The sequence below is a fragment of the Gymnogyps californianus genome, chromosome 1, assembly GCF_018139145.2.
Source record: "Gymnogyps californianus isolate 813 chromosome 1, ASM1813914v2, whole genome shotgun sequence".
In the NCBI taxonomy this organism is placed as follows: Eukaryota; Metazoa; Chordata; class Aves; order Accipitriformes; family Cathartidae; genus Gymnogyps; species Gymnogyps californianus.
In genome coordinates this window covers 96,224,328-96,296,416 of record NC_059471.1, presented here as the reverse complement: position 1 = coordinate 96,296,416, position 72,089 = coordinate 96,224,328, and the positions used below count along the sequence as shown (strand labels likewise).

General features: G+C 41.5%; 2 protein-coding genes across 9 annotated transcripts in view; one reads left to right on the top strand and one right to left on the bottom strand.

The window, feature by feature from the left end:
- Positions 1 to 11,298, bottom strand: part of KDM6A (lysine demethylase 6A) — a 164,041-nt gene extending 152,743 nt beyond the window's left edge. For 7 of the 8 annotated variants that reach the window (XM_050900675.1, XM_050900692.1, XM_050900685.1 and 4 more), the window contains exons 1-2: positions 11,129 to 11,289; positions 10,805 to 10,868 (exon numbers count right to left, since the gene is read on the bottom strand). In XM_050900675.1, the coding sequence (XP_050756632.1) occupies positions 10,805 to 10,868; positions 11,129 to 11,289 (225 nt within the window). Of the gene's footprint in view, positions 1 to 10,804; positions 10,869 to 11,128 lie in introns of all 8 variants that reach the window. The other variant, XM_050900719.1, reaches the window with a different exon arrangement.
- A 40,031-nt stretch (positions 11,299 to 51,329) lies between these two features.
- Positions 51,330 to 64,806, top strand: FUNDC1 (FUN14 domain containing 1). Its single transcript, XM_050904391.1, has 5 exons — positions 51,330 to 51,386; positions 53,696 to 53,852; positions 55,751 to 55,826; positions 62,429 to 62,557; positions 64,171 to 64,806. The coding sequence occupies exons 1-5, from the start codon at positions 51,356 to 51,358 to the stop codon at positions 64,246 to 64,248; spliced, it is 471 nt and encodes a 156-aa protein (XP_050760348.1). The 5' UTR covers positions 51,330 to 51,355; the 3' UTR covers positions 64,249 to 64,806.
- Positions 64,807 to 72,089: the final 7,283 nt, after the last annotated feature.

Below are 72,089 nucleotides of genomic sequence, written 5' to 3'. Positions count from 1 at the left end.
TCCTGGATTATGTTTTGCCAGATGCAAGACCTTACATTTGTCCTTGTTGAACTTCATAAGGTTCTTGTCAGCCCACTCTTCCAGCCTATCCAGGTCTTCCTGCAGGGTGGCTCTCCCTTCCAAAGTGTCCACCTCCCCACTCAGTTTGGTATCATCAGCAAACTTCATCAGGGTACACTTGGTCCCATTGCCGTGGTTTAACCCCAGCCAGCAACTAAGCACCATGCAGCCGCTCGCTCGCTCGCTCACTCCTCCCCGCCCCCTGCCCCCCTCCCCCCGGTGGGATGGGGAGGAAAATCAAAAACAAGTAAAACTCATGGGTTAAGAACAGTTTAATAATCGAAATAAAAAAATATAATAAGAATAGTAATGAAAAGGAAGATAACGAAAAGAGAGAGAGAGAAAACCCAAGAAAGACTAGTGATGCACAATGCAATTGCTCACCACCCGCTGACCGATGCTCAGCCAGTCCCTGAGCAGTGACTGGCCCCTCCCAGCCAACTCCCCCCAGTTTATATACTGGGCATGATGTCATATGGTATGGAATATCCCTTTGGCCAGTTTGGGTCAGCTGGCCTGGCTGTGTCCCCTCCCAGCTTCTTGTGCCCCTCCAGCCTTCCTGCTGGCTGGGCATGAGAAGCTGAAAAATCCTTGACTTAGTGTAAACACTACTTGGGAACAACTGAAAACATCAGTGTGTTATTAACATCATTCTCATAGTAAATCCAAAACACAGCACTGTACCAGCTACTAGGAAGAAAATTAACTCTATCCCAGCAGAAACCAGGACATCTCATCATCCAGATCACTTATGAAGATATTAAACAGCAGTGGGCCCAATATCAATCCCTGGGGGACCCTACTCGTGACAGGTTGCCAGTTTGAAAAGGAGCTATTTACCACCACCCTCTGGGTGTGGCCTGTCAGCCCATTCCCCACCCACCACACAGACCACTTGTCCAGACCGTAACGCATCAGTTTCTCTAGGAGAAGGCTGTGGGAAACCGTATTGAAAGCCTTGGAGAAATCCAGGTAGACAACGTCCACTGCTCACCCCACATCAACCCAGCAGGTTACTTCGTCGTAGAAGGTGATCAAGTTTGTCAAGCACTATTTGTCCTTGGTGAATCCATGCTGGCTTTTCCCAATCATGCGCTTCATTTGACTTGTGACAGCCCCCAGGAGGATTCGTTCCATAACTTTCCCAGGGACTGAAGTAAGACTGATGGGCCTATAATTTCCTGGATCCTCCTTTAAGCCCTTCTTGTAGATGGGGGTGACATTGGCCTTCTTCCAGTCTTCTGGGACGTTCCCTGATCTCCACGACTTCTCAAAGATTATGGAGAGCAGCCTCGCAATGACATCAGCCAGCTGTCTTAAAACCCTCGGTTGGATATTGTCAGGGCCCATCGATTTGTAGGGGTCAAGCTCCTGTAATAGTTCACATACCAACTCTTCCTTCACTGACGGTGGGTCTGTGTTTGCATCAACCTGGATTTTTGCTCCCAAGGCCTGGGGCCCAACAGTGCTGGTAAAGACAGAGGTGAAGGAAGCGTTGAGAACCTCTGCCTTTTCAGCATTGTTGGTGACTAATTCACCTCTCCTGTTTAACAGCGGGCCATTATTTTCCTTCGGTTTCTGCTTGTTGTTTATGTACCTGAAGAACCCTTTCTTGCAGTTTTTGACATCTCTGGCCAATTTCAATTCGAGCTGAACTTTTGCTTTTCTAACTGCATCTCTGCACGCCCTGGCAATGCCCCTGTAGTTCTCAACGGGTATTCGTCTGCTTTTCCATCTCTGGTACACCTCCCTTTTGGTTTTGAGCAGACTCAGAAGCTTGCAGTTAAGCCAAGGGGGTCTCTTGCTCCACCTACTTCCCTTACCTTTAAAGGGGATGAACTGTTTTTGTGCTTCCAGGAGAGCATTCTTGAAAAACTCCCAGCACTCACTAGCTCCTTTATCCTCCATGGAAGCTTCCCACGGAATCCCTCCCAACTGAGCTCTGAGCAAGCTGAAGTTTGCTCTTCTAAAATCTAAAACCTTTGTCTTAGTACTAACCTTCAGTATTGGTTATTTAAAACTAATGAGTTTTCCACTTTTACTAGATTAGTTTTTATCTGAATCAGTTCTCCAGCCTGATTCATCACACAGGCCCAAAAATGGTTTTGCTAGCACATATGAGAAGCAACAGAGAGAGTACTTAAAATTGTTACCTAGAGGAAAAATACATAAAACTAAAGCCTTAACTTCGACTCATTAGTCTACTCTAGATTGTTGTGCAAGTAAGTTTTCAAATCATAAGATAATGAAAACAGTGCTTAAATAAAAAGTTAAAATGGCAACTGCAATGGAAGTAACGTAATACTACCAAAAAAAAGAGACCTATTGGCTCTATTTTAGAAGTCGTTGAACTGGATCTTTTGACTAATGCTGAAAATGATACCCTGAAATTGTTCAGAATTTTTAAATTCTCAAAATGCAACCAGAAATTTAATGAAAAGCACATTCACAATTCAATCTGCTTTAGACTTTAATAACCAATCTATATTGAGAAGTGAATCATAATCCTCAAAACGCCACTGTGAGAAAAGGAAATGACTTAGAGCCATTTTAACAAACAACAATTAATTTAACAACTTACCACAAAGGAAGTTCATATGTAGACATACAGTGTTCTGGTTGTAATTCATAACACACTTTTAGTCACTCCCTTTACAAAACTATAAATGAGCTCTTAATTCTACATCTTAATTAAACAAGCTTCTTCCATGAACGCTACGTAGCAAATACAAGAACCATAAAGGAAGCTATTTTGTCAAAACAGCTCTGATGGTAATCCATGCATCCTCTCATACTCTAAAGTAAAAGTATCTGAGAAAGAATATTCAACTCCCAAACACACTTAAGGGGCTTTTTGTTCATTAACACAGTATTTTATTTACAGAAAGAATACTTTCCTATCATTCTTTAGATACGAAGAATGCTATTCAGTATCAAGAGTAATACCTGATCCACTGCAAAATGTTGACAAACAGAGGCTCATTTTAAAAATGTACCATTCAACAAACTTTATTAGGTTCACAAGCAAACTATCAAATGGCCCATACTACTTTTGACAGTATCAGTAGAACTAGTCTTGAAAACAAGCTTTCAACAGACTAGTCTTGAAACAGGTCAATCTTGAAAACAGCCTTTCCACAAGAGGAATTACAACTACTACAGCTATTTCTTTAACGTGCCTATCTGTAAATCAGAAACCTGTAATAAAATATTTAATTATTTTCTCTTGCTTTACAGAACTTCCCTGGTTGAACAAACTCAGATTAGACTATATCAAACGCAGTTCCTCTCTTTCCTCATAACAAAAATGTTCCGTAAGGTACCAAGATTATCCTCTCAGGTACACCTATTCAAATCCTGGCAGCCTTCTGCAGGACTCCATACAGGACCACTTAGTTCGATTTTGTCTCGTTTTAACTACAAAGAAGTATTCTGCTAGTGAACAAGATTAACGTTGTTAACATTTGTAACAAAGACAGTCAACTGGTCTCTATAATGACACCTGAAGTTCAATGAGCATTACTTCAATTTTTAATTGTGAAGATACATTATTAAAACATTACACTTCGAACACCATAGCTGCAGAACCTCACCAAGAAGGGAGGTAAAACAAAAAGTAACTTACATGAGTTGTACGTGTAAAATACAAGACAGATGTGAAACTAAAGGACTGGAAGTTGTATACATACACTTAAATGCACTCAGAGTGAGCATGATAATGGCTCAGCTTCTGGAATTATCTGAACCAATACTAAAACCTGCCACCTAGCTCAAATATGTATTCACCTCAGACTCACAGCCCATCTGCTCAATTCATTTCTGCAGAAGCTGATCTAAGCCCTTTACAGCAGTAACTAGTTTTTACACAACTATTTTAGTATTCTCAAACTACAAATACACACACTTCCTTCCCTTTCAGTCTGTTGAAAATACTGCAAAATCCCTCCCATTACCAAAAATCGTATCAGTTGAGGACCAAGAACAATAATATTCGTTCGCTAACCAGAGATCAACCTGAAGTTTAACTCATGAATCTGTATGGCTGGAAACCAAAGCTTAATTTCTCCACAGAACATAAGTTTGCCTAATTCTCAGTGGGATAATAAAGACCAACAGTGGACTATGGCATATAATTCTGGTACTGGAAAGTCTTGTGACAAATGTTAATCAGTATAAAATCACTTTATAGCTGTAAACATTTTCCATGACTCTCCTTAATTTTGTATCATCTTACTAACATAATGAAAACAAATGGTTCTACACACACAGTTATCCAAGCATGAAACATCTACTCTTTTCTAAAATGGTGTAACAAACACATGGTATAGCTTTTAGATGATGCTTTCAACACTTACTTCAGATGGTATCACCATTTGCAGATAGTCTCACCTCTATAATTATCAAGTCCACTCAACCTACTACAGTGAACAAACAGATATAAAGGCTGGCAAGAGGCAGAGCGCCATGCTTTTCACAAGCAGAAAGCACACCTGAATACTATGTATAGACAAAAGCTTTAGGTTGTCTATTTCTTCTTCACATATGGTACCTGAGATTACCTGTATAGAAATTTGAAAGCTAGAGTCCACGAGTATCATGATGCACAAATGGATCAATGGAAGGATTTCAGTGGTTAAATTATTGGAATGGAATTGAAGGAAAACAATTGTGTCCCATCCTTCCCACAGGTTTGCTTCACACTTTCAAAATTTAAATAATTTATCAGAACCTCTATTCCTCAGCTGCTAAAACACAATAATATTTCTCTCTCTTCTTCATCCTGAATTGCTGCCCACCTTGTCTGTTTGATTATTAAGTCAGTAGGGCATGAATTATCTTAAGTCTGTGCATATGTGTCACTTAAAGAAATGGACGACTCAGCCTCCAGACTCAGTAGACCAGTACTTAGAAGCTACAATATGTAACATTTATTCCATAAGAAACATGAGAAGCTACTATAACAAAGGAAAATCTTATCTTGTATTCCCTATTAATAGCCTCCTGATAGCGAACATAAAGCTTACTGAAATGCAAATACCAATATGCTAGCTGTCCTGCAATCCTAACTACACTACTACAAAAGCACGTTGTTTGCAGAGATGAGGTCCATCCTTGCCTTTTCATTAACATATTAAAATGCAACTGTAACATTTGTAACTTCATCAATTTCCTTGCCTTTGGGAAGTAGTAACAACACTGCACTTTAAACTTCGGAAACATCCAAAACATTCAAAAACGTATGTTTTGAGCAATAAAAAACACTATTTTAAAGAAATACGCCTCGAACACTAGTTTTGAAAGTATCAAAACATGCCACATATCTCATACTTAAACAAAAAGTACTGTGTAATCTCCATATAAAAAAGTTGTTTTTAATACCAGATGAAGTACAAATATTGCAAACCTATAACTAAGTCTTTAAGTACCAGGATACATAAATATCACACAGACTGTAATTGTAATTTCAAAGTATAAACATGGTACAGCCATGAACTATAGAATATGTCATTCATTATACCTTAATTGGATCCTAAAAAACCCTACCCTATTAACACAAAGCCCAAGTTGCATACAGAAAAGTACTGATCTTCAAAAATCTATACCTCTGTCCCAATTATCCAATAAACACACTTAACATTTGTACTTCAAATCCTTCCACTTCCAGACACCTTCATGAAAGGCTAGAAAACCAGTTCCACCCATAACACAACTTACAAAATTTTAACCAACTTCAACTTGTTCCACATTAACAGACAGTATGCTAGATAATAAATAATAAGAAATGCAGAATGTAGTTTTAAAAAACATAAAAGAACAGCTCAGATATAAATTTACAGAAATTGGAGAGGCTGCCCACTCCTTGGAATGCTTTACAAATGTCTCATGGTACCAATTCCCGGTTTCTCAATTCCCAGCACTGCCATTATATAAGGCAAACACTATAATTCTTTTTAAAGCAGTATTTCTTTGTTTTGATGAAAGTAAATTAAGCCAAAACATTTCCAAAGTTATTAAAAAAAACCCAACTTTACTACACCTAGACTAATCTGCCGAAATGTTTTCCTGCATAATTATTTTTCAAGCAGTCTGTTATAATTAAAACTGAGGATATTTAATTATAGATTAGTAGAAAATTAACATTAATGTCAACACTAAAGGGACAAAGTCAATATATACTAATTCACACTGTCCGGAACTATTTTTAAACAAGCCAACACCTACAATTATAAGAAAGATGAAAGAATATTGTCACTGTGCACTTATTTTGTATGCTTAATAAAAGCACAGATAATCACTTTGTTAATTTTGTCAACACATGTGGCCTTTACACAAAGGAAATTCCATTTTTAAAATCAGCTGGAAAACAAAAGGGCTGCAAAACCACAAGAGGTAACACAGAGACCAAAACCTGGCATATTGCATGGAACTACTTCATCTTGCTTTAAATCGACTTCAACATCAATACTTCTAAACGGAAACATGCTTCAAATTTTGTCTACAGGATATGACAAAATGATTAAACTCAATGAATAGGAATTAACAAGCATCTTATGCCCAATACATTAGACTAGCTACATCAACCTAAATCTGTATAGAAGCCAAATAATTATAGCTTATGAAACGAAGGTTTGTCACTGAAAGAAAGTCAACTTTGGCTAAACACTGGAAGTACCATTAAAAAAAAAAAAAAAAAGAAGGAAGGAAGGAAGGAAGAGAAAGGAAATGCTTTGCAATTCACTTCCAATACAATAGATGTCCTCCCCCTCCCACCCCCAAGTAATCTTTAAGCTTCACCTCCAGCGAGAACGTCTTCCTGGGAGAACGAGACATCAAGATAACAGCAGGGATTTTGTTTTGGGGTTTTTTCCGCTCCTTCACCTTAATGTTCTTGTCAACTACAGAAGCATAACAGTGAGCACTTTCTCCTATACAAGACTGGCTACATTGGATTTTCAGCATTTCAACCAGTTTGAAAGGTGACCTCTCTTTCAATTTTCCTCTCCTCTCCTCCAAAACCACACTAGCTGCAAACTATGATTTTCAAGCTCCTTTTCTGCAAAATAAATACAAAAGTTTTGGCAACAAAAAATTCTATTCCTCTGTCACACATACTAACAGCATGTACACCATTACAGGAAAGTTTGATTTCTTCTGGCTTATCACATATCCAATACATGGAGCAACAATACAATATTCCTGACCTTTAGTCTGTATCTTCAATAATTCATAAAATTGTATGGATCCGATGTCTTATCTGCTCTTTTGATTTGCTACACCCAGCAACACGACTCAGTTTAGTTCACAATACTACAGCCATACATTCTACAAAGCAAAACTACCAAAAAAGGGGGACTGCAGTCCAGACCTGGAACATAAATAAAACCCACAGCTATGTTAAAGCTCCAGACATGAAGCCTCCTCCATCCCTGAAAGAGACCCCAGATTTCTTGTTATTAAACTCTGTCAGGGTGTGGCTTCATTAAACCAGAGTTCACACCGCAAAGGCTTCATGAAATCTCCTGGTCGGCCTGCAAGCGGCTCAAGCCAACGCACTGCCTCCTGCCGAGTGAACCCCAGTAAAAACGAGAGTAGCACCTCCTCGTATCGAGGCCCCGAATTTAAGCCCACAACAGAATGATGATGCTGCCGCACAAGTACCTGTCCGGGTAACAGAGCCGTTCCCTCAACACTTGCAACCCAGGAGCTCACCTCCCCCCACCCCCGACAGTCTCCTCAGACGTGTACACTGCTCCTACCACAGGTAACCAGGGAACCCTGTCAGGCGCTCACTGAAGAGACGCCACTAAAGCCTGCCTTTTTAAAAGGTTCAATAGCAGGTGTACTATTCTCGCATCGAGGGGAGTACCGATAAATTTTTGCCTTTGTGAAGGATTCCTCTGGAAACATGATACAATGGTTTTCCTTACCTGCTATATTTGCACATAAATCTCGCATTACTTTATAACACACTGGCTTGTAGATTCTTAAATCAGTCAGTTAGGATTTCATAATTATGGAGTCTAGGGTCTTTGTTAGCTGTTGTTGCTCCACGCACAAAAGGAAAGATTTTGTTACTATCGCTCTAAAACCTATTAATTAAATGAACATACATATATATGGCCACATTTTCTACAATAAAAATAACTGTTACATGGAATTAAAGTGATTTGCTAGATTAGTTACTCTAAACCTTCCCGTACAGCGTAGACTGTATGAAGCTTCACACACACAGCAAAGGAATTGTTTAAGTAACAAACATCTTAAAAATAACAGTTTCTTACTTATCGGTACCAGTAATTGAAACACGTGCACATTCCCTGAAAATAAAAAGCACAAACAAAACCAAACCTGGTTCAAGCCAAGAAATTCCTCTCAAACATCTTTGCACTGAACAGTAACATTTTAATCTTTCTACTTCCTTAACTATCTATTTTTCTCAGAGACAAGTTTTATGAAGAACATGCTTCATGAGTTAGTGTGCAATCCATACATGTCCAAAACACTGTCAGAAAACTGAGGTGAAATAGTAAAATGTTTGGTTGTTGGGGTTTTTTTTAGTATTCGCTGCATGGGGTCATACATTGATACAGTATGAGAACATACAATGCTATCTCTAGAAATATACTTCAAAACTACCAAAATGCCCCACAACTTCAATCCTCTCAAACAGACTGACTGTATATACTAAAACTTTAATCGACTGGCATAAAAAAGAAAATGCATTATATGCAAGAAAGGACTCAAAACACAACTAATATGCTGAATTGCTGCCTGCATTACTTAATTTTACAGTACGCAAAATAGAACTTAAGCTAGTGATGTTATGTGACAAGATTATCTAATTACATATGATGCTTTTATTTCCTATCTGGCATCCTTAAGCTCTATCCCATATATGATTCTCTCTAATGTTTCTGATAGCCTCAACAGCATTCACAGAGCAGACATTAATTCTGGTCCACTAACAGTTAACGTACATTATTTAACTGGTCTGACGTGTCACTCCCCTACCTTTTTGATTTATTGGAAGAAGTACTTTTATAAATAACTCTGAAAATCAAAAGGAAACCACAAGGTTTTTTTAAATATAAGCACAAAGAAAAGTGTACTTGCTTTTACTTCCATCTCTCCCCCCTCCCCCCACGTCCTGACATTGAGCTTTTCCAATCATGCCAGAAATAAACATCCGAACACAAGTAAGGGCCTAGGCTACTGAATTCAACATGCTTTAGAGTTGGGTCTTCAGATCAACCAAGACCAGCAACAGAAAAAAAAAAATCACATGAAAATATCAGCATATAGCACGGGCACAACAATAGGATGAACAAAGTGTCAAATGCAACGCTGCTGACAGGAACAAGTCAGAAAGCAGAAACCAGAAGAACACAGTCCCCTGCTTCAACCGTGTGGTATTTTAAAAACAGTTCGACTCATTCTGTTACCCAAAGGTTTTCTTCGCGTTTAGTCTTTAAATACAACAAGCAGACACTCAGCCTGCGCAGCCTTTGTCAATAGCTTACGGATGGGCAGCAGAATGTGCTACAGGTTGATAAGAAGGACACCGGTGCTGCAAACGCCCTGCCTGCAGCAGGAAAGCACCCAGAAAGAACTTGCAATGCGCAGGAGAGTTTCCCTCAACGTTCACCGGGGGCTGCACTCTCCAGGCGACGTGCATATTCGTTCCCGGTATTTGTTTCGTGTTTACCTCCCCCCCTTTCTCTTTCTCCTCCCTGTCCGGCCATCTTGGGCCGACAGGAGCAGCCATTACTTAACTAAATGACAGGGCCAACAACTTTTCACAGAAACAAACATCCCTCTCAAAAGGCCGGGCAGGCTCCAGCAACCTGCGGGCTGTCCCGCTCTCTGTCAGCCGCCCGGCGGCGGGGACGGCGGGGAGCCCGGCGGGCGGGACACGGCGCTCGGCGAGGACCTGGCACGCTGGAGGCAGCCGGGCCCGGAGAGTAAACAAGTCACTCGGCGACAGGGTCCGGGAGCCGCTCAGCGCCGCGCCCGCCCCACCGCGGCCCGGCCCGGCCCGGCCCGGGCCCCCCGCTCCCTCCGGCTCCGGGTCAGCTTTCCCCCCGCCGCGCCGCGAGGCGCAACGGCCGCCGGGCAGGGCGCGCGCAGCCGCCAGCCCCCACCGCGCGGGGCGAAAATCACGAGGGAGGGTCCGGGGAGAGGCCAACGTCAGCAGCGCCTCGCGCGCGCCCTCCCTCCCCCCCCCCGCCACCACCTCCTCCTCCTCCCCCTCCCTGCCGCCCCCGCGCCCCCTCCCCCGCCCCGCCGCGCCGCTTGGCGTTTGCTCCCGGCCCCGGGCTCCGGCCCCGGCGCGCAGGCACCTTCCCGTCCCGGGGCTGGACGGACACACGGAAAGTGTCCGGAGCGGAGCCCGCAAGGCCGCACTCCCTTCGTCCCACACCCGGCCCCGCTCGGCTCCCTCCCCCGCCTGGGGCCGCTCTGACTACGCGGGGGGGGGAGGTGGGGGGGAAGGGGCAAAGGCGGCAGCGACGCGTGGGGAGACAGCGGCGGGGGGCGAGGCGGAGCGCCCTGCCGCCTGCGGGGACGTGCGCCCGCGGATGTGGCGGTGCCCCCCCCCCCCCCCGCACCCAGATGCACACTGGCACGCACACACTCACCGTGTGGACCCGGGGGACCGGAGGGAGGGGGCGGCTGGGCCGGGCCGGCTCCCTCCCCTCCCCCTCTTCCCCCCCCAGCCCCGCTCCACATCCACCCTCGCGCTTACCTTTAACAGCAAGGCCTTCGTTCTGGCGCCATCTTCATGAAGCCTCAGAAATCCGAAGAGTCGGCTGCAGAAGGGGAGCGGGCGGGAGGGAGGGGAGAGAGGCACAAGCGTTAGCGAGAGTCAGCCCCCCGCACGGGCGGGCAGGCAGGCAGGCTCGCTCCCGGCGGGCAAGGGCAGAGCGCGGCGGCGGGGGCCGGGAGCCCGCACACGGGCACACACGCACTCCCGAGCGGGGAGCCGCGGGCAGGGGAGGGGGGGGACACGGAGGGAGCGCGGGCCGAGCCGGGACACGGAGGCGGCCGGGGCGGAGTGGGGAGCGGGTACCTGTCGAGGCCGGATAGGGCTTCTCTCTCCTCGGCTGTCAAGCTGGCGAAGTCCTCCTCGCTCTGGCCGCTCGCTTTCCCCGCCGCCATTTTCTTTTCCTCATCACCGAAAGGAGCAGCAGAGGCGGCGGCAGCGGCGAGCGACACTCCGCACGATTTCATGGAAACGCAGCGTAATTAACTCACGATCGCAACCCCCCCCCCTGCGCGCCCCCAACACCCCCCAGCGCCGGGCGGGGCGGGGTGCCCGACACACACACACACCACAACTTTTATTACAACAACAACAGCCGGCAGGGAGGGGGAGGGAGGGAGGGAGGGAGGGAGGGGAGAGGGAGGGAGGCGGGGGGAAGCCCCGCTGCTCGGAGGAGGAGGGAGGGGGGAGGGAGGGAGCCCCAGCGCTGGAGACTCGGGGGAGGGGGGGGGGGAGGAGGAGGAGGAGGAGGCGGCGGCTGCTGCGGCGGATGGCGGCGGAGCGGTGTTTACATCGCCGCGGCGCCGCTCGCCCCGGCGGCGAGGGGTGCGGGGAGCCGGGGTGACAGGGGCCCCGCCCGCCCTGCCGCGCGGGGTGTGTTTGCCGCCTGTACAAACTTCCCCAGCAGCTGCCCAAAGTTGTTGTAATTGTGTCACACAGCGAACCCCACGCCGCCACCGTGACCCCCCCTCCCCGCCCGCCCGCCCGGGCCCACGCAGCCAATCGCCGCCTCCGCGGCGCCGCACGTGACCTTTGTTGACTTACGTCAGTCATAGCGCTCTTCCACCGCTGCGCTTCGGCTTGGTTGGCCTTCGGCGCCCGCCTCCCTCGCCGGCCTCAGCCCATTGGTCGGCGTCTGAGGGAGGGGACGGGGTTTCAGGGATTCGCCGCTTATGAGAGGCCGGGGGGGCCGTCAGTCAGAGGAGCTTTTCGATTACCCAGCGCCAGCAGGTTTGGCGTGCGCCTTTAAAAACCGGAGGACGAGCTGGGCGGGGGAGGGGGCAGTTTTCGGGAGTGGCGGGCGTTGGGGGTGGGGAGAGGCAGGCGGGCGGCCGGGCGGGCTGCGCCGCGCCGCGCTCACGGGCGGAGTTGCGTAACGGGGCTCCGGGCTGGGGGAGTGGACGTCGCTGAGGAAGCGGGCCTCGCTAACGCCTCGCGGGTGGGGGCCGTGCCGCGCTCGCCTGCCCTGGCTGGGGCGCGGGGCGTGGCGGTCTTGGCACAACCGGGAAATAATGGCTTCCCTGCTCGGGGAGCAGGGACGGTGCTGGCTCGGGCTGCGTGCGCTCGGGCCGCGGGAGGGAGGAGGAGGGGAAGCCGCCGCCCGAAGGGGTGGCGGGGTGGCGGGTAACGCCCGTGCAGAAGCGGGACGGCGGCCGAAGCCAGGGCAGCCCCCGTGGTACGGCAGTTGGCCTCACTCGCCCTGCGAAGCGGAGGCACCAGTGTCCGGTCTGCGGCTTTCGCCGCCCGCTCGCAGCGGGGCAGGGACTTTTCCTGCCAGCCGCGGGGGAGCGGCCGTTAGCCCGCCCGCGCGGGCCGCCCCGCCAACGGACGGGCGCGTGGCGGGGCTCGAGGCGTGCCGCGCGCGGGTTGGGGGGGGGCGGAGGGAAAGCCGCCCCTCCCCGGGAGCCAGTGACAGGTGGAGCGGTGCCCGCCGCCGCGAGCCCCGCGGCCGTCACGTGGCGCGGGGGCGGGGCGGGCGCCGCGCGAGAGCGCTCTCGCGAGGCCGCGGCGGCCCGCAGGCGTGAGGGTGGGGGCGCCGCCGCCGCCGGGGCTGAGCGTGGCCGCCGGCTCCCTCGTCCCGGCCGGGCGTTGCGTTAAGCGGCTCGGCTGCGGCCCAGGGGTGCGGAGCGGCGGGCTGGAGGGGGGCGGGTTCGTAGGAAGGACCGAAGTCGGGCTTCCGGGAACGTCTCACGCGTGAGTAAATCTCTGACTTTCTTTGGACGTTGGGGGGAAAGGGGCTTTACGTGCTCTGCTTGCTTCCCCTTCTTGATAAGGGCAAGCCTACCCACAGCTTTCCTTGTGGCTTAAATGTTACCTGGGCATCATTGGTTCCTCGACCCTTCCCACCTTATCCAGCTACTCCAGGGCACTGTTTTCTCTTTACAGTCCTGTTAACTTGCCCATACAGCCAGGAAGCTCTAGGGTTTTCCTAGTGAGGTTTTTGAAAATCATTAGATCTTGCCTCTGCTGTGAGAGTTCTGAGCAGATCAGCCTTCTGCAGGTGTGTGGTGGTGCAGCTCGCTGCTCATACCCATTCTGCTGAAAATGGCTCGGCAACAATCTTCTGTAACATCACTGTATTGCTTCTTCAATGTCTCTAATGTCCCCATGACTGGGCAGACTTTTTCTCTGCCAGTTGAATTTCCACCCCTCAGAGAGGGGCCTGTCTTAGGACTGCCAGGTGCTCTAAAGCATCAGTGAAGCTATTAAGTGCCTTTGGGAATTAGATTTATAAGGTCAAAGGCCAAACTGTGCAAGGGATGTTCAATCACAATGCTGCTGCTTGCTGGTTTTATCCCCTCTTTTTTAATTGCCACCATCAAATCATGTACTCATGAAATTGAAGCATGTTTCTGCCTCTGTAGGTGTTAGAGCTAACATTTACATGTCTGTGACGCTTTCCAAATGGATCCTCAAATGTTTTTTGGTCCTGATGGTGTCTATAGCACAGTGCAGGCACACTGGCAGAAGCATGCAGGCCTGTGCTGCTTCCCAGCGTACTGACTGGAGATCTGGTCAAGACAAAGTCTTGAATAATGCAAAAGAAGAGTCAAATTGGTATGTCCTTGCGCCTTGTAGAAGCAGAATCTTGTCATGTAGCCATGCTTTCTGATGCAAATGCAGTTAGAACAAAAAAAGCACCTGAGTTTACTACGGTTGCATATCTTTATACAATAGCAAGCAGCCAGTTGGTTAGAGTATTGATATGAGAGACAGGCATTTGTGTTTAAAATACTTTTGAGTTTGGAGTCCAGATAAAAACCAAGTTAATCCTGGTTCTGGGAATGGGCTGTAGTCTATTAGTAGTGAAAACAGAGCTATAATCAAATACCTGTCTACATCTGTATTTTACATGGCTTCTCAGTCACATGTTTTCTCAGCAGTGCTTCCTTAGGTGCCTAACTCAGGGCCAAGAACTCTACTGATTGATAATGTGCCAAAACTAAGGTATTTCAGCACAGATGATTTCTGAGGATTTTGACTATCAGGTCTTATGTTTCCACTTTGAGTATCCCAAGTATAAATCAACGGAAAGGATAGTAGACAAAACTATTTCTCAGTACAAGGAAGGTAACTTCTAAATTACAGAACAATTCAGGAGGCTTCGTAGAAGCGTAAGTGAGTCTTAGTTCAACTGAAAGTATAATGCGAAACTTCGATGCACTTGAAGTCACAACATCGGAGTTACTCCTCTAGTACTGTCAATGCCACTTTTACCCCCTGCATCCTGCTTGTATTGCTTGAATTGAATTTCCAGTTGCTTTTTTTTTTTGTATTTGAACTACTGTTTGGATGACTTAAGAGGTGCCATAAAGGCCTTTATGTATTGTTTCAACTCTTCAAGATGTAGCCAAAGCTCAGCTTCTTTAATAATAGCAAGAGAAGCTTGAAAATGCATACTGAAACTAACACTCCCTGCCCTTGCTAACAGTCAGATAATGATTTTGGGAGCTAACATTGGTACACTATCACCTGTATGAAAGGAGAGAGACTGTTTCAGACAAGTGTGATGCTGGCCTCCCACTCTGAGATACGCCCTGGAAGCTGACCCCAGAAGGAGTATGTCCTTAAATTCTTAAGAAGAAAGAAGGAAACTGTAATGTTGTTCTGTATCTATAAAGTATTAGTTAACTTATTAGATTTTAGCTTAGTTTAAATTCTGAAGTAATCTGTAAGTCTCCAGAACCACTTTGCTACCTTCTGCGTGAAAGTTGTGGACCATGAAAACTCTTGGACGGAACAGTACTCTTTGGATCCCCCTTTCCTGTAGGTTTTCACCCCCATTAATTTTCTATGCAGAGTTTCTTTGTGTATTCCTATACACTGTGTCAAGCATTGCCTTGTTATGCTCAAGACTTGCCCAGTCTGTTAAGAGACTGAACGCCTTTAGTATGTGTACAGTTGCAGAGTAGTTTATGCCAGAGAGAACTCTGTGTTCCAAGTAGGTGTTTGGCATGCTGGTCATTCTCTGCAGCTTGAAATTGAGATGCAAAGTTAATGCACCACTTCTTGAAAAGTAATGTTAGAAACAGCAAAAGTTAATTCTAGAGTTCTCATTATAAATAAATACACATCACCTGACGTCTTGTTAAGGTGAAAAGCAACTCCTGAAATAACTGCAAAAAAGTTGGTATGGAAGAAAGATTCAGCTTCAACACTGGGATTCAAGCTGTCATCTCACTTGATGTCAAAGGTAGTTGCAGTATCTCGAGCATCCAGGTTCATTGGCAAATAGGGCAAGCCTGAGCACATATATAGGAAGAAACTCAATCTCAGGAAAATAGCTTCATGTAGCATGGAACAGAGGAAGGGTGACCTGCTCCAGATCTACTTTTTTTTACTCTCACATCAATATTACTTTTCACTGCCATCAACTCCAGCAACGAAGTGCTTAGCTTGCCATTGTCAATTAAGGGAGGACCTTTTTAGAGACAGTGGTGATCCTACTGTTTTTTTATGAGCAAGAGTATGGTAGTCTGTCATGAATGTTCACCACAAATTCACTGTAAATCTGTTGATAGGAAGTCCTGACTGGAGGCTTGTTTGCTGTAATAAATACTGTCTAGTGTCAGGAATGCTGCTTCTCACAAAGCATAAAGGTCATTGCTGCAAGTCTCCTGAATGATAAACACATGAGGCCTGATCTTTTTCCTATGTCATGATCTGGGACAAGACAAAGTACCAGTTTGTTAGAGATTGAAGCCCTGCAAATTCAGGAGATTTTCCTGGAGAGAATTACACCTTCAAAAAAGACTTGGTCTTCAAAATGTAAAAAGTTTTGGGCTGCTTATATGTAAAATATGGTGGAGCAAATGGACTCATTAAAAAGTTTTTATGTGTACATCTTAAAAAAGACAACTGTGGATTTAAACTCAGAAGGGTTACCTGGTGGGAGTATACCACACTGGTTCGTTTTAGCCATACCTGGCCTTCTCACAACTCAGGATGTGGAGCTGCCCACATACCTTCTTTGTACTTGCTTTTGAACTTAAAAAATGAAGAGAGCTTTTTCTTGAACTCTCCAAATGTTCTGTATAGTATCAAATAAAAAAAAATTTTTTTTTTCTAACGGCAGTTACTTCAGTATGTCATCTGTGGTCTGCAGGCTGAACTTACACATCTTTCAGCATGGACAAGCTGGTGGAGGAACCCCTCTCCCTGTTTCCCTTTGACATGGAATTCTTCCTGGACAGGGCAGCTACCACCAACTCACTTTCTCAAAACGATGTTCTTCGCTGGACAAATCCGGCTTTATTTGCTGTGTCTCTATAGCTCTTGCTCTCCAGAAGAGCAGAGGTTTGGTGCAGCGCTTCTGTGGTCATATCAAGTGTATTGAAAAGCCAGACTTGCTCCATGAAGGTTTTCTGGGTCACAGTGTGTTTCCATGGATGACTACTATTCTCTTACTATCTGACCTCCTCATCAGATCCACTTTCAGATACATGCATATTTTCAAGAATAGTGATTAACAGAACCTATTGATTATTATTAACATATTTGATGTGACTTCCAAGTCACTTAGCAAATTTGAATGAGCAATATATCAATCCCTGCTGGATACAATTGAAATCTCATGGTCTTCTGTAGTCCAAGGCATACTTGCTAGTCACCTACAGCAAGATTCATTCTTTCAGCCCCTAGAAAAACTATGGTGCTTGAAGTTAGGCATATCAGTTCAAATTGGTCTTTCATTCCTGCTTTTTGAAGTTCTTTGCAGCTGCAAGCTATGGGCTGCTAGGGAAGTGAGGGTAGCAGTCCCCTCCTTACACTGTCACACAAGAGTATGAAGCAGCTCAGGATGCACATGTGATCTCTACTGACACTGCTGTTTTTTAAAAAAAATAAGTTTTCCAGGTGTGGAGTCAACGTTATGCTTATAATAGCTGAGAGGACCTCTAACTATAAGGCAAATCCTTTTGCAGTAGCCCAGGAGAAACATGACAAAACAACAATCTTGGATTTGTGTGACAAGGTATACATACTGAAAAATGCAAAGAAAAAAGCAAGCTGACCAAAAAAACCCACAGGATGCCATTTTGTGTCTTACAAAATATAAATCTAACACTTGCATTATTGCAACTTTGCCAGATTTCAGTCAAGCTGCCTGAAATAAGTGACTATTGGGCATATAAGGGAAAGCAGCATAAACTGATACAACCTGACAATAGGTTAGTCAGGGAGAAAGTAGGAGCTTTCTTTAACCTTCCGTATTCATTAACAGGTTTTTTTTCTGTATCTTTTTTCTTACTGCCCTTTTCTTCATTTACTGCAAGGTAAAAGCAGGAAAGATAAATGACTAAATTACGTTGTTCTTGAAATTGGGAACAAAAAAACCTGCAGTACTTCATTTTTGTATTTTAGCAGTAGTTCCCATATTGTCCAGGAGTTCATAATAAAATGATCTGCAATTTGTATGTTCCCTGTACTACCCTCATTAAAGTTCTGACAAGTGTCTTGGATCTGGATGATGATCCATGTTATATTTTGACAGTGGATGGTGGTCAAGAAAGTAGGGGAAACTGATCTAAAACCCAAGGGGGGTTTTTTTCCTCCAAAATGCATGAAAAAGTCAAATGCGTTTGCTAGCTATAAGGAAAAACAATACATGTGTAGAAGAATTATTACTGAAACTAGAAAATATTGGGGAAAAAAGTCTTTCCAATACTCTTTATGTTGATGAACAAATGCTCTTCAATCTCAGAAATACCTTAGTAACTTTGAGTGGTGAGGGGAGTAGAAGTGAGCTAATCTAGGAAATGCATTATTATCATGACGATATTTTTTCTTTATGAAAGTATTAAAAAACTAGTAATTACTAAATGATTTAGTTATAGACCTTACTTAGTATCGTTCTGTCTTGCTTGAATCATATAATCATTTTTGTCTGTTGCCCTCTCCTCCCCTTGGTTAGCTTGATTTTTAAAACCTGAATTGTATCTAAAAGGCTTAATGCTTGAATTCATCTGGAATTTAAGTGGTAATTCATAGTAATAAGAAGTACACACAGTTATGAGTTAGGCAGTCATATCTGTCACTGTGCAGTGTGTCAGCAGAAATCAAAATTTCCCTTGAGCAAGAGAAACTTCAAAGGAATTGTTACTTATTTAAAAATAATAAACAACATGTCAACAATTCAATCTAAACATGGAAAACCATGAATTTGTATACATAACCTTAACTGTATTTTGTGCTCTTTCATGAAATTGAGAAGTCAGTGGGTTTTGGATATTCTGTAGATGTGCTATGTAAGAGAGACTAGTTCTCTGCATGCTAGCAGGAACACACCTGCCTGTTTGCTTAAGTTCTACCAGGAGAAGCAGCAACTGTTAGAAGAGCTACCACAGTATCATATTTTTTGCATTCTATAGATCTCTGATGTTATACTAAGTGACAATTTCTGCAGAGTTGGAGAAATAAATAATATGAAAAATTTAAATTCTCTAGGAAGTGGTTCCTTTACAGTGCTTCTGTTGTTAGATTTTTTTTTTAATCACGCCCATTCTTCCCCCCACCCCCAGTATGTTTGGCTGTGTCCATTGGTGTGTATTCCAAATGTGGGCATGCTTTCATTTATGTTAAAGAGTTTCAGAAGGTAAGTAGGTAAGTGTCTGCCCTCCCACTAGGAACTGGATGTGGCAGCTTATGACATACCACCTTCCAAAGAAGTCACCTATTTGACAGAAGATGATCACGAATGAGTATCTCTGCTCTTCAAAAACAGTGCAAAGAAAGTGAGATTCCTTGCGTTCGTGACTATGCAGGAATTTAATACAACTGTTGAGAAGCTGATAATAAAAATACTGTGTTTATATTAACTTGTCTTCATCTTCAGATTGACAATTGTAGCTCCCCTGTAACTTTATAGAATTTGGCAAATGCTGTCAAGGAGGGGGGAAAAAAAAGGCAGCTTTGTGTTTCTGTGGCTAGGTATTTATGTATGTATTGACTTAACATAAGATGCTAGGCTAATACCTTTGTAGCCTGCTGGTTTTCTGGCTTGTAAGTAAAAACAAGTAAATAACATTTCTAAAACAGCTCTGAAGCGAAGTTAAGGTTTTTTGTGTAAACATTTGAAAGGAGCTGTTCATGATGCTCAGCAGACTAGATGCATGGATATCTGTTTACTTTTTTGTAAATCCTGGAACAGAATGCAATATTATCCAAGATACATTGTTATCTGATATTTTTGTTTTTCTCTTAAAGCAGAGGATGTCACATGCTCTTACTGGATTTAATTTAGTGCTTTATAGACAAATCTTTCCAAGAAAGTATCTGAGAACTATTTACTGTTGTGTATATTGCTTTTTGTTAATGTTCTTGTGGATGTCTAAAATGATAAAATCTTCAATAACCAGCCTGAAAAACTTTTGGTTGTAGTCTCTGAGTCTTTACTGTCCATTTCCTACTACATCTGCCCATGAAGCAACTTTTAAAATCCAGTACTTTGCACAAGTAATGGTATGTATTAAATCTTGTAATCATGTACAGATGAAAGTTTTAAAGGTGTAAATAGCAGAAGGGGTTCTGTGACATTGGGTATGTCTTGTCCGGAGTTAAGGCAGTGGCTCAAGAAGCTCCATCATACACTTGTTAGACACAGACAATGACAATTCTCCATCCTTGTCTAAACACAGTTCAGGATTCCCTTAGGGCAATTGGTGAGTCAGGGGGCATTTCAAATAAAATAAAACATGATGCTTAAATTTGAAGACTGTTGCTGTAGGGCATGCAACTCTTTATTTCTTCTCTTACATTTTAGGATTTTATCAAAATAAGGTGGCATCCCATCAATTTGATGCATAGGACTCAATGAATAAGGAACAGGGTTGTACCCAAAGCATGTAAATTTGTTCATCATGTGTGACTGGAAGATAAAACAAGTCCTATACTAAAACACCAAATGGAAATTTGACTTTTTTTTTCCCCCCCCATAAAATTGCTACTATCAAGAGGTAGATTCTGTTTAGAAGCTCTGTAGTGCTCCACTGTGTCTTCTGCATGTCAGTAAGAGTTGGATCAGGCCTCTAACAGAGCTGAGAACATCAGGATGGCACAAGGAAGACAAGTAGTTTCTACCATAAGCTTGACATGCATAAAACCAAAAGCTAACCCTGCCTTTAAGTATACATTTTCCCTTGCTTCCCCCACCCATCAGCTGCATTTCACTTGAGAACCTGTGAAACAGGAAGTTGCTAGTTTGGGAATGGTTCGGAGAATTTCCCATCTTAAAATTTCTCAAGGTATAGTTTGGTTTCTGTTTGAATGTTCGCAGTTGGGTATTTGTTTGTATAAATGTACTCAGTGGCATTAAAGTCAGTTTGTGAGCAGTTCTTCCCTAGTGGTTTTTTTGGTTTGGTTTGTTTTGTTTTTTGGTCTGTGAATGAGTCCTGTGGTGGTTTACTCTTGTGAGGATAAGTTGAAGCATAGTGTTTCTCTCCATGGATATATAGTCCCAAACTGAAAGCCAAGTGGGAGGAAGGAAATTGCCATTGGTCTCAATGGGAGAATAGCCTCTTGGGAAAGGGGGCAGCAAAGGCCAGCTTCACTAAGAATGGGCAGTATTTTCCAAAGCCTTGATATGTTTGAATAGGTACTTTTTTCTGCCACTAGTGGATACAGTAAAATTTTACTGTAAGTTGTGGATTTAAATCTTCATACAGCAAAATCAATATTTGTCCAGTGGCTTCTTAGTGAGAAGAAAGTCCCTCTAATATTCCTCCCTCTCAATTAAAAAAAAAAAATCCACATACCCTATTGGATTCACTTGCTTACATGTAAGCATGCAAGTTTACCACTTAGAGTCTCAATAGCTGTCTAGATACCACAAAAATATCGATGCAATTGGCACTATTTTAAAGACATCGAAGTTTTGAAAGTACGTGGATACATTTCTTCTTCTGAAAGATAGTCTATATAAAAATGACCAGGGCATAATCTTAAGAAATTTACATTGGTCTGCTGAGGTTATAGTTGTTTCCTGTACAAAAAGGAGGACAAATGCTTTATTAAAAAATTTAAATACTAGTGTTGCCAATCATGTCATTGGTTCTTTTTGTTAATAAGTGATTGGGTTTGCTTTTATTACATATCCCTTCAATGCAGGCGCAATTCTAATGAATAATCCCACCTTGCTAAGGACCTGAACCTTGAAGTTACAGAATACCATCTGGAGGGACTTTCTGCTCAGTACTTGGCAGGATCACGTCCCATTTTTAATGGATCAGTTCAGATAAGCTTGCAAAGTTTGAATGCTTATCAGAACTCCTTTATTCAGGAAATTGGACGAGAAACAGGTTTTCTTGCAAATTCAGTGTTGTTCCTGGTTTCTGTTACATCAGCCCATGCAAAAGAAGACATCCTGCACTGTTTATGCTTCTGTTCTCTCTGAAAACATAATTGAATGCAATATGCATCATTAGTGAAGAACAACTCTTACATATCTACTGTTAAGCCTCTTTAACCAACTGAATTTTTTCAAGTATATTTCTATTTAGGGTTATTAATTTTGTAATGTAAATGCTAACTGTCAGTGGTCTGCAAAAAATGCAGGGAAAACACAAGCGGGATGATTACAATTTCTGTCTCCCAGTTGGAGGGGTTTGGTTTCGAATACTGCCGTGCAGGTGGGTGGTTTGGCAGCGTACAAGAACTGGAGATCACGGCAGCAGCTGGAGAGTCAGGAACAAGCAGGTGAGGAGAGAGCCAAGTGCACAAGGTGGATTTGACCACTGGTTGAATAGAGGCCTTTTCTGTGGCCAAATTCTTGACTGGTCACTTATTCCAACTCTTCTTTCTGTTGCTGTCATAGTTTTCCACTAGTTGTGTAAAACATGAATGTTCTGTTAAAATTACAAAGTGTCTGGCAAAAAGCAGAAATGATCAGATGGTTTGGTTTTTGTTTGGGTGGGTTTTTTTTTTCCCCAATCTTAGTCAAACCAACGACTACGACAGCACTTTGTCAAAAATTACACAGCTGTGTAACCAACACGAAGGTGCCTCAGAACGTCGTCATGTGACATTTATTCCGTAACAGCAACCCCTGCCTCTGAAGGTCCCTTCCCAGTCACTGTTACCAACCCTGCCAACCCTGCGCTGCAGTTTGCCCCAGCCATCCCTCAGCGATACTGATTTAACTGTTTACATTGTCATGCTGAAAACTGAGGTGAAGTCATTGAAGTAACCTCAGTTAAAAAAAAAGGAACCAACCAACCAGACACTCGCCACCCACCCCAAAACCCAACCACAACAACAACAAAAACCCACCAGACTTCCAGAGGGAGGTGAAAGCCACTTCCAGACAACTTTTATGGTAATTATTCACATGCAATATTGTGTAGCACACCAAAAAATATTTAAGAATAACATTTTAATATGAAATTAAATGCCGGAACAGATGATACAGTGATTGTGTTATTGGGTAGCATACTGAATTCAATTAAAACTTGTCTTGTTAATAAATCCTACATCATTGCTGGCTCCTGCTGTGAAGAATCCTGAGATTCTTTTGTAAGAAGGCCCACCCTGTTCATAACAGTGCCTCAGGAGCTGGTTGACTGAAGCACAACACAGTAAGATGATTGCATCTTGTGAGGTTGACTGGAGATTGCTATCACAGGAATAAAAACCAAGTTAAAAATTACAAAAACCTGGAACCTCTCAAAGCTTATGAGCGACAGAAATGACCTACTACTAACTCCTTACTACCTCTAAGTAATTGTTAATTTGGTTGCCAGTTAGTCGGATTTTAAGTTGGGAGAGTTGGACAAACTGCTATTGGTCTTTGTCACGAGCTCTCTTTTTGTACTGTTCCTGTACTGATGCAGCAGCTGTTGCTGGGAATCAAAACCCTCATCCACACACACGGAGGAATAACTCTTTTTTTCAGGGTAACGTTTTTGAATGCTGTGTTACCTGTGTACACATGTCTTTCTTAATGGAGCATGGTCAAAAAGGAGCATGATTCTGCACAGTTGCAAGGCTAAAAAGGAAACAGCATCTACCAAATGATACAATTGGTAGATTATATAGGAAAATAACCCACACTCTTCTTTCATGCTAAAGAAAACTCTTACCAGGGTTTTCTCATCTGATTACTGTTCATATGCTTTTTTTTCGATGCACTTGTGTTTTACAAATCATGTAATTATTTACAGAAACTTTTAGGAAAGAACTTGTGTCTTATATATTAATTCTTAAATTCACAAGTATAAAGATTATCTTATTGAACTAATCACTCCCTCTTAAGCCCAGCTTTGAAATGTTTCCATTACGCTTGTTCAGAAGGGTAGGAATCATAGCTAAGATGTCAATTCAGGAAAGTGTTTAAAGTAACTATTAATAAACAATAAATACCATAAGGGTTAAAGATTAAAAATTAAACTTTTAACTACTATCTGCTTGCTTTGCAGCCTTAATATGTGGGCTATGGTTCCTGCTCTACATTAACATTCAGAAAGTTTTTCACCATGAACATGTGATTGTTTGTATTAGAAGCTTAGCTGTTGTATGTGAAATGAGAATCATGCCTATGGGTATTTAAAATGGAAGAATAATACCAGCTAATGACTTCAGTGTAACTAGTAAAATTACATCAGGGAGAGTATTTCAGATTTTGCAGATTGGCCAAATTTATATTGATGAGAAATATATAAGATTTAGCTCAGTAAAATTTAATGAAACCAAGCATATATTGAGGAAATGAAAGTGTACAGGCTTATTTGTTGCAATGTGTGGAAATTGGTTAACTTTTTATTTGAGAGAGAAATGAAGTTCTGCTTTATGGAAATTTCTGATTATTTTTCCGAAACATTGTTACTTCTTTTGACGTAAGCAGTTATATGGTCTTGCAGATAGGTTTCTTTAGCAAATTAAATTTATCGAACTCGCTGTTTCTTCACAAACAAACATATTTCTTTGCCAGGAGTACATAGAGTTGTTTTGAAATACAGAAGGAAACCAGAAGAGTTTCTGTTCAAAGTTCCAGGTGTTTTCTAGAAAAATATTCCATCGCTTTTCTGGCTGTTTTCAACTTTGTAACATCCTCTTCTGCTCAAAGATAGACACACCTACTCTAAAGAATACCCAGCTCATTACGTTGATAATGTCAGTAGGCTCTAGCATTCAGGTCCTGGCAAAATTCGTTCGCATTCATCATCTGGCTTGCCATGTGAGCTATGATTTGTATCGCAGGTTTTGTTTTAATTACTCCAAGAAGTAGAACTGCTTCTCACTTTTATCCTCAATATGTGGTGTAACTGCATCCTCCAATTTCAGCAGAGTTTTGCTTAACCTAAACTGTTGGGTGCTATAAATAACTTCTTGCTGTGAAAGGTATGAGATAGAGCATTTTGGATCTTGATATTAATTGCAAAGAACCGAGGGGTTCAAGATGAAAATAGAATCACTATTTTGGACTTCCTACTGAAGATAAGGAATCTGAAAAGATTAGAATAGAATTATTTAATTAATTAGTTTATTTATTTGTTTGTTAATTAATAGAATTAGCTGAAGAACTTATAGTAACATACTGGACACTTGAAAAGTGTTAAAAAAAGAGAGATGCAGATTCAAATACGCCCATGCTTTAATGAACCAGATACAACTTTCAGGCAATCAGTGGATGCATGAGTGCGAAAATAGAATGAGATAAATCTCATTTTTAAAGTTGGACAGTTTATTCAGAGATTGAATCAAATTAAGAGCGTGTGTGTATGTTCTACTAGCATAGAAATAATACAGTGAATGAACAAAAAGGTAAGCCTAATAACGTTATCCGTAGAACATCTGAGGAAGTAGAACAGAACAACATGTTTTAACCAAACAGCTCACAAAGCAGTCCTCTGATATATCAAAGCTAATTAGGACAGAGTCCAACAATTACAAAAGATATTTAGCTGTAAAGAGATACCCAGCAATGTTTTGTCTTATCTCTTCAGCAGATCATTAAAGATCATATTACATTTCTTCATGACTTCTTTTCAGGAAAATCTATTACCCTTTCCTCAGGAGGAGATTGAGACCTACGAGAACAATTCATTTGGCGTACTCCCCGCCACCCCGTCTTCTGAGATACAGTCGGGGAATAATAATAGCCTGCATGAATAGTTCTTGCAATAGCAGTCTGTTCTGATTGTTGCCTTTCCTCATTTTCCTCATCATGCTGCACAACATAGGTTCAAAATTTTGATCCAATCAAATCTGTTGCACATGTGCAGACAAACTTCGGAATGTATCAGGGAAGTCATTGCAGCACAAAGTTGAGCCATCAGTTTTGCCATAGCAGCAAGTTTGGGTACTGCTGGCATGGCATGGTCTCAAATTCCCAAGGAAAAAATAGAAATTATCTGTAACAGTTAATGTAGGGACAAGAAGGGCTGGCACCACATGAAAAGTTTCTCAAAGTCTTTCTGTCAATGCCATATTTTGCTTTCATATGATTTTGCATGTGATAGTGGCCTGATAGTCTGGGGCACAATCCTTAAACAAAACAACAGCAACTGTTTTTACAGTTAAACAAAGTCTGGATAGAATAGTCCTCCAGCTGCTTATTGGGGGAGTCTTTCTTTCCTGTACATATGAGAAATGGTGGGGAATAGAGGTAATTAGTGAGCCTGTATCCCAGACTGATGCCTAAAAGTATCTTTGTTTATTTTTACACATAGATATCAGTATTTTAAAAATAACTTTTCAGCTGAACCTATTTTCATGCCTTCAGTTGGCGCTTGTTCTTTTGTCCTTTATTGGCCTTCCTCCACAGCCTTCTAATGGAAATCACTGCACGGTTCTCATTCTCTGCTCAGCCTTTGGATTTCTAACTCAAATTTATCACACTTTTTGGGGAAATGTGTGTGCTCCACAAGTATGTTTTTCCGGGCTTCCTCCTTGTCACACCGTAAAATTGATGCAAAGCATGTCCTGCCGTTTTTCTAATCAGAGGGAGAAATTGTATAATCTCTCCACAACAGATGCTTCATTGCCACTTGACCTGCCTACAGTCCACTGTTGTTAAGTCCTGTCCGTAGGTAATCTTACTTTTTAATGAAAAGTGTTTTGTTCTAGCAAAAGGCAGATAATGTCTATGTGTTTTTCGTGTGGGTTTTTGCCCTTGCTTTATTTCAATTTATTCTTCAATAACAAACTGAATATAATATTTAAAAATCAGTTCATTTTCTGAAATCCAGTGAACTTCATCCAAGCTCAAAATCCTGACAGTCAGTTCTAACATTTGCAAGTACACGCTGAAGAAAAATATTTTGACACCTAGGCTGTCAGATAATCTGTCAGTAACAGTTACATCATTCAGGGAGAGAAATGATAACTTCTAGAGTAATTTATTGGGAAAATAATACATTTACTGCAGTGAAATACCCTACTGGATGCTAGAAAAGTTACTTAGCATTTTTGCAGGCGAAGTAGTTGGCTTCAGAACGTGGGTTATTCTCTTGTGTCAAAAACACAGAAAAAGAAATACTTGCCAGAAGTCATCAATGAAGAGTACGTACCTGCAAAGAGCAGTATGTTCATATACGTTTAGGAAGCATTAGGAACCTCGCGCTGAAGGATGTAATGCATAGAGAAAAGAGGAGGAGTGCTCAGGATCATACTCCTTACAGAAGAGGCTCGCGGAGCACAAAGGGTCCTACACGAAATGCTTTACTTGGAATAATTTTTAAAAGCTAGAGAAGTTCTTAGCGCTGTTTTGCTATGCCTGGAAAAACGGCGCTGTCTTTGGGCAGAGGTGTTTCCTGGCATGATGCAATGACTGCTCTGTAGAGCTTTCACAGCTGTTGGTTTTACATCTTCCAATTTTACTTCACTGACATTTTTCATTTTTCTTTGCCTGGTAAAAAGTAGTCTTGTTTCTGTAGAGAAATGTCTGAGCATTATGTGTAATGACAGTAGTAATCATTCCCAAAGTGCTCAGAGGACTAAAGCCCAGGTTTTGTCGGCTTGCATAGTGCTGTTAGATGGTATCAGTCTGAGGCTGCGTAGTGTGTCTGCTTTTAACCTGGCATAATTTGTGTCCCATACTGACATACACATAAAATTTAAGTAATAATTGTGGCTTCTTGGAAAGAAAATAAGTTTTTTTCATGCATTTTATCATGTAATTAACAAATAGTAAATTTGTTACCCTACTTATTGCTATTGTTGGCAATGATGACAATAAAAGCCATGATTTTGCAAGAATAAGCAAGACCAGTCATATAGGAAGACTGGCAACTTTAAAGATTATTCAGCACTTAAAGAAAGGTGTTTGTAACACAGGCAATCTCAGCTTTCAAATTCTTCTGCCCCTGTCTAATTAGTCAACCAAGTCCCATTGGAACTTATCTTTCCCTTGATGGTTAATGCCTCTATCAGTGCTCTGTCAAGATGCTTCTTCCAGAGTCTTTTCTTCAGTGCTTTTCCTGATGCAGGAGATGTTTTCCTTTTTCAGATAGGCTAAGCCATTAGATTCAGTTGATGAAATTTACTCTAAGCTTCATGTGTTCTGAGTCACTTGTTAGAAATTACAAAATAAAATGTGTAAGACATGATCTTAGATTGTTACACCTTACCACATCTACATCAACCTTTTATTCTGTTGTCATTTTTAGTGGAAAGACAACCTAACAAATTATTGTGGAACTTCCTGTTTTATTATTTTCATTTATCTTCAGTGAAACTAAAAAATGAAAACCTCTTGCCATATTCATCTTTATTTATCCACCTTATTTGTTCTTCTTATTTCTTCTTTTTCTGAGGCAAAACAGAAGAGGGGGAAAGAGAAGGCCGAGGGCAAAAGGAGGAAAGGAAAGGGTAAAAGAAAAGCAAAATCAAGGAGAAAATAAAAAAAGTTTTGATACTTTTTCATGGAAACTTTTAGCTTGAAAAAATATCCTATTTAAAGGGTTTACAGTTATTCCATATGGAATAACAGTAGTTTTGTCTTTTTTAAAAAAAATCTCTACCATTTCTAATGTAAATCAGCATAGCTCCACCAAGGTCAATTGAGGACAAGTTACGCAAACTTTAGGCACTGTACTAGCCCATACTTAATATGTTTTAAAATACTTCATCTGAGTTGACAAGATGTGCCTATGGTATCTGAGCTACCAGACTGAAGGGCTGTAGCCTTTAGCCTTCCTCTCTGTCTCCTCACTGTCGTATTTCACTCACAATCTTACTGCATCAGACTTCGATTATCAGCCCTTTTTTGTCAATAAAGCATCCAGCATATTAAAATGTTTTGTATAAATTATAAGAAAATTGAACCCATTTCAACTAAAAAATTATATTATATTTTTTTCCAAAATCAGTGCCAATTTTAAAAATAAGCAGTTTAAGCTTTTTGAAATGTATTGTGGGTGTAGTCTTGATTTATATGCAGTCAGTTATTTTTGTATATATTGAAAAAACCTGACAAGTTTCTATCTCGCATTTCATAAATCAGATTTTTCTGTATACAAAGCACATGTCAGAAATTAGTATCTAAACAACATGCCAGTTGGCTTCTCCATGTGGCAGCTTGCAAACAAAAATATTTGGGGACTGCGAATTTGTGACATGATGACATGTAATGCAATGTACAAACACCAGTTACTTGGAAGTATCCTATTCCCCTACAATGAAAATAAAATGATAAATCATGCTTGCATTGCTGTATCACAGTTCAGCAGGTGGAACTTTCCAAATTCAAGCAGTACTGTTGTTTTTTTCCAAATACGTGTACTGAAAGGTTAAATATTTTATTAGTGGCCTGTCTTTGCATCAGAGTGATATGTCAAAACTGACATGGTGTTTTGTGCGTTTAAGCTATCTGGAAGGGTTTTTTTCCCCATATTAATTGTGTTTCGATCAGAGACAAATTCTGGTTGTACTGAAATCAGTGAAACTTTTTGCACTAACTTCAGTCGGATCAGGAATCAGCTGTCAGAGGACAGGGGAAGAATACTGCTGCCTGCTGAAGCTGATCTGAAACCGTGCTGTTGCCAAAAGGGGAAGTCATGTTCTTGCTTCCACCGATGGCCATATTTCTGGTTGCATCTTTCATGCAGGCCTAGCGATCGTGTGGCTGTGCAGAAAGCAAGATCAGCTTGCTGATCCGCCTGAAGAGTATCACAGGAAAGAAAAAAATGATTCATCTTGCGATAATTACTAGGGCAAACAGTGTCAGCTATTGTTCACATAGTACAGATTCCAAGCTGTGAATCAACATCCATGAGATTTAAATTCAATACGATAAGAACTGAGAACACAAAATGCACTAGTGCTAAGGTATTTTACTTCGTGAAAACCAAAACAAACAGGCCAAGTCTTGTGGAGAAGATGTAAAGGCACATTATTACATTTTTCCAATATAAATGCAGCTGGAAAAGGCTAAAGAAAATAATGTTTAAAGCATGAAAGGTTGAGCAGGATATAGGAAGAAAACTAGAATGAACCAAAAGTAGTTGTCTGACTGAATGGCCATTTAAATAAGCATTGCAGCACAGAAGCTTTCAGGCAGGGTTGAGGATCATCAACAGGCCTAACATATTAGTACATCATAAAGTACAGTGCATGAAAATAATTTAAAAACCCCAAGCATTTTTATTATTACTTAGTCAATGATGTAGATTCTTTTAACATTTTATCCATTTTTTGTTTGTTGTCAAGCCTGCAAATATATTAAACATTTATAGGATCCTCTATAAAATTATTTCTTCTTGTTCTTTTGCTATGACGTCTAGTAAAATATTCTCGCATTTCTGTTCACGTGTCTTGTTATTTTTTGCGCCACATCCATTTTTGTGAAATCAAGAAATACCAAATAAGAAAAAAACAATTAATGAACTGTGCAACAGGTAAGTAGCTTCCTAGTGTGGTGACCAGGGGGAAAAAAAGCTGGTTTTATTCCCATAAATCAAAGTAATCATGCAAATATCTGAACCTTATATCCTTAATTTGCTTTCATAGGTTTCAAAATCTCACTTTCAGCCAAGCATAAACTAATAATGGTTTTAAATGCCTATAGCTTATTTAATTAAAACAGAGTAAGTTCTTTCTTCTATCTCAGCTAAGTGATAAAAACCAGACTTTGTAGGGTGAAGGCCAGACTCAGGATTCTGATGTCCCTGAAACATCTTTATTTCAAGAATTTCAATAAATTCTTTATTGTTTTCTTCCTATTGTATTAACACATTCTTTGGTGTTTTCTCTTTATAGTAGATGTCCGGAATCCCAAATTATATTTCTGTCTAAGTTTGGGGTTTTTTTGTAGTTTAAATGTTCTTTTGCTGCTTTTTGAAGTCTGACTATCTTCCTGCTATCTTTCTGTGGACTTTTTGCAGTTCAGACTTATTTGTTTAATTGATAAATAGTTTTGCATACAATTTTGTATTCCCAGTTATGCGTTCTTTGCCTAGCTAGTTCTGTAATTATTTCAAAAGATGAAAACAAACTTGAAAAACTCAGTAAACCTATCCAGTTACATGACTACTGAATAGAGAAACACAGGATTAGTCAGTGAAGCGAACATGGCAAGTAAAATATAACTGGGACTTCAGTGGAACGTTTGACAATATGTCGTTCAGTTTTACATGGATTAGTAAAGGTTACCTGGAATGCAAGCACTCTCCTAAACCAAAGATGAGGATAAATGTCTCCGGCTGGAAGGAATGCTGGGGGACACGGAGCACTGTTACGTCCTATTTGGTATCTTGATAAGTCATTCAGAAAAAAAGGAAGGAAGCTGATTATTATCAATTGGCATGAATTCTAACATGCAAACACCAGAGCGGAATGCAGTAACGCAAATGCAGGACTGAAAACAACAAATTACAGTACTCTTGGCCAAGCACGACTTAGTCCTGCTAAGGCAATGTGATCAAGAACAGCACTGTTCCAGGGGAGGGACAAACATGGATGACAGAAATGCTGCATGAAACCTAGAAGCGGCATCGGGCAGGTATATACAGCAAAAGATCAATGCAATTTTGAATAGCAGAGATACGACATACTAGACCAACGTGTATTGCCTTCTTTTCACAAGACTTTTGCCATCACGTTTGAAATACTGATTTCAGTTTCATCTCGATAGCAGAAAAACAACTAGGGGATTTACAAAAGAACAGAAAACTGACAGGGAGATTATATGTTATGATTTAAACAGCAAGATGTCAAAAATACCAAACAGATGAAGCTGTTACTGATTATCCTAATTAACAGTCTCTCTAGTGGAGTGGAGTTAGTAAGCTCCCTAAGGTTTGGATCCCAAGGTTTGACGTTATGTGTTTACAGTTTCAGAGACCAAAATTGTCACCAAAAAAGGGAACATTGACCATGTTTACTGTGCTTCCTGGTTATCCCATTCCCAAAATTTGCCAGGTGCTCGTGTGTTCTTCTAAAACAGGTTTAAATATTCAGGATTGATACACAATTGAAATATATAAGCTGAGGAAGCCCTACAGCATCAAGAAGGGAGCTAGAGTGCAACTCATTAAATAAAATGAAAGAAAATAGATGAAATTTAAAAATACAAGATTTGGGCTAATTATTAGCAAACATTTAGTTACTGATGTCTACATGGCAGCATAAATCATTGCTTTGAACATTTAAAACTAGATAGGAAAAGACACGGAAAAATCAGTGATTAATTCTGTATTGGTTGGATGTATTAGGATGACTAATAAAATAGATTTTTAATATCTAAAATCTGTACTGCATCCATCTGAAACTGCATATGCATGCATGCAAGGGATACCAGAATTTGACCCTGTAATTGGTAAAATCCAATGACTTCAATTTGGCAAGACAATCCCGAAGTATTCTATGCTGCATGAGAATGAAGACTGTAAATAAATAATGTATTTATTTTAAATAAATGGGAAAGAGTAAATTTTCCCATATTCCTAAAAGCTCATAAATCATTGTGATTTACTGTGTCAGTCTTACTTTTCAGTTCTGCCATCTATTTCAGTTCAGGTTAAAGGCTGTACATGTGGAGAGACTGACTACAAGATTTTCAATCTCTGGAAATCCAAATCTGCCAGAAAAAATTTTCTGGAGGCCGAGCTTACCCCTTTACCTACAGGAAGAAGTGGCAGCTCTTTTAATTAGGCATTGTCCCAATCAAAACTGCATTCTGTTTGTTAATTCAGGGTCTATGGGATATAGCTATACCTTTGTATAAAGATGTATGTTGAGGATTCACTGGAAGGAAAGCAAATAACAGAGGTCAATAGTAACATTTTACGTAGTTTTGATGCTGCGGAGGTGGGTAGCTTAGTTGGAGGTTACCCTGTTGTAAGAAGGGACCAAGACGCACACAAAACCGGTCATCAGTCAGTATTTCTGCTGACCAGAGTGCTGGGAGTGAACAGGGAGACCGGAGCACAATTTCAGCTTTATAGTGTGTTTTCTATAAAAAAACTCCTTTTGATGTCTCTGTCAGTTTCATTATGCTCATTTTTCATATCAAAGCTAAAACTTCCTTTCCCTGCAATTCCTCCGTTTCACATCAGTTTGCAGCACAGTGAATTAACTCTTCCAAACCAGGCGTCGATAACGTTTTGCTTCAGGAGGTGCCTAATCACTGTGATGAGTTGTCCTAAAAAAATCAGAGACCTTTACAGATGACATTTTCATTTGCAGTAAAAGTTGAAGATGGGTTTAGCAAACAGCTGCTTCCCACAACAGCCTGGATTAGTCATCTTATTCTTACATCAAGCATAAAGTAGTTATTTTATATGGGGAATTATGAAGGAGCCAAATAATTCTGGATTATTGATCTATTTGTCTGCTGGGAGGTTGTGAGTGAAAAATCTTTTGCTCCGTTGTTCTTAATTCAGATGCCATTAGTGTAGAGGTTACTCTAGGATCACTAGGAAAGAAATTGATATAATGCCCACAGTGCTGCAAAAAATGTTTGTTTTCCAAATAAAAATAAATGGAAGTGAACAGAAAAAAAATGTGGTGTTTGGTAACTTAGAAACCACAATGTTTTACAGTAGCAAGATCAGTCAAAAGCTGCTATAAAACATGGCTTGTAGAATTGTACGTAATACTTTAGACATAAATGGCCTAACTACAGTGTAATCAGTAATTATTACCCCGTCTTCTAAAGGGTCTATTTGCACGTATTTTCTTTGACTACCACCATAAAAGGTAGACTAGCTCCATTTTATGTGTGTTATAAATATAGTTTTTCTGATTTCACAATAATTGCCTGTCGTTGTTTAATTTGTCACTGTGATTGAGATCTTTCCTCATTTACACTTCCAAAGTCCTATTGACTTGTTGTAACAGTAACGTATTGTGTAACTACAAAAATTAGTGCAGGGGATGATGCAGTAAACAGCATTTGCAATAAAAAATGGAACATAATTTGCCCTTATTTATACCCAAGTAATCAAGAGTGCTTTGTAGTAATTTCTACAGTATGTTTTTCTATATTTAGAAAAACAACTATGTATCTTTTTTAATAATGAATAAGAAACTGCAGAAATCTTCCAGCTCAGTGCAGGTGTTTACAGCTTTTTGCCTCTCCCCTGATTTACGTGGTGCCAGTTTGCATAATGGACGAGTCACCTTCCAGCACGCACCTTTCGGGGGTGCCCAGCTGAAGCCCTTGAATGCACCTGCCTCCCTGGATCACATCATGCTCTCGTTACATCCCCTTTCTTGCTCCTCTACTGTACTTTGCTGCCTGTTTTAATCTTTTCCACCTGAAGAGCAGAAACAATTTAGCTTTCTAATTGTACTACTTTCTTAAAGAATTTGTTGTGTTTCTCTTTATGGTTGCGTAGTTCTAAATGTCAGTTTGATACCAGGCCAGAAGGTGTTTTTGGCCTGATCGGAGCGGCCGGCCGTAGGGTCCTGTGCTTCGTTTCCCAACCAGCTCACAGGCGACTACTGGGACAGAGCATCGCGCCTGACCGGGCGGTCCTTCGTCAGGTAGCCTTCTGTGGGGACACGCGGAAAATTTCCTTAAAGTTCGTTCAGTGTCAATTAGAAGCAATTTGTTTTCAAAATCCCCCTTTATTGGTGCGTACGTCTGTATATAAAACCAGTAGCGGGAAGGGAGGGACTGCTGAGTAATGGTCGCAGCTGGCCAGGAGAGCCTTGGCCGAAGGCGGGCGCGCGTGCAGGCCTGTGCCCTGGGGAGCTGTGCAAATTCGGGAGTGAGGAGGGGGAGTGGGACTGAATCCATGTCACCCACCGAAGGGGGAAGAGGTGCACCAGGCTGCTAGACCCAGAAGGGAGGGCAACTCACTAGATAATCCTAGAGGCCCCTCAAAAAGTGGGTCTTGGGACTTGTGGGCAAAGGAGAGGGTAGAGACTTCTGGGAGGCAGAAACGTCAGCAGGTACAATGATTTGTGTTGGAAAAAAGGGCTAGATAAGACCTCACAGACGTGTGGGGGTTTTGTGTGTGTTTGGGGTGTCTTTAAGTGCTCTGGGTATCTCAAATGGTCAAAGAGAGAAGACAGGACTTAAGAGCCCTCTCAGGCCGCTGGAGGTACCTTCTGAGATCAAATATTCACACTCTTCAGTTTTTCCACGACAGACCTTTATTTACACAGCTATGATGGACAACCTGCAGTCTGTTCAAACTGTGCTCACTTCCACCACCTGCTTTGAGCAGTCCCCTGCATGGAAACTGCTTATGTGTTTTACCTACATCCACATGATCCCGAGTGTGAAATGGTGACCCTTGGTTTCTCTCTGAAGTTCAATGGTGCACTTCCATTCCTTATTTCAATATTGTTATTGCTTGAGCAACTTTCATCACAGTCTAGCGCTAGATACAGACCTCAGCACTGCACAGGAATCTCAGTATGAGTTAAGAATTTAAAGAGATTTTACGAAATGCTATTCAAATTCTTTTGATGTCAGCATAAATTAATATGCAGAAGTGAAAAGGCATGATACTATATGTTAAACAGTGTTTGTAAAAGACTGCCTTTAGCGAACACAGTTACTCAGAGCAGACTGTGTCGCTGCTGTATGTGTAAGGTACCAAAGGACTTTTTTATGGACTTTGTTGGAAAGAAATAAAAATTCATATATCATATTTTCTTTATTCTATGGAAGATGCCATTTATTTTGTAAACAGAAAGCAGCTGTTTGCAGCACTAGACATTAAACTAGCAACTCTATCTGTTAACTAAGAGCGTTTAATAAGTTCACAATGTGAGTGCTAATGAATGAGTTGATTTTAATATGTATCACATTTCACTGTAGAAACATCCTTATGTTTTGTCTACCCACAGTTTAATTTTATCCTCACTTGACATTCCCAGTAGGCAAGGCCAAAAGTAAACTGGGCTATCCAGTACTACCGATCCACATAGATAGATAAAAAAAAGAAAGAGAACCCTGGGATAAATCTGAGCCAGCTGAGAGGACAGAGAGATGCCTGAACCCGAAGCAGCGCTCCCCGGCTGGCGAGGATGAAGCACAGGATCACCTACCCCACCCCAAAAGTATGATGGAGTGGTCAAGGCGGGCACTCACTGGAAACAAGCACAGTGAATTTCAGGCTGAGAAAGGGAGACGTGGGAGTAAAAAACAAGGAGGGAGAATGGGGATCAGGTTTTCATCAGATTTTCTGGCATCTTGGATTTGCCAGTCCTCCTGCTTGCCAACAGGAGAAGTCCCATGTTCCCTGCTTCTTTATGCTCATTCCCAGCCCAGCTTTGTGTGGCAAGGCAGCGACGTTGTTCATTGAGGGACAAATCTGAGTTCTTTGATCTTAGTATTCTAACTTTGCATTTGCTGGGTAATTAAAAACAGACAAACATGCATGCACACGTTAAAATACAGCAATGTATTTATAAGTGTAATTGAGCTGTGATTAATTCCTCACATTTCATTACAAACTAATAAAAATCCATTACAGGGCAATGAATGGATCCTGCTAGGAGCAGGCCCGTATCTCCTCTGTTCTGCATAATCTGTAGCCACATACAACTTTGCAAAGCATGGGCAAATGCTAACAGGACAATTTGGCAGTATCTCATATCTGCGTTGCACTTGTGAAAGTGACAGTGCAAGCTGTAAGAACATTTAACATCAGAATACCAGCAGACCTTTTAAGTCTTACGTACGCTTCTGCCTCTGTGGAGGATAACGGCATTTCTTCTGTTCTCGAGATAAAGAGAAACTTGCTTTTCTCTCCTTTCCTTCAAAACAGACACTGCAGGGACAGAGGGATGTTATCTTCTTGCTAGTGGCACGAAGGCAGCATCTCAGATATGGATTACCTCGGAATTATCCTTCTTGACAAATAGGTTGTGAAACGATCACTTAGTCTCTTGGCAGGTCCCAACCCTGCCTTCGCCCAAGGAACCCTGAGCAGCTGCTGCCTTCTCTCTACCACTGACTACAGGTACGCATTTTCCTTTCCCTTTGTTACCCTGTACATTTCAGGGTTTTTTAATCCATCTGGTGCAAGGTATGTAACTGCACAGAGCAAGCACAGTTAGAGGGCTTTATCTGCTACTTGTTCCATTAGCTCAGTTAAACACAGAAGAACCTGCCAGCTATTCCACCAGAGCCATAACCCATCTGCATGTAGCTCTAGCTGAGAAGTTCTTCTGAAATACCCCTTCTGTGCTAAATATACTGATTCCTTGACAGCATCTTGCACCATTTGCTCCTGCCCCCAAATTCGTGCAATGGTAGCATCCAGTTTTGCTCCTCTGACATTTGGGGAGGCAGGGAAAGGCACAAAGAGGAAAAAAAAATGTATTTTTAGTTCCTTTTATTGCATTTCAGTATGATCGTTTTCCGGTTTCAAAGGAAATGTAACTGAAACCCAGTGTGGTTTTGGAGTAAGGAAAATGTTAGATAAAAATTAACATTTTAAATCAGGGAAATTATTTGTGAATTAAAATACTTTCTTCTTGTGGCTTTACAGAATCACCTTCCCTTTGCCTTCAGGGTAGCCAGAACAATTTTCAGGCCAAACCAATATTTGAATTCTTGTTCTTCCCAAAGAAAACTAGTGGGTGGGTTTCTTTCTAGGAGCTAAACCAGAGATTTGCCCTAGCATTTAGTTGCAGTTCAGCTTTGGGGAGGCCACCATCCTGTCCGTCCTGCCAGCTTCCACGAATAATGGGCATGCTGTGCCATGTAGCAGACATAGGGATAGTGTTATGCCGAAGTTGTTACAATACCTGCTTTCCCACTGATCATGGTAGAAACATAGTCTACAGCAAATACAACTTCATTTTCATAAAGGAGTGATCCACTGCTTTAGACAACGACGCTCAGCAGTGTCTCCAGTTGGCTGTTCTGGCTAGTACCACCCGAAAGGAAACACTGGGAATATTCAACAAGAAAATATCCTGCAACAAGCTCAGCACTGGGTTTTTTTTCTTTTTAACGTTGCTTGTCTTTTTGCTATGACACAGCCAACTAAGGGAGAGGTTTCTGTTCTTTGGTTTGTTTAACAAATATGAACAACAACATTATAGTCGCTTCTAGTCTTTTGGGCAACTGGAGCTGGCAATGTAAGTTCACCCTACGAAGCCAAGCAAGGAAGGGCTATAAAATTTGTCTGGTGAAAAAAAAGAGAAAAACTGCTTCTCAGCCCTCCCTTCGAGCCCCACCTATGCCTGTCCCTATATTTGTAACCTACAGCCTCCACAGGGTAGGTAACGATGGCATTTGTTCCCTTAGGTTCAGGACGAGTCCGAGGGACTCCATTATTCATTGAAGTCTAGAAAAGGGAATGTTTTTCAGCATAATTTCCAAAGCAGCGGAGTAATTTGGGTTAGTTTTGAATTGTGAACCAGGGCAAGTGCGTTGGAAGAGTCCAGGCTGTGAAAATGTTGGTTGGCTGCAGCCCACACGTAGAGGCAGTGCTGGTCTGCCCTTGCTCATGGTCTGCTCACGCCACCGTCTGAGGGGCTGGATAAAATCCCAGAGACTGCAAATCTAAGACGCAGGAATGGGGCTGTGTCTTTTCTTGATGCGTTTCCCTGCACTACACGCCTTTGTGGGGCAGAGTGGCTTTCAGCTCCGATCCCTTCTGCAACCCGCTGGCAGCACGGCAATGCAAGCTGCAGCGCTGGTATGAGGAAGGTCCGGGAAGCTCCAGCGAAGGGTTGGGAGCAAGCGGCTGCTCCGGGGGGGCAGGCACCACATAGGCTGTGTCCTGGTTTCAGCTAGGACAGAGTTAATTTTCTTCCTCGTAGCTGGTATAGTGCTGGCTTCCCTGCTGAAAGGGCAGCCTTGCGAGGCTGGGTCCCAGGTTCCCAGCCTCATCTCCCCGGGAGCACGGAGACCTGCGACTTCGGTCCTCTGGAGACACAGGTTTCCAGTTCGATGTCTGCAGTGCCCTGCGGTGGCGGTCTGAGAATACCCCAACATGGCCTGCCTCATTTTTTAAGTCTATTGCACTTTACCATAATGAACCTGGATCAAAACCAATGCAAAGCCGGGAATACAACTTCCCATTCCTCAGTCAACAACCATGACAGAGTTCATTCACACTGCCTTTCAAACCCCATGCTACGATCATATGATATTCCAAAAGTCAATGATCAGCAAAGGATATTTCTGCAGGCCAGGAAACATGGAGCTGGAGTTCCCACAAAGGAATCCTTCAGAAAAAATTACCCATTATTATTTTGTTCATCTAAGGTATCTAGCTAGCCCTGATCACTATGGATTTGAGTTTTTCATTCTTTAAATTATTTATCCTCTTAAATTCTTTGTGAGATATGTTGCAGATAAGGCATAGAGACTCCCACCTAACATGATGTAGGAGGTCTGAGACAAAATAACACCTGAACCCAAATCCCAGGCTGTGGCTTTGACCACCGGGCCAACTTCCTCTATAATCTTGCTGGATTATGGAGAAAAATAAACAGTTCATTTCACCAATAATCTAGTAATATAGATTTTACATTGTATATATTTTTATATACACTGACACACAAAATAGAAATGCATGTACATTTATTTCAGGTAGTATTTATAACCTAATGGCATTTATATAATATATGCATGGTTTATATAACATTTAAACTATATATATGCATATGTTTTCAAAGTGCATTAGTATGACACTTAGTACGACATGTTGTCTCTCATTGCAGGATTAGTATTTTCTACTTTTTCCCCCCTGTTCATTTCTTATTGCAACCCACAAGAAAGCAGCTTCATCAGTAACTTATTTTGGCTGACATGTACCTATAAATGTGTAGCATTTATTTGCCATATTGCTGCTCACCAAATGTGGCCATGCTATTGCACTCCTTTGTTTAAAGTTCTCCTCTAAAGGGCTCTCTGCAAGGGCTGCGTAGGAGGCTTTGCAGCAGGGAGGTTTGAAATTGTTTTTCTGAAAATTATTCTGAAAAGTCTGTCCTTTTCAAGGTCTTGGCCAGCTGCACAGCTATTTTCCTCTTTTCATTTTCTTTACTTCTGCAGCACTGAATAATAGTCCCTATCTAATGTTTTATATATAAAATATATAGTTGAATCTCTACCATATACTTCCCTCTTTTGCAGCTTTTACTGGCCACTGAGGCACTTTCAGCGATTCTCCTTTTGCCAGCGTAGTATTCAGTCCCTTAGAGACCAGCCAACTTAGGGACCACTTTTACCACCATTACGCTCATCGTGCATTCCGTATATTGCATGTAGTCCCCTAGATGTCAACGGGTCTCTCATATTTATGGAGTAAATTGATACCATCTATGTCAAAACCTAGCCTTCAGCAGCTGTCTCTTGCTCACCTGCGATGCCAAACAGCCTCACAGGGTATTTCCAGGAATACTGACCAGCCGGCATCAGTACAGCTGCCAGTCCCCCATGCAGAAAATTCCCTCCAGTTTTGACCACAGCCATGGAAAGGACAACCAAACCCCCCAGCACCGTTAGTCTGCATGGGGTCTTACACTCAGCTCACGTCAGCAGAGAAAAAGCACTAGATGTTGACCTACAGCCAACCTTTTTCACCAAATGTTGTAAAGTAGGTGTTTCACCGGGTTGGCAGCCAGGAGTTTGGTCCTACGCTCCTAACGGCTAGGAGCCAAATGGCCCACAAGTGAAAATCCTCGTCTGCTTCAAACCGTGCCTGCTCCTTTATTCATGGAGGTCACAAGTATCCTACGCAAAACTCAGCACGGATCTGGTTCCTGCACACCCTCCTAGGCGATTCAGCCATCTGAGCAGCGACACTTTCCTCAGCCTGTTCACCCAGGAAACATACCTATGTCCAAAAGTCCTTGCAGGATCCGTCCTCGGTTATGCTGCGGCACAATGCATTTCACATGAAGACAGGAGCAGCCTTAAAGTTTTTGCATACATTGACATATACGTGAAAAAGTGGATAATTTCCCTTGTTCCAGGCACTTGGACTATAAATCCATAGAGAACTTGAGTAAACATAACTTTCTTAGTATGTTAAAAAGTTCAGACCGTGGAAAGAAGACATTTCTGAGAAACAGATTTTAGTCTTTGAAATAATTAGACTGAGCTGAACAGATTTTTGGCATTATTTGTAAGCCAGTCATTGTTCAGCCTTTGTACTTAGAAGAGCAATTATGACTCCTTTGGAAACATCCTTAGTTGAACTCTTAAAATAATAAAAACACTCCTCCATAAGACCACATCAACATATGGTTTTCGTAACGACAGCACAAACAAATCACCCACTCATCAAATACGTTTAGGAAGAAGACAGGAACGAACAGAACAAACAAATCTTCTAAAGATTACTTACTGGTCCTGATCAATCAGGAAAAAAAAAAAATCTAAATTGAATTCAGGAACTGCTTATGGGATATAGAATACACATAAAATATGCAAAATACAAATAAGCAAAAACATAAATACCACCAAACACTGTAAAGCAAAGTTTATAGATAATATGCTGTGAAGTTGTATTTCAAAAATACGGAGCTGCTGATGCCCAGCTTTATGATCCACTCACTAGTTTACTTTTTAACTTTGGTGATACATCATGAGTAAGCAAGAAAGAGATAAAGTACATCTACACTAGTGATCGTTATCAGAACATCCTCCCTGGTTTCACCACCTTCCTGGTAACTCCAGGGTGAGGTCCCAGCTGAACAAAAGCTGGTGGGTGATGTGCATCCCTGCTGCAGTTCCCTCTGGTAGATGCTGCTGTGTGGTGACTACATGGGTGTTAACTATTTTGAGATTCACGGACCCCTGTCACCTTTCTGTGGCTCCAGCCAGCTTGGTGTAGCTCTGTGGTGCATACTGACGAGTTAGTATCACTTCAGAGAAGTGGAGTCCCAAAGCACATCTGTCTAGGCCTCTGGAGCTTAACGCTACCACAGAAAATACCCTGGCAATGTAAGCATCCATGCTTTCCAGGAGCCTGGTCTTGGGGCAGTCCTGAAAGCACACATGTCTTTAGAAATGTGGAAGCTGAGGTAAATGGACACAGAAAGGTTTCGAACTGTAAGTAACCCCTGATCTTACCTCACGTAATATATAGAAATGTACATGCACACACACATACAGAAGGCCTATACCTTTTCATAGCTTCAATTTTCTCACCACTTTTGAGCACCTTTTAGGTACTAGTCAGGTCTTTCTGGAGCCTGGAAAGACTTGCCTTCTCCTTTGGATCACGATGTCTGTCTCTCTGCTTACTGCATCTTTTTGTGCATACGCTGGAGACTGTGCCTAACAGCTGCTTCTCCATAACCTCTTCCTCTGCCAGGCGACATACAGATCAGTCGTCCTGCATGACCTGTGTCCGTGCAGCACATGTACGGCTTCCTGCGGCTGAGCACTGAGAAACAACTTGGCTGCCAGCAGCGGCCAGCGCAGCTTCCACACAACTCCCTGCAAAAACTTCAGTCAAACCTTGGTGTACGAGAAAAAGGGAGCAAACAAGCTCCACATTCAAAATGGGGTTTGCCATCTGACAAATACCCAGAAAGAGCCCTCTGTATGAAACAGAATTTTAAAAATGAACTTAAGCAGATTCCTCCAAGAAGTGATCCTGCCTGCATGAATGTGCTGGTTTGGGCTGGGATAGAGTTAATTTTCTTCACAGTAGCTAGTAGGGGCTACGTTTTGGATTTGTGCTGAAAACAGTGTTGATAACACAGGGATGTTTTCATTATTGCTGAGCAGTGCTTAAAGAGCCAAGGCCTTTTCTGCCTCTCACCCCACCCCACCAGCGAGGAGGCTGGGGGTGCACAAGAAGTTGAGAGGGGACACAGCCGGGACAGCTGACCCCAACTGACCAAAGGGGTATCCCATACCGTAGGACCTCGTGCTCAGCATATAGAGCTGGGGGAAGAAGAAGGAGGGGGGGACGTTCGGAGTGATGGTGTTTGTCTTCCCAAGTACCCGTTACGTGTGATGGAGCCCTGCTTTCCTGGAGATGGCTGAACACCTGCCTGCCGATGGGAAGTGGTGAATGAATTCCTTGTTTTGCTTTGCTTGTGTGCGCGGCTTTTGCTTTACTTATTAAACTGTCTTTATCTCAACCCACGAGTTTTCTCACTTTTACTCTTCCGATTCTCTCCCCCATCCCACCAGGGGGGAGTGAGCGAGCGGCTGTGTGGTGCTTAATTGCTGGCTGGGGTTAAACCACGACAATGTAGGTCTGTTGTTTTTGCTTGCCCTCTTCCGAGTATGTGTTTTGTGACTATAAGAACAGACTAGAACACTCTACATGCTAGTTTTGATTCCAGTTGGAAAGTGAACCAAGCAAATCTCCCACACTTCTCCTCCTCCTCTGAGTAACTCAAGATGAGACTGAAGGAGAACAGCGTTAAAACAGTGATGGCTGAACTGGAGCCCCTGCTACCACGTTCTCACTGTTGCTGCAGCCTGTGAGACTGGGCAGATGGTATCAGTGCCAGGAAATATATGGCAACAAAAAGATAGAGCCAGAGTGTCTTGCTCGTTGTCAATGCAATGAGTTAATGACAGGAAGAGAAACTAGGTTTCCTCCTCTAATCCCTACCCGTGCTGTTTTCAGGTTCAATCAGACTCAGGATTGCTGCTGCTACAGATGCTTAGCTCAGAATTATGTCCCAAATAGCTTCAGCAGACGGCACTGCCTCTGTCCTGCCATGTGCTGAAAGCTCTGCATAGTAGTGCTTGGTCTTCTTTAGGGGGGCGTAGCTCTCACTCTGCTAAAATCATTGTCAAGTCCTTGGAGAGACCGAAAGTGCTGATGATGATCAGTGGTGATGAGTCACGGTGGGTGGAATACATCCATGGAAACAAATATTAATGAAAATCAGGAGGAAAAGGTGAACATTATCTGTCTTTGAACAGTTTTATCAGAGGCAATGGCTGCTTTCAATTTTTGTCAAACTGCGTTACTATTTTATCAGAAATCAGGATTTGAGTATTTAAAAACTGGAAAAATTAACAGTGCTACTGGAAACAATGCTGTGACATAGTCTATTATTATTGAGCTTTGAAAGGTAACTAAGTGACAGTCTGATCCTTTGGGGAATTTCTCAAGACTTAATCTTTGTTACAAAGAAATTATTTAAATTTTATTTGACATTGCCGTTGTGAAGTTAGGAAAAGTCTTGGTGACAAAGTACCATTACTCTGTATGAGTGCAATAAGGAACACCTCTCTGACTTGTCAGTCTGTCTCCCCGGTTGCCAGGGGCCTCAATCTTTGCAGGAAAATTACCCTTGAAAAACAAATCCAGTTCTCCTAATCTCAGGGGTGCTAAAGTAAGCTAGTCCTTTGGCCAGAGAAATGTTATTTAGAGATCTGCATCTAGGAAGGGGATACAGCCACAGGGAACGGGGCAGTTGGCGGCAGCCCTGTACTCTGGGAGTCTCATGTTTGACTGTGTTGGCATGTTTTCAGTTATCTGGGGGAAATTTATTTAGTTTTATTTCAGGAAGCACAGAAGAAGCTGTAGGAGGGCTCCTAAGCTTGAGGTGAGCTGAGAGCAGCCAGGTGTTTCAGTGAATACTACCTATGACTAGCAGAGCAGTATCTGATTGAAGGTTTTTCCTTGCCAGCAGTGATGACTCACATGAATTATCTTTTCTCGTTGTATGTGGTCTAGTGTTTACTCATTACAGTTCTGTATTGTTTTTCATTTCTTGCAAGAAAATGAAAAACATTATTACCACATTTCCCTTCAGTTTAGGATTTTTAACCTTTTCTTGGTGCGGGGCCTCACAAACAGAAAGTCTGAAATTCTTTGGGCTCTTTGCCACTCAGATGGCATTTCTGGAGGGTCCTCAACTTTTTCAGTGTGGACTGTTTCTAAATCTGCCCTGCCCAGTTATTATCCTATTACTGTTAGCTTTGTAGAAAGCTATGCAAAAGAGTTTTATTTTTCTCTGAATTGTTTATGTGCACTTAAGCTACAGAAACTTAATAGGAACATCTGTTAACTGTGGAAGTGGTACATATGATTGATTCATCATCATAGCTTCTCTAAAAAAGTAATTCCTTACATTTCCTTTGCAAGACAGACTTCCAGAAGGTCCTCTGTCAGTCCATGTTCTCACTCTCTCCATTGGTTTGTCCGAGTGCTTGAGTGACAGTGGCAGGGAACTCCAGAATACCTACAAGATATAACAAGGGAATCGGATATTTGTGTCTGAAGGACAAGTTAAAAATAAAATATATCACTATATTCATGATCATGACTGTCGTGGTTGAACCCCAACTGGCAACTAAGCACCACGCAGCCGCTCACTCCTCCCCCCACCTGGTGGGATGGGGAGGAGAATTGGGAAAAAAAAAAGTAAAACTCGTGGGTTGAGATAAGAACAGTTTAATAACTAAAGTAAAATCAAATATTATAATAATAATAATAATAGTAATGAAAACGAATATAACAAAAAGAGAGATAAAACCCAAGAAAAGACAAGTGATGCACAACGCAATTGCTCACCACCCGCTGACCGATGCCCAAGCAGCAATCCACCCCTCCCAGCCAACTCCCCCCCAGTTTATATACTGGGCAGGATGCTCTATGGTATGGAATATCTCTGTGGCTAGTTTGGGTCAGCTGCCCTGGCTGTGCTCCCTCCCAGCTTCTTGCACACCTGCTTGCTGGCAGAGCATAGGAAACTGAAAAGTCCTTAACTTAGGATAAGCGCTACTTAGCAACAACTAAAACATCAGCGTGTTATCAACATCATTCTCACACTAAATCCAAAACACAGCACTGTACCAGCTACTAAGAAGAAAATTAACTGTCTCAGCCAAAACCAGGACAATGGCTAAGAGCTGTTTAAATAATTTCTCTAAAATAATACAGTACTACAGTCAGTACCCTTTTCTGAAATTTTATAATATGGATATACAGTAGACAAAAAGTTACCTCCAGAAAGTTAAAAACCTTTTATTTTTTTACTTACAACAAAACTACAAATTAAGAACACAAACTTTGCAGAATCTTTTTTAAAAAAAAAAGGAAAAAGTCACTTTGCATACACATGAGAAAAGTTTTTAACAAGAATATGACAAGAGCTGCATCTCGTTGAGACCTATATCACATTAAAGACAACCTTCCAGTGCCTCGCAAGACTTCCTGCTTTTTTAAGACTCTCAGTTCCCCTCCTCGCCCTTTATTTGCCTAGGTAATCACAAGAAGCCTCAAATTTAGCTCAACACTCCAGTCTTTATTAAGCTTTTTGACTGTGCAAGATTAACCTTCATGAGTCATCTCCTTCTGCAGTCTGCTCCCACCGCTTAAGTATTAGCTACCTCCTGGAGAGATCCTAAAGCAATAATGAACTCAACTTCACCAGACGTGCGGTCTACCACAAAACCTAGCTCCCCTCCCTCTCTCCACGATCTCAGCATTTGCCACATGCATGGCATACAGACCGTCCAAACGCATTGATGGGATCTATACAATAGCATGAGGTCATGGTCAAAGCTCTGTGCTGCAGTCCAAGTCTAGTAACAGATCAGAGGTGAGATCAAAAGATTAATGGATAATCAGCTTGCATTATTAACAATGTTGTAAATAAAATGAGGAGGAAAGATCAATCTCCCCCCTTAACTTTTTGTTTCCTCACTTTTCCAGGCTAGGGTCACGGCAATGTAACCTGCCGCAGCCTGACCTGACACCAACCATCGGTTGTGTTTAGTAAGCAAAATGCAGGTGCTGTGGATCCAGTGCATCTTGCTTGGGTGATATCTTTGGTTCTTACCTGTTTAAAAACCTCTCACAGCACACTAAACTTAAGGTTTTTCTTTTTGTACCTGTTAGTTTAATCCTACAGCAAGGGACAATTTAAACTCTTGTTAGTTAATCTAGACAACAGACATCCCTTTCTCTGCCCTTTCCTCCTCTCCTCGTACATGGATTGTGGTGGGAATTTCTAACAGAAATTTCATTAGGATAAACAAATTAAGATTTATGGTTGGACTCAATGATCTTAAAGGTCTTTTCCAACCTAAATGATTCTATGATTCTAAGATGAAAGAGACTGTTATAGAATTAGAGGACTACAAAATTGAAAAGCAGAATTTAGATGATGATCACAAAACAGGAAAAAATTCTCATAAATAACATTTTACAAAGTTAAGAAAAGCAACAAAGGTTGAAGACAACCAACACAAGCAAGCCATCAAAAGTCTCTTATGGAGATGGCACAAGACAGAAGGATATATATTTCTTAGCATAATAACTACAGGGAGGAGGATCTTCATTTTAACATCTTCCTAGTGCATCACAGTTCGGATTATGGCCCCTCTCTGCCAGGCAAGCAAGAAAGAGCTGGGATAACTCCTGGTGCAAGCTTTCACTCCTGCTCCGAAAACAATCTGGCGGCTGTTGCAGAAGGGTCACAACCTCCAAGAATCAAGAGTTGGCTGCCTTCCCACAACAGCCCTTGCCCAGGGTCTCGATGGACTGAGAACCCAAATTCCTTCCCGTACCTGAGAAGACATTTCTCTGCCATTTGCCAGCCTACTGAGCTTTGAAGAACAGCATGTCCAGTATGGTTTTTGAAAAGAAATCATCCACTCCTTCCAATATGTTTATTGCCAGGTTATTCAAACTGCATTTACTAGGTTAAATCTGCTCAGAATGTAAGTTTCGCTCACATATATGACCTAGTGAAGATGGCCTGCAGTGTCTGTTGCCTTTAGTTTTTATAAATAGCCACGCAAGATGGTTAAAAATTCAAGCATGTGTGTCCCACCTTGGAAGTCTGGTCAGCAGCACAAAGCAGCTGTTAGGATTGGAGTCACGCAGGCGTTTGAAGGTTAGGGGGCTCTCCTCTGCTTTTTGGTTTTTGGGTTGCTTATTGTGGGGTTTTTTAGTATTTGCAAGGTAAGTATGCCATGTATGTTCTCTTGCAAGCCATGGTAATGAACTTGCTTGTCACAGGTATGTGGTCAGATGGTGGATGCACAGTCTGAACTTGTAGCCAGGGCTTATAGAGCAAAGAGAGCAACTTCTTCTGTACAGTTCTTCTGATGCTACGGGGAAACTTTTTCTTTCTAAAGAGCCTTTAAGGGTGAAGCCAAAACGTAGCCCAGGTTTAAATTGCCTACCTTTCCTTGAAAAATTTGTGCCAGTGGATAGCTTGAAGAAGGCACCTATGTGCACTTAATTTGAATGGGTTTGGGGGATTTTAGACATCACGATGGGGCTGGTCAAAAGCTCTCCAAGATATTCTGCATCTCTGGAGCCATGAGGTTTGCTGTCTCTGCACAGGTTGTGAAGCTTGCAGGAAGCAAGAGCAATCCCGATGGCGTTTTCTGTGCTGCCACCAAGCCAATCCCACAGGCAGTGCCCGCAGACCCCGTGCAGCCGTAAGGCATGCTCAGCAGCCACCCAGGAGCAGCTGAGGACGTGGCTGAACCACCCACCACGGCTGTGGTTGCCAGAGGCCTACTGCACCCTCCACAATTGGTACCCCACTGCGAAACGTCTTGTGTTAGGAAGCGGGTGCATCCTGATCGCAGAAGAGAGACACCAGAGTCCCACAACCTGCCGAAAGGCCTTTCTCTGGCGCTTTCTCAAGCTCCTTCCTTTCAGCTTGTCACACTGCCCTGACTCGGCAAGAGGGGTGCAAAAGGAGGCAGGGCTGCCTGGTGCATTTGTGTGGTACACCCAGGTGGGATCCAAAACAAGTGCAAGGACGGTCTTGCCAAAAACGCTGCAAAGGCTTGTGGACCGGGCGATGTGTGAATGCACTTGACGAGACTGTGTGGGTATCCTGAGAGTACAGCACCGTGGGGTATGGCCGAGAGAAGGGCGCAGGTGCGGCCATTTGTACCAATGAGGAGAGTGAGCCCCAAGATCAGAGGGACCTCAAGACAGTGGCGTTAAGTTTGGAGTAGTAGCTGGACTGCTAATTGCGTGTGAGATGCAGACACAGCCTAACAGGTCACAAGACAACACTTAAACTTCAGACCAAATTCAGCACCCAGCATTCTGTCAATGCACACCTAAGTATTTAAGACAAACTCCATTCAGCGAGCACACCACCGCTTTCTAGTTTCAGTCTCCAAGTTGATGCAAACAGATGTTGCATGTAGAATATAATGCAGTTTCTAATATTAATCTTTAAAAAGTACTGAGCACATAAATCTCTCCATTCTGAAGGGAAATTAATATAATTGTTTGTACAGACATGAGGAAAGTCATCTGAGAAGTGCTGCTGCATGACCAGTTAAAAATAGTGAAACCAAATATTAAGAATTTGAGCAACAGAAAGTAGAAAAACATCTCAGCCAGCAGGCTCATACAATCCAAGCACAACTTTCTAGTCGCCTCCCTTACCTTATTGGCATCTGACTTGGAAATCTTGCACAGATTTAAGACTGTCTCTGTCAGGCATGGGATAAGAAATTTCAAAGCACTGACTGAGGTGATACGAAACAAGGTAGCTATAATGACCATCCCGAAAAGCCTTTCTCTCTATTATCTCTCTACAGCCTCGCCTACACAACGAACAAGAGAAGCGAAAGGTTGCAGGAGCTCCACAGGGATGCGCTCAGCCAGAAGAGTAAACAGTAGGAAAAAAATATCTTCTGGGATCTCCCCGAGAGATAGAAAGAGAGCCGCTGAATGCCAGCCATGCAAACTGCTGCAGGGTTTGCAACTGCATCGACAGTTGTGAAACTGAAAACCGCCAACAGGTCTGTCTGCGTTAGTCGAAGCCCCTGCGCTCTTCTCCTGGCCAGGAGATCATCTGCTACAGCAACCACTATCGTGGCTCAGCTACAAACCCAGACTGACAACAACCCAGAAGACCCAAAATACCTGGATAATGGGAACCTTTTCTAGGCATACCATGGATGAGTTAGCTGGGTTGCCTTTTGTCCAGTCTTGGCATCATGAAGGAAGCCAGGAAAGCAGCTTTTTTAGTTTTGTTAGCGTGCTTCCTTCTACTGTTAATTACAAGGACTGCGTAACACACTCCAAACTTTTTTTTTTTTTTGACAAACTGCTAGTGTTAGAAAAAAGAATGTAATTCATTTAGCAACAAAAGCCAACAAGCTTTTTGTTATTGATAGGGAGATGAATACTAAAAAAAAAAATTTTATGCTTAAACATGGAAAGTCCAAAGATGTTAGGTGTTTGTCAAAACAAATTGTAAGAGACAAATTTGTGTTCCATACAGAAATAGATTTATTGAAAATCTTAAGGAAGACAATATATTACCTCGTTCTATCTGGCATGCTATCACCTGCTTATCACGATGGCAAATGCTTGTAATAAAAATCAGTTAATAAGCAAACCACTATTTTATACACTAACTTCAAATTTTATATGCTAACTTCAATCTCAGAGCTGATTTAAGAAGTACCTTCACCTAGAACATATGTTTTTCTTTTTTTTTATATCTGTTAAGGCTGGTGTAATTAAGGGGTTAATTAGAATCTTAAATGCTTAGTTCGCATGTTGCGAGATATGTCTCACTCTATAAAAATAGCTTTATGACATGGGAAAAAGTGGGGGTTTTTCATTATAATTGCCTGTCTTGTGTATTGGCAGCATGAGAGTCCAAATGAGAGACTGTAAACATTTTTAAATAATCTGTTTCCAATTTTCTTTTATTATTTATAATAATTGAACTCTCTTGCTTTCTTTATGTTCATATTACCACAATGTTCCTGTAGCTGTACTTACTGTGTCAGCTACCTCTGCATCATGGCTATAAAGGTTGTATGCACACAATAAAAACAAAATAAAAGCAGTAAAATACAGTTGTGTGACTTTTAGCCCACCAAAACACCACTGACAGCACCCACTGTTGCATCGAAGGAGAGAGCAAACTGGGGTCAGGCAATTCCAAATTTCATTTTTTTAAATGTTTCACGGCTCACATCGACTTTAACCTTTGTTCTTTGAGGGGCCTTGTATTTTGTTTTCTTTTCTGGTTATTAATTTTTATGGGACACTAACGCCCATGGCAATGCGACGCCCGTTTTCGAACGTTCCCGCGCCACGCAGTACGCTACAGCTGCGTGCAGCCCGCCGTGCAGCCGTGACTGCTGCCACCCCTTTACTTCTCATCCACAGCAAGAGTTGTTCTGAGACTTCTTGAGGACCTTATACACATCACCAGCCTGAATAAGCCTCCCACTGCACAGGCAAGGAGCCCCAAGCTGCCAACCCTCCGGGCCACCACCACAGCGACTCGGCGGGAGAGGCGCACCTCGGGCCTGCAACCTTGAGCCTTCCAGGGCAGAGGGGAGGGAAGGAGCCCCCGGCCCCGCTGAGGCACCGACCCCGCGGTGAGGGCGGGCGGCGGGCCGCCCCCCGCCCAAATGGCCGCCCTCCCCCGCCGGGGAACTACAGCCCCCACAATCCTCCCCGACACCGGGGGACCCGCGCTGCCCGTGACGTCACCCTCCGCCTCGGGGAGAGTCCCCAAGCGCTCCCTCCTCGCGCTCCCGCTGGGGGAGGGGAGGGGAGGGGAGGGGAGGGGAGGGGAGGGCGGCGGGCGCATGCGCATGCGCGCTGCCGCCCCGCGGCCGCAGAGGGGGCGGTGCCGCGGCTAGGGGAGAGCATAGAGCGGCGCGGCCGTTGGTAGCGCAGAGCGGCCCTTTGGGGGCGGAGCGAGGCGGCCCCCGGCCCGGCTCCGCTGTCAACACCAGCCAACATGGCGGCGCGGAGGCCCCGCACTGCCTCAGGTCAGTGGGCTCCCCGTGGGCGCGGGCACGTCCGCAGCGACGCGTCCCGTCCCGTCCCCTTACGGGAAAGGGGAGGAGGAGGAGGCACGGCGGCCGCCCTGCCTGTCGCGGGCGGGGGCGGCCTGGGCCCCCTGCCGGTGCCGGCGCCCGAGAGCGGGGGAGGGATGTCCCGGGTTCTGCCCCTCCCCCGTCCGTCCCCCCCCCCGTCCCCGCGGCCGGTGGGGGAGGGGAGGGGCGGGGCGCCTGCGCGCCGTGTCTCGCGCGTCGCCGTCGGCCTGTCCCCGCGCGGGCTGAAGCGGCGGTTCGCACCGCGGCTGGCGGCCCTGGAACCCCCTCCCGGCCCCTTCCCGGGCTTCGCGGTGGCGTCCCGCGGTTTAACTGCCGAAACCCCTTCTAGGCGGGAGCGGTGCGACAGGGGCGGGGAGGAAGCGGCAGGTCCTGAGGTGAAAGCCGCCTTAAACCCGAAGTACCGGCAAAGCCCTCGCAGCAGCACGGGGACAGGCAGTCGTGGGTGCCGGGCTCTGGCGTCGGCGGGGTCTCGCCGGCGGCCCTGGGGGCTGCGGAGCTGAACCTGCAGGGCGCACTGGGGAAACTAGGAGCCGTTTCCCTACCGTCCATCGTCTCCACAACTTTTAACGTGCAGACCTTCGAGGGTGTTGGTGTAGCCTTAAGGTGTGACGCCTTTTTGTACGGGCAGTTTTATGTGCGTGAAGAGTATGCATAATATTATCCCGCAAGGAAGGGAGTCTTTTTTATCGGTAGAAAATGCTATAGCATTATTATTTTCCACACAACGTGTTATACTTGTGTGAGTTTTGATTTGAATAACACTAATTTAGGGGCCAAATTAACATAACAGTCTATGACGGTGTTTTTGTGTTCTTCTAAAGAAGTTAATCAGTTTGCTCTCGATACCTCGAAGTTGGAAAGAAAGGATATTCAATAACAAGTTTTTAGCATTATGGGTCTTGCTATTTACGTTTTAGTACTCAGGAACACTTGGGTGATAATAAAGGGAAATGATTCATACCTACATGTGTAGCTCTTGTATTTCCTAATTTTTTTACCCGTACTTGTAGTAAGAGTTAAAAAAACCTGCTGAAATTCTTAATAAAATGTTTATATCTACAGTCTTACTTTATAATTCTAGGTAGTAATTGAATTTCTCTTCCTCTCTGGAATGTCCCAGCGTCATTGCTGAAGTTATATTTCACCTTAAATATATTTAACCAAAGTGGACTTTAGTTAATTTATGTATGTCAATAGAACTATGATATGCTTTTAAAATTTTTTTTTTTTTTTCAAAAAATTTAAAACCATCTTTTCGCTTTGATGTTTGAGTATATTTAGGATCTCTAATTTGAAGTTGTAGGAGGCCCATTTTGAAAATGTTGGCAGAATTGTACTGCAAATATGGAATTTAATTGAAGCCCCAGCTTCATCTATTTCACCTGTTGTGGAAAAGGAACAGAAGTGTCTGTTCTTGGCTTATTAGCGTATGCTAAGGTCTAGCCCTCTGAGGAAAACACTAGGCCAGAAGTTCTCAATCTTTGAAAGTTTTGGTCTATCCAGAAGAGAGGTGTGTGCTTTCTCTTAAGTTAGATGTGTTTCACATTGCTTAAGATCATAAAATTGTAGTGGCTCAGATGAAAGCCCAGCATCCTGTGTCTGAAAGCCATCAGCTGCAGAGTGAGCTAAGAAAGTTTTAACAGGGTAAGCATGTACTAGTACTTTCTCAGAGTATTTTTAATGATTTTCAGCCCAGGACCTCATTAGCCATGGTGGTTGTCTTTGTATCTGACAGCCCTTGGTGGATTCCCCCCCCGCCTTTAATTTGTTCTGTTGTTATTTGGAGTCCACATCTGCTTTTGGCATCTACAGCATCCTGCAGTGAGCTGTTCCACAGGTTAACCGGGGCTTCCGGTGGGTGGGGGGGTGAAGGAGAGGAGAGGAAGACTTTCTTTTTTTGTGTTGAACAAGCTACGTGCTAGTTTCATCTGATACCTCTTGGTTCCTGTACTTGAACAGGTAGGAGATTCCTGTTCACCTTTTCTGTGCCAGTTGTGGATTTTATAGATTATACCTTCCCTATAGTCTTCTCTTCCTTACCTTGAAGATTATGGCATAAAATCTCAAAATCCTTTGTTCTGTGAGCTGCTGGACCATAGGTAGCCTGTATGCTGCAATTTAAACTATTGGATTAGCCAGTTAATACCAAAAACAGTTCTGTTAATGCTTGGGGGTTTTAAATAGATTGTTAATTTACTGTATAACTGAGAAAATAACTTTTTTCTTTTTTTCTTTTTAAGAACATGAAAGTGATGATGATTCCTATGAAGTGTTGGATTTAACAGAATATGCACGGCGTCACCATTGGTGGAATCGTGTGTTTGGCCGGAATTCAGGACCAATTGTAGAAAAATATTCTGTAGCTACCCAGATTGTCATGGGCGGCGTGACTGGCTGGTAAGGGAGCATCACTTTTCATAACTGTCCTAGACCGTTTACTGTGTAGGAAGGTCCCTTTCCAAGGCTATTTGAAGCAGATACATTTATCTTCTCTAACAGGATTTCCTTTATCATTGATCAAGATTATTCATGTGTGAACAATTTCTTAACTCATTACTCAGACTCCTCATTCTTAAGTGTTTTGTAGTATTGGTAAAACACCAGTTATCGAAGGGAACTCGTACCAGTTACTGTGAAAAGGATTTGGGGAAATGTCAGAGCTCTAAAAGTACAAGGAATAAATGGAAAATTACTGCATATAACTTTTGTTTGTATGGAAAAGCTTATTTCCTTAATAGTATAGATGTAGAAACCTAGTTATGATATTACGGCTAAGACATTTTACAGGTAAAGGAAATGAAGAAAAAAAAATGTGTGGAAGAATATACTTTTAATTGAGCACCATTTCATAGAGACTTTTTTTCCTCTGAATTCAGCTGGAGCCATTTTGAACAAATTAACAGTCTGCTCTCATGTTAACTGGAGAGAGATACCACAGCATAGTTATGCTAAAATAATTCATGGCGAAAGTTAGACAGTAAAGATGAGAACTTAAACTGGAAAATGTGGCTGCAGCCTTAGCAGCTATGTCAAGGTGTTTGTTATTTGTCAAAGGTATTTGAATGGTATTTGTCTATTCTATTCAGTACTCTTAAAAAATTTAAGTTCAGTGAAAAACAACATTATGGTAGCACAGTAACTTCCAAAACAGAATTATGCAAGATTTGGAATATGAAATGGACTAAAAATGAAATTGTCATGTCCAGGCTCAGTACAGCTTTGAGGAGTGTAGGCTTAGCTTTCAGTCTGATCTTTTATTTGCCTCTGTAGCCTTAAAATTATTTTTAAAAGTTAGATGTGTATACATAAACTCTGAACCTTCTAGGGAATAGTTCGTCTGGCATCCATAAAAACTGGCTTATTGAAAGATCTGGAAACTGTATATTTCAGTATCTGTAGATGTATATACTTCTGTGTGGTGTTCATGTATATAAATATGAATTCACTATTCATATGCAGGGGGAAAAAAATTCCCCTTTGTGTGGGCTGGGGGTCAGGGGGCGGGTCAGACACCAGCAGAGTTGCCCAGAGAAGTTACGGAACCATCAGCCTTGGAAACATTCAACGCTTGCCTGAGTTAGGACTCTGAGCAACCTGATTTAGCTTGGAGGTTGGATCGGACTTCGCAGCTGGCCAGTTCTGGGAAGGCGGCTGGACTAGATGACCTCCAGAGGTCCCTTCCTGCCCAAACTATTTTATGATATCGATATCTGTGCTGTTCTTGATTTGATGTGGGAGTGTTTGGAGACTGCGAACAAGATAATTAATTTTCTGGTTGCCTTGATCCATTAAAAATAGACTAAGGCCATGTCCCAATAGAGGGGCCCCGCCGCTTTTAACCCTTGTGGTAGGGATGTAACTTCTTTTTACCTGAGATATTTAAGTTATGGGTTGTGTAGTTAATATAAATGATGGTATAATATTTTTACCTTCCATTTGGGAAAAGTTACAATGGCACTTTTATATTATTACATTGTGCTGTATTAACATGCAACACTTAATAGCAGCATACAGCTTTTGTGTATAGACAAGGTCTGGAGATCTCAAGCTTACTTTAAACGGGCCGTCAGACAGCCATGAACTAGAAACCATTACTCATGTTGTCTTGTGTTAGACATTATTAATTAAATATTGTTTGTATTAAATATTCTGATTTTAAAATTTAAAAATGTGAAATGATAATTTGCTTTGTTAAATGAAAAAATAGTAACCGTTGTAGTTGGGAATTTTGGAGTGTGGCATTGTTCAGCAGACAACTTCATTGGACTGGGTTTTTTTTGTTTTATTCTCCTAAGGTGTGCGGGATTTTTGTTCCAGAAAGTCGGAAAGCTTGCAGCAACTGCAGTAGGTGGTGGCTTTCTTCTGCTTCAAGTATGTAGCATTTCATGCTTTATAAGTTGGCAAATGTTATTTACTAAACAATAGGAAAAACACAGCTGTTGGGTAAAATTTAATTAGGAAGGCTTCTTATCTACTTCATCTTTTTAGTCTTATCAGTCAAAAACTTACATTTCAGCTGGAATATTGTGTGCAAAAGACAATTCTAAAAATCAGTGGTAAATCAGAATCTACTCTATCCTGTAAAATAGTTTGTAGTAAGCCAAAAGAAACCTCTGTGCAGAAACTGAGATGCTGTATGTGATTCAATATTGCCAGATTACAGGAACTGCCTGTAAACCTATGGTTAGGAGATCAAGGAATTTAAGCTGTGTTTATTTTAAATAGGTTTGAGAATTTTATCAGTGCTTTAGAAGAAGTAGGCTTCTTTGGCAGTTGCTTGGAAGGCTTGCTGTGGTCCCATTATGAAGCCATGTGTTTATCTTTTCTCCCAGTGTTGTATTGACTAGTTAATCTGTCGAACCTCTGAAGCTTTGCTGATTTCTGATAGCTTCATTGCATTCTTCTATTCAATTGGATTTCAAGTCCAAAATTTTTTAGTGATGTTATCTGGCATGACCATTTGCATTTTTCATCAGATATTGTGGTTAGGGGAGGATGTATTTCCAAAAAGCCTTTAAATTAGATGACGAAACTTTAAGTGAAGGAGAATTTTACATATCCTTCTGTAAGATGCCGAGTAATTCTTAATTTTTTTACTGGCTTTTTTCATGTCTTAATACCTGTGAGCTTGTCACTTTTCCTCAGATCATTCTAGAGAAAATAGACTGGTGCCTACTTAGAGTCAATAAACCATTTTTTGAGACCGGATGTTAAAGATATATGTTTTAATTCTTTCCAACATCACCCTGGAGGATTTCTGAAAGGCATATCCCACTTTTAGTTATTCCTTTGATTGTAATGGCTGTTGCAGTCAACCATTGATCAGGAAGGCTTGGGTAGTACCTCTGCTGCTGTGTAATGCATGAAAATGTCACAGCTGTGTGAAGTACTCTTACTTCCTTCATGATCATGTTCTCTACTGGTTTTGGGTTTGGCTTTGTGTATTTTATTTCGAATTACTCGAAGCATCAACAACAATGTAAAAAGTCAAAGAGAAATAGTTTTGATATGAAGCTTTATAGTATTAGCGTTCATTCCACTTCATCATTGTGCATTGATGACCTTTTTAAATCTCCTGGAAATCACTGGTTATTGGGCTTGTACCTAAACATAGGTACAAGGGTGTTGAATCTGAAATGGTTTAGAATCATCCAGGTGTAAATTTTTGGCAAAATGTGCTATGCCAGCAAATGAATCAATTTAATGGAGTACTCTGGACTTCTTTAGCCCATAACGTGTATTTCTGGATCACGAGGGAAGAATTAAATCTTTTTTTTTTTACATATATATATATATGCAGTGGATCTTGAAGTACTCGTCATGCTTTTCATCTAGTTGACTTAAAGATCTGAATCTCTCTTACCATGTTGTATGCCATTGGTCTTAATTCTTTTAATGACAATTCTTATCTAAATATGACTGAAGAGCCTACAGAACAGAGGCCTGGCATTCAGGGGTAGCAGGCAGAATGTTGCCTGCAGGTGCTTTCATTAGTACTTCTGACTACAGGAAGCTGAAAAGTTAAAACGAAGACCTATAGACAAAGGAAAATAGAAATTGCTTAAAACACAGTACTTGTGCAGTATTTTTGCTTGTTGAACTGTAAAGTTTGGGGAGCTTTCCTGTACATAAAATAGATTTGCCATGTGTCTGAGTGTCTGATTTCTTAGTTGGTCTCATTTACAGTGTATCTGAAAAGGAATATTATCCAAGAGTAAAAATGAGTTGCATATTTTGATGGAGTTGTCTATATCTTTAATTAAGTAAGATCGGATTCTCTCGGAAGGGAATGAAGTAAATGCCTTGGTCTTTCATTTTAATTCAAAACGTTTTGCATTTTAAAGCTGAGTCATAAATTCTATAGTGTAATTACATTTCTGTAGTCTTTAATTTTTTCATTTAAAGATCACACATCGTGATTTTAATTTCCCTATGAATACATCTTCAGCGCTTCCCCTGAGTGGGCAGAGGAGTGTTTCAGCACATGACCAGAAACTTCCTTTTTATCTGTAAATTTCTCTGAAGCTGCAGATTTCATTTCAACTGCTGATTGCAATACTGAGGTTGTAATTACCTGCTAAAACAAGAAGAACTACAGAAGGCAAGATTCTTGGCTAAAGCCCATTCAGTGAAACATTTCAGTCCTAAAATTAAAAAAAATGCATTTTTTCTTCAGCGTGTGATGACTTCATCTCAAGAAATCTAGTAGGAAACTGAAAGCAATACATTTTTGGAGTGTCACTTTGTACAGGAAGCAAAAAAGATTTTTCAGATTTTTGTAAGTGATCTAGAATTTTTTCAGTCCTAATACAGATTAAATGAAAAGTAGTCTGAGGAAGAGAATAAAAATGATGTTAAGGAATTTGCATAGTTTTTTCAAAATTAAGATCTGTTATCACATCTTTGTGCTGGATATTTCAACAGCTTAATTTGATCAATTAATGATCCTTTTTTATTGAAATAGATGTAGTTCTTCAAATATGCTGGTATAAGACCAATACCCATGCCCTATATTAAGGAAAATATAATTCATTTCTCATAACAAGGGATTTTCCTTGTATAACTTCTAGTTTATACAGCACAGTTTAGTGAAATCCTGAAGAGTAGGGAAGTATGAACTTATGTGGTTCTGCTATAATGAATTGGTTAAAAACAATTGTTCTTAATGAGCACCTGTTCTTTCAGTGTTTTTAAACTCCTGTATCCTTAATAATGGTTTCATTGGTTTTTGCTCTGCAGTCAACATACAAATTGCAGATTTTTCCATTGTGTGTTGACTATTATTTAATCATAAAATTGTATTTTTGTTCAGTTTTTTGTGCTTTCACTAATATATTTTGCCTCATCCCATTAATATTCCATTGATGAATTCAATTCTTCATTAAATTGTTTTCTAACTTAAGAAAAGTAAATCTTTGAAAACAACACAAGATGCAGTATAAACTCTAAGGTATCCTTGGCTGTGTATTGTACGGGGGTTTGTTGATACCATGCCATGATGATGTTGTGGCATCTCAGTGAAGTGGGGAGAGAACAATGTGCTTCTGGGGGTGGGGACTTAATAAGAAAGAGTTGTATTCAGTTTTGCATTGAGTATCCCACTTGACAGTTGATGTGTGCAGACTTTGAGGGAACATTCAGTGGGATAGCCAAAGCAAATGGTAGTTGGAAGTTAGCCTTTTAAAGAAATAACATATTTCTGGCAGGGTTTGACATGAAATGGAGAGGCATCGTTTCGCTGCCTTTGTAAATTGGGGTAGTTTCACTGGTTACAGTGGAGTTGTGCCAGCAGATGATGGCTGAAGATACAGCCTCTGCAGTTTAACTCCTACAAAAAATGTTGTATCGTTTCTGAGTCCCTCCTTGTCTTTGTATATTGAAGTTAGAGACTTGTCACGTCTGTTCGGGAAACTGCTTGAGTATGATGGGGGTTGCTACCTATCTAAATACCAGAAAATACCTAAAAGTATACACGACTTCTGTATGCTGCACAAGCCGCTGAGCACAGGGAGCTCACATGTCCCTTCTGGGCTTGGTTGGGCTTTTTTAGTATGAGAGATTTTGTCTTTGAGGAAATGAAAACTCTTTTGTCCCATCTTGCCATATATATTTTTTGCTCTTAAACATTTTTTGCTCATTACTCTTAATAATGTTTCACAGTAACGAAGTACTTGCCTGCCTCTCCAGTATTACCCCCAAAATGAGGTCTTCCCTTTTACATTCTGTTTTCTTTGATTAGTGTAGAGAAGGATGTACGTATTTTTAGTATTCCTGCATTGATGTATTTTTTCAATTGCCTTTTTGGAAAAAATCCATTATTTTTTCAACAGTTCTCGAAATTCTTGAACAAAAATAAATTTTGCTAATGTGATATGAGAGAGAGAGGTATGTATATAATATATATTATTCCATTATCCTATATACATATATAGCTACATCTACACCCCCACATGTCTCTTTAAGAATATATATATCTATATGTATAGACCTATATGACTTCTTAATATATATAAGTATGGAACTCATAATGGAATATTATTTTGGTTTGTTATTGTAGGGGCTGGGTTTAAAAATACTAGTGAACTTCAAGAATTTGTGTTTATGTAAATTTACTGTTGTAAGCAAATAGGTTTTTTGTGATGTATTAGGGTCTAAAAATTGAACTTTGTCTCACCAGCATTTGAGTTCAGTGGGATTATTTCTGCACTTACAAAGTTATGTAATTAGTAGGATTGCAGCCAAAGTAGATATGACACAGGCTCTGACTGTCACTGCAGTGAAGTACAGGGTTTTTTTTCTCAATTATAAATTTTATATTCAAAACATTGTCTTCTGTTACTTATTTCATAGATGTGTACAAACACTCAAAAGCAGAACTTAAGATCCCTGCTACTGAGTTCAGGGAGAAAAGTGGTATAATTTTTATTGTGTAAACTGGAGTTCTGATACAAATGTAAGTTGTTACTACTTACAGCTGGAGAGCTAAACAGAACTCGGTTAAAAACTTCTGCCTCAGAAGAAATACTGTATGGATAACTGAGCTAATTAAACTAGTCTTAATGAAATGTTTCTTTTAAAGTCTATTTGCTTATATTTTTTTTACAAGCAAGCAAATATATTAGCATTTCTTACATTGTGTTGGACTGGGTAGATCAGTTCATATTTAGTTTTCAGTTTTATGAGTTAGAAGGCACCAATTCAATGGTTGGGCCTTTCTGAAATTCTTGTGGTAATGTTAAATTCAGAAAATAAAAATTACCCTGGTGCACAACACTTTTCTTTCCTGGTGTGTCATCCAGTGACTGGATGTGCAACCAGTGCAGCTTTAAAACTGGTTTCATGTTTTCATACTGTATAGACAGTCCTTAATTAGCTATGCTTGCCTAACACTAGTGCCCGTGTGGATAAATGGTTTTACAATAGACAGGCAAGGTCAATGAATTTGTTATATTCTGAGGTATGAAGTAAAGGAGAGTATAATATTTAATAAGTTCCTTTTACATTTGTCCAGTTAATTGTTTTTTTAAATCTTGTGCAAAGATGGAAACTGAAGTTTACTTTCTTACATAGGTGGTCTTTTAGGAGCTTTGGTTTGAATTCAGACAAAATCTGTCTGACACTTGTTTCATTTTAGTTTTTTTCAGGATCATGAAATTCTAATTTCTGGTGAAATATGTTGCTTAATTATTGTGGCTGTTGTAAAACAAGCTAGATGGTCTAATTTTAGTTATTTGGTAGAAAGAACTAGGTGAAAGTCAAAATTCAGTGCCTGTAAGCGATGTGAAACATTTCTTTTTATGCCAAACCTAATAAATTGTATATTTAAATATCTGTTCCACAGAAGTTCATTATCTGTGACTTTTATTTACCAATTGTACTGTTTGCATAGAACGCTGTTACATAAGTTATGTGAATTTGCCAAACATGACCTTAAGAAGGACCTGAGAAATCTCACTCTTTATGAAGAGTTTTTTGTATAACAGTCATTTACCTGTAAAGTTAGTGGTCTGTATCTATTTGTCTTAGCAGTTAAAATAAGCAGTAATCCTTAGTTTTGAATTTTTCTCTTTTTTTCCAACTAATGAGTTGTTTAAGTGTTCTCTAGAGCATGCAGTAATTGCCTCTTTTTTTTTTTTAAGCTATGATTTTATAAACATTTAAATATGTATTTCTGTTGTGAATTGTCTTAAGGAAATTGATGAGGCTGTCAGTGTTGGTCAAGTAACAGAACATCTTACTTTTTTTCCAGGATCAAATCTTAGTAAGAGAAGTAAGGCAAAGGGTTCGGATGGTGGTTAAATGTGCTAAAAAACTCATGGATGTTGTTTAAGCATTTTGGGAGTTTGAGTGTAAATTGGTATGAACAATCCCCCAAAACTTAGCCATTTTGCTGATGCTACAGAACGTGTGCTGTACACAGGCCATTTTTCTACTTACTGGCTTTGTTTTGTAGAAAGTGTGAGAACTCTCTTGTATCGCATACTTTTTTGGTGGACAGTTTAAATGATGTACGATAAAATAATAGTTTTCAGTGTTTCTAAGGATGATTCTGATTAGCCCCAGATACCCTGTCACAAATCAGAATTCCACAATTCTGAAAGAAGCTGAAATGAAACAGTTTTTTCATTGTTGTCCTATGAACGTGCTTTTCTCTTTCCTTTTCTTACAAGCAAAGTTACAGTAAATGCTGAAGGAAAAACATTGTTATGTAAAGCTTTTGTAACTAAAGAATAGAGAGCTGGTAAAATTAACAAGAATCTACTGAACCTTGCCATTGCTTGTTCTAATTTGAACTGTTGTTACTGTGGAAAATATTAGTGTTTGAAGCAGAATACCTGCTGTAATTGGAACAATGTCTTTTTCTGTATCTGTAATTAAAAAAAAAAAGAAAAAATATTGTAGGCACTAAGATACTGTATTTGGACTCATGAAATGTTAACTACAACTGTACTGAATACCCTTTATTTTCCTAGATTGCTAGTCATAGTGGATATGTACAAGTTGACTGGAAGAGAGTTGAAAAAGATGTAAACAAAGCAAAAAAACAGTTAAAAAAGCGTGCCAATAAGGCAGCACCTGAAATCAATTCTCTAATTGAAGAGGTAAGTCCAAGGTGATAAACTGTTTTCTACCAGCCAGTTTTTCTTACCTTCCACTGCAGGTGATGATTAGTTGAAAATGCAGGTGCAAAACTGGAAGGCATCAGAAATGATCTGGCTGTATGTTTTATTAAAAGTTATCAGATTGTACTCTCTTTTATTCATTTAGCTTTCTATTTTGTTCACTCTTAAAGATGACACACAACCTTCAAAGTTAATGCATTTCTACAGCTGATATGGCTTTGGGACTGCCATTGGCTTTGCCATTTAGTCTGCGCAGATTCTTGGCTAGTGAGAAAGCCAGGAAGGTCATGACACGTTAAAAAGTTGAGGGTGTTGTGGTTAAAACTTGGTTTTTGTCTTTGTAGCTACCATATCTATTTAGATTGCTGATAACAAAATTACTTGGTTGGAAAAGACTGACCTTTCCTTCTGGAGAAAAGCTCTAACTACTTTGTAACTAGAGTTGTGGTTTTTATCTCATTTTTATACAATTCGAAGAATGTCTGTCTTCAGAATCTGTCAGTTACATACTATGTTGAAAAGAGGTAGCCTGTGACACTGATCAGTGTCACTGGGGCTATTTCATTCTGTCACTTGAAGACTTTTATTTAATTGTTTTATCTTTTTTTTTAAAGTATGTTTAGCCTGTTTGTACATATTTTCACATTTCATACAGGCTATCTAAGTTTCTTTCTCAATAATTGTGAATCCTGACTTGGAATGTGCTGCAAACAATGTAACAGCAGCCACACTAGCATTCTGTAATTAAGAGTTTTGACATCTCAGATTTTAGCTGTGTGGAGTTGCATATAGGTTGATAAAAATTGCCTTAAATTTTAATCTGAATGAAGTGGAAGTTCAAGAGAGATAGTTTTCTAGCTTCTTCTGTACCCCAAATAGCTTAACCTGTCCTTCTCCATTACCCTGCAGAAATGAATGGGACAGGATGGGGTTTTTGGTTTTTTCCTTTTTTTTCTTTCCTTTTTCTCAGATTATATTACTTTCTTCTAACTGTGTACTGGTAGCCAAACTGAAGTGTTTGAAGTGGACGATGAAATGGCACATGTTTACGTGTTTGATACAACGTGTTATACTCTGTGCTGTTACTTCATGAAATATTGTACACAAATGTCATCATATGTAAGTGTTTTTTGTAGGACTAAGTTGTTAGGAAATTGGCTCATAATGGAGTGAAGTGTATTTCTTTTCCAATGATCTAGTCTTCCAAAAACCAGTATTTTTTAAAAACTTTTTTCATGTGATTAAAATTGAAGTCATGGTGGTGCTTATGCTTTTTTGCCAAGGGAGTTTGTAAAACATCTGCCTTGTTTTAATCAAAACGAGAGTGGTACTGGCATGAAATTGCCAGGACAGTTCCTCTGTAATTTGACTTTTAAAATGCCAACTGTATTTTAAATATATTGTTAAAGACAGCCGAGAGTCAGTGCCAGCAGCTGCCACCTAGCTTTATATGTTTTTAAACATGTTGCTTCCCCCCCATACCCCCCTCCATAATTTTAGTATTCTTGTCTCCAGGCAATTGTGATAAGTATTAAATGCTACAATCAGGCACAAGTAACTCTGTTGTTTACGAATCCTCTCTTTCTTCTCAGTCAACAGAATTTATCAAACAGAACATCGTGGTGTCCAGTGGATTTGTTGGAGGCTTTTTGTTAGGCCTGGCATCGTAAGGACCTGAGGCGTCTCTTCCTGATGGCATTCGTGTCGGCAAAGAACAGCTGTGGTGACACGCTGTCTTAAAGCAGTGTGGGTCACTGGGCCTTCCAGAGCAAGACGAGTGGACTAGCTAGACAACTTGGAAGCTTTTACATTTCAGGCTTTTGCCTCTTGAAGCTTGGCAAAACTAGGATTTGCTGAAAAACTGTGCAGTGTGCTCATTATAGCATTTCTGGGCAAAACTGGTTCATCTTCATGACGACTCTTTTTATCTATGACCTTTCAAGATCTAGCATTTTTTAAAATGTTGTTCTTGGAATATAGATATGTAACCGTACTGTAAGAAAGCAAGCTCCATTTCTATGTTTTCAGTTAAATATTGTTTATTTTAAAAGTATTTTTCTTCATGCTGTAGTAGATAGTATCAATGACTACATAACGTATATGATATTGTAGTTTCAGCCTCATGGCTGTCCATGTTCTTTAGAAGTCACTGCAATAATCTATCAATCTGTAATACCTTTTTACAGAGTATTAAATAACAAAGAATCATGAGCTTATTAAAGGTGAAAATTAACTTTGACTCTGGCGTTTGTGTACATAGAAAATAAGAAAGTCTCATGTTTATAGTCTGCAGGCATCTGGTACAAATATTTGCAGAGATACTTGTGGTGTTTGTGCGCTAAGTAAATGTGTATGTGTTATTTTTCCCAGATGTGTAGATATGCGTGAACTCATTGATAAAACTGTAGTACACAGATAATCGTTGCAAGTGCAAGACTGCCCAGTGATCTCATGCTTAATTGTTTTACACTCAGTAAACCACGGAGGTTGTTGCAGACTTCAGTAGTTGGTGAGACGAAGAGATGAGGCTTCTGAGCACTTTGCAAGGGCCAGAACTTTGTAGGGCTTGATAGGATGTCAGTACCACGTACCCTGAATGAACTGAAGGCTGCTCCTGCAGTCCGTTGTAGCCGGAAATGATACTCACTTTCCTGTTCACCTCTATTGCCACTATGTTCTCCTCAGATGACATTTTTTTTTTCTTACAGTTGTCACTTAATTTGACTTTTGCTGTCTAGGGTGTCGGCTATGGAAAAATGAGGGTACATTTGCTGCCTCCGCCTTTGATGGATCAAAGCAGGAAGCGGATTCTAAAGGAGATTGGAGGCATAACTGTGGACAGGCTGGAAAACTTATTCTCAAGTAGGTTTTTAAGGTGGTTTCGGTAATTTGTTACTAGGTTATTCTAAAGAAGTTGGGAATCCAAACAAATGCTTAATGCATTTTTCTGCATTTCAAACTTGTGTGAACCTTTCAGAAATTTCTACCCAAGAAGAACTGTTTGCTCTGCCCCAATTTCTCTGTTCTTTACTGTACCACCAAGTTAATGGGAAATGGAGTCTCTCTCACGCAGGTTCTGTTGGGTTCGTGTTCACGTGTCTGAACAGCATCGGCATCGGATGGATGGATGTGAACTTCGGATGTACAGGACATGGGATGAACATCCATCAGCTGGGCTGTATGTGAAAGGCATCTGACATAGTAACCTGGTATATATTTAGATTAGTGCATCTGTGGACTTCAGAGGTCTGTATTCTATGTTGACTTCATATATGCATGCTTGTGGCCAAGGTGAGTAAGTTAGGAAGCACGTCGTGCATATCTGCGAGGTTTAAGGGTTTAGTTAAGCTAACGCCTGTTTAAGACTCTTGAAAATAAAACTTAACACCCCCCTGCTCCCAAACCAAACCCCCAAAAGCAAGGAACATAAATGGCCACAAATAACATGTTAACATCCTAAATACTTTGTTTTAAGGTGAGTATCTAAAGCTATGTAAACACAATTGTCACAGTTTATTGGAAATGGGAAGTCCAAGGAGGAATGTGCGTGCTGGGTCATCTGGGATTTAAAGAAAAAATAAGAAAGATAAAATGTTAGAACGTGAAAGTTTCTTTGCCTTAGTGTTCAGTCCAAAGGGTAATGGGAAGGTAACCAGTCAGCTCTCTTCTGCTGATGAAGCTAATGGATTTTTGGCATGTCGGAAGAGTTGCTGAAGCCAGCTGACACGAGTCACCCACCCTGACTGGAATGAACTCGGGCGTTCTGAAGGGCTTTAGGAATGAAGTGACCACCTCAGTAGCATGAACGCATAAACTGGCATTTTTAAAACGAGTCTGCTCTGTGAAAGGATTTCAAGGGAGCGTCTTTTAGTGTGCTTGCTAGAAAGGCTGCTCATGTGACTGAGGAACATACTTCATAGTTAAAAGTAGAAATAAAAACAAAACCGCGACCTTTATAGTAGTATGCGAGACTGATTTCTGCAGAGGAAAGTTGTTCTGCTATTCTGTTGCCATTATCTGAGATTCTCAGTAAGGCAATGAATAAAGAACTGATTGAATTAAATATATTTGGGGGTTTTATTATTATTTTATTTTTTGAAGCCTTTGGAGTAAGAAGCATAATGTTGTGGTAGATGTAAAACTGCCTGAAGGACCAAAAAATAAGGAGAAATGCTATCACCGAAAAGGTGAGCGCTGGTGGTTTGTATTGGGATTGGCTTTACATAACGCGTTCATGACTGGAGAAGGAGAATGGCTGCTGGCACAGCAATACTGGCTGCGTCCTCTGATGCCGTTCCTTAGGTTGGTGGGGTAGAGGGGATGCTACCAGGAACTTCAGCAAGAACTGACAGGGTAAGGAGATGATGGAGTGGCAGGCTTCGATAAACATAAAGTACTGAGACAAATAAATGCGGCTTTTCTTGCAAATACCTGAGATTTTATATGCGTCAGCTCAGAACAGAGTCTTGTACATCACTCTACATAAGGGAATGCTCTCTCAAGTTACAGTCAGAAAAATGGATGTTGATGGGATTATTGAGAACGGAATGGAGCATAGCAGAAATACTACGTTTCTGGTGGTAAGCTCTTCTCTGGAATGATTTCAAAGTTACTGTTATCCTCTCTGACAAAAACTAAAGCAGGCTAAGAAGATTCAGAGAAGGGCAAAATAAAGAGTGAAGAAAATTTTTTTTTTTTTTGAAGAGCATTTTTTGGGGAGAAGAAAATGGAACATCAATTTTAGAAAGCAGATGATTAAGAAGGAAAGTGTTAGAAATACGTAAATTAATGAAAGGCTGAGGCACCATTTCTGTGCATTTTATTGTATAGCTGAAGAACTTAACTGAAAGGTGGAAAACATGAACCTAGCACAGGGAGAGAGCTTTTCACAGGAGGCGTAATTGGTCCGTGGAACTCATTTCCACTGCCTGCTGCTGAAACCAAGGAACAGGCTCCATTCAGAGAAAGATGGGGCAACACAGGTAAATTGCAGGAGTACTCAGTTGTATCTAAAGATGCAAGAAAAGCAACTGCAGGTTTCTCTGGCCATAGCTATTGCTTGGTGAACTTCAGGATAAAATTATTCTAGTGATCACATTATCCTACCTTTGCTTTCTACAGGCTTGTGTATTTTTTTTTTTTTCCCCTCAAACAGTTGTTATCAGTCCCTATTCAAAATTGAATGTTAAACTAAATGATTGACTAAGGCACACCATATATCCCTCTGTAACGTAGTGAACACCTGTTGAAAGTTTACTAAACAATGAGTTTTGGGAGAGACTGCTAATAAATCATCTATTTGTTTTGTATTATCTTAATGGGACAATCAATTTTCTAAAATTTTATGTCTTTTTAGTTAAAGCAGCATCGAGCAATAGGTTTTAATTTAAAGTGAGGTGACTGGTTGGTGTGATTTTATTACTGAACTTTAGGAGGCCAGAATTTGGCTAAATCTTTGAAGGCTGTTTCTGTTTCCGCAGCCAGACTGGAAATTAAAATATTGCAGTTAAAGATACAGCTGCCTTCTAGATTCAAGTGCATTTATCATGAGGTCTTAAGAAGGATGGATGCATACAGAGTAAAATGCAGAAGTCAATACTGTAATTCAAAATTGGTGCCTGTGCACATTTCATAACGTGCATAGCATACAGTAACGTCAAGAACCATCAGTAATACCTTCCCCTAGCCTTTTGAAAATTGTTGGTAATCTCAAAGAGTTGCTTTAAAATCAAACTTTTGTAGCATGCAGCCGCCTGTGTGCGGTCTGTAGGTGATAGCGGAAAAAGATGATGGTCACCTAAACTCAGCACAACTAGAACTAGCTGACATTTTGGCAGGGAGATCGATCGTAAAACTCTGTGGGGCTTGGTCACCCTAGGACTGTGCATGGGGCAGGCGAGTGGTGGGGGAGAAGGACTAGAATAAAATCTGCCAAGAGTAGGAGGTTTCATCTTCCCTTGTCTTTTGTATTATAGTTCAAAAATCAGACAGGAATGATCAGCTTAAAGAGCTGTTTTTCCCTTGTCTGATTGGGAAGAGGGTCTGATGCAATGTGGTGATGTCCCAGCACTGGGACAAATGGAAAAGTTGATGTTTGTTATTTTGGGGCAATTTGGGAAGTGGGTGGTGGGTTCGTAACTACTGAGAGAGCTGACATTCATCAGGACCTGTAAGACCGGAAGCCAATTTTAATTAAGATAATTGTGGGGTGGGTTGGCACAAAGCATCCAGTGCTGATCCAGCGCAGCCTGAAACCTCGATCGGGTTTGGCCCCACGTTGAAGCTAAGAGGCCATCTAAATCTTGGAGCGCTGAGGAACACGGTGCAGAGACTTAATGTGGGCTTCCGTGCTCGCATGCTGGACTGGAAACAGCATGGCTAACCCTAGCACAAGTGGTGCCGTGCTTTAACTAAGAAATCTTGCCGGACCCAAGCTGGCTTTCATTTATAGCTTGGGTAAACCAATACAGCGTTAACAGATTTGGCTAGTTCATGGGTTCAGCACCCAGAGGTCCTCTGTCTCCATCACCCTCTTGTCTTGACCCCGGACCTCTGTGTCGCCAGTTTCTCAGTGCCCGGCATGTTCCTACCTCCCTGCTTTTGTTTTGCCTGTCGTCTTTTTTTCACAGCTGCCTAGAATAGAGCGCCACAGCATACACTGTTGCTGGTCTGTGAAAAAGAGGAAATGCAGTGCTTGAAAATGGGGTGAAGTTGGGGAGTAAATCCCACAAGCCAATGCAGCTGTGGGACTCTGTCTGCCAGCTGATGCCTCTGGGTTGGAGAGCTCAAGGAAGCTGGAGACCACATTCAGTTACCTCTTTCTGGGAAACCTCTCCTGCTTCCTAGACCAGTACCGTACCTACCAAACCATAACGTATTTTGGCATGAGATATCCTTGGTCTCTCCTGCTGATGCTTTCTGTTGTGTGGATGTGTTTCAGCAGTCACGGGAGTGAGGACAGAAACTTGGGTCTCATCTCCTCAAAGTTTACCTTAAATCATTGCTAAATAGTAAAATATGCTGCTTGAAGTGGAAATGCGAAGGAAGGGAGGAAGGAAGGAAGGAAGTTACAGACAGGATATTTTGCTGCCGTTTTGGTAGGATGCTTATCTGAGAACTGGAATATATAGTTACACATCTCATCCTTGATACAAGCGTTTTTGGCTTCACCATCAAACCCCCACAAAATCAACTGCTTACAGCCTTAGGCTGTAAAAAAACATTTCTGCGTATGTGGACTGTATATTTTAAAAATACTTAATAGAAAATGTTAACAACCACAAAGGAAATTAATGAGTATTGAACCATACAATTCCCATTTAACATAGACGCTTTGAACTTTCATCGCAACAAGAGGCTATCTACGTACACTTGCCAATACGCACTCATGGGACCTAGAGAATTAACAGCCAACGTATCTAGTATGATTTTTAATTAAACATCTTACTTCCTTGAAGTATTAATTGTGAAGTAAAGGTTATGCTGTTTTCTTGTGTGTTTAATGACAACAAACTCATACTGCAGCCAAATATACAGATTTTTATTTTCAGATTTCAAATCCTCCCCAGTGAGACAATCGAAATGCCTTGATAGCTAGATGTTACTCAGACAGAAATCTAAGCCAAAGTACATCTGAACAAATCTGTAAATGTAAGAAAAACCTGCAGATGTATGAAAGGAATGTATGAAAATCAAGTGTTGCCAAATATTGTTTCAGAATCCACTTGGAACAATAAAGAGGAGGAATGAAAATTAACAGCAGTAAGGGAGTCTATATTTTAATGCTCCTATAACAGTGTATGATTGTTAAAGTTAAAAAATATTCAGAAATTGCCTTTCGAAACATTGATAACATTTTTTTCTGTTTCTATGGCATCAACTATGATACTTAATTTCCAAGCTTAAAAGCTTCTTGTGCCAGCTAAATTGCATACTGGCTCCTGTAGGAGCTTTGTTTTGAGGCTGCTTGCGCAAGCAAAGCTAAGCATATGCTTCAATGACTAACTGGTTTGTATATGAAAGCAAAGGTAGAACAAACATTGGAAGTGATATACACATTTTTTTCTCCTTCCATGTTGTTACGGGAATCTCTAGTTAGGCCTTGAGACCCTCAGGTATTCTGCAGAGAATCAGAAAACCATGGACTGCACAATGTATAGGAGTTGAAGGTAAGGCACAAGAAGTGGAATTTGTCTGTCTGAATGTTGAGCTAGGTACCCTATGGCCTGCTTATATAAATGAAAGGAAACAGGCATTTCTGTGGCAAATTTACCTTATTCTAAAATTGACATCTACAGTGGCTCAGATGAATCTGACCTAGAAGGACCCACTTTTCCTCTCTGTTTTTAAAGGCAGCCCAGGCCATGACTTGCTCACCTGTAGGTACTGAAGGTTGGGTGAGATGAATTCCATGAAACACGCTTGAACTGCCAAGGGCGTGAAGGACAAGAAGGTGATTTGCCACGGGCAAATCGTGCTTGCCTGGCCTGTTCTCCTCGGATGAAACGACTGGCTATATAGAGAAGGGGAGGCTGGTGGAGCGGGCTCTTACGTGGGCTGAAAACTGCCTGCACTGCCAGGCCCCAGGGGCAGCGATCAATGTCTTGGTGTCCAGCTGGCAGTGGTAACAAGCGGAGTACATCAGGGACTGCTGCTGCACGAATATTGTTCAATATCTTCATCAAAGACCTGTGTGATGGGCCAGAATGCAGCCCCTTAACAAATCTGTGGGTGACACCAAATCAGGAGAGGCATTTGGCACACTAAAGTGTAGAACTTCGATTCAAAGGCAAAGCTGGGGAAGTTAAGCATTGCACAAAGAGCAATCTCACAGAGTTCAGCAAGGAGAAGCAGAAAGTCCAGAGCCTGGGGCAGGTTAACCCCATACACAGGTACCGGCTGAGTAGCAGCTATGCTGGAAAGGGCATGGAGGCTATGGTGGACCTCAAATTGAATTTGAATGAATCCTTCACTTTCACTGCAAATGAAGGAAATCACATACTGAGGCACCTTAGGAGGAGCATGGTCAGCAGTTATGGAAAGTTGTGATCCGCCTGTCTGTACTTGGCGCTGGTGAGGCCATGCCTGGAATACTGTGACCACTTTTGGGCCCTCCAGTTCAAGAGGGATGTGGAGAAATAGGAAAGGGTCCGGAGAAAAACACCTAAGCTGATTAGGAGCCTAAAGCATAGGACCTACAAAGAGACCTGAGGTTCAGCCTGGGGAAGAGGAGGCTGAAGGGCAACCTAAGGCAACTACAACTACTTCAAGGGGAGTTACAAAGATGATGGAGCCAAATGCTCCTCAACAAGGGGCAGCAGCCACAAGTTGTGGCTTGGGAGGATCATGCTGGACATGAGGAAAAGCTCGTCCACCAGGAGGGTGGTGCAGCACTGGGACAAGTCACTCAGGGCAGGTGTGGGTTCTCCATTCTCAGGGGTTACAAGATTTGGCTGAACAAAGCCACAGCTGACCTGATCCAGTGTTGATGACCAACCATCCTGCTGTGAGC

Bases quoted from the DNA above. Each gene is read 5' to 3' on its own strand.
- FUNDC1 (XM_050904391.1), top strand. From the start codon at position 51,356: ATGGCGGCGCGGAGGCCCCGCACTGCCTCAG. The intron at 53,853-55,750 runs GTAAGGGAGCAT...TATTCTCCTAAG, and splicing joins ATGGGCGGCGTGACTGGCTG to GTGTGCGGGATTTTTGTTCC. The intron at 62,558-64,170 runs GTAAGTCCAAGG...CTTTCTTCTCAG, and splicing joins TCAATTCTCTAATTGAAGAG to TCAACAGAATTTATCAAACA.